Below are 71,822 nucleotides of genomic sequence, written 5' to 3' on the forward strand. Positions count from 1 at the left end.
TTGTATGTTAATTCGTGGAGGTAATTTATAGCGTTTAGCTCAAAGCAAGACGCACAACCAACTACATACTGGCTTAATGTCAAGATGAAAAAATGTCGAGTCATCTTCTTTCAAAGTGTATGCTGCAAATTAGGAGGCTGAGTAGCTTTGTCTAACCGGAATAAAGCGCATTAGTCACCAGATGACTCACCCACTCTAAGCTAGAATGACTTCACATATAGTAAAACACTACGCTGTTTGAAAAGGGACACTGCTGTCTTTGTCTCAAAAAGGAAACACTGCAGTCAACTGTATGATACTATATGATCGGCTGATTATTTCTGTGGGAGTCTTTATTCTATTTATATGTATGCATTAATTTCGAAACCCCTACTTATGGATCAGGTTTAAAGAGTTTTGGTTAACTCGACTTCCAGTAGCTGTGTGTGTGTAGCTGTGTAGTAATTAGGGATGATGTACATATTTAGGAACGGGGCTGTAGAAGATCATCTTTGGCCTGTGGCCACATTAATGTGATGGAGGTATTGTTATTATTTTATTATCATTCGCTTTTTATGTTTTATCGATTGAAATTAACATGTTTCAGCTGGAATGATATTCGGAAAAAATGATAATTTAAAAAAATACGAGTTTTGTTACGATGAATATGAAGAGCTGACGTGATAACTGTATCGTGCAGTGTGTTCATGCTACCGAGGAGGCTTCGTAAACAACACAAATATGTGTACTGTCTCTTTAAGAGCTGTCAATATTCGCTCCTTGCTAACCTCTCGCTGTCTGTTATTTTCTGCAACAAGATGGCTGTCGCTCCCGAGAGCAGAGTCCTCACTTTCAGCGTTTTTAAATGGAGCTCTTACTCGTCTACATATTTACCTGAGTGAGTATCTTTCCCATCCTCTGGCCCAGCGTATGCATTAGGTTTTGCGGTAGAAGGTGGTCTTTTGTCATCTCGGCGCACTTGTGTTTCTTCCACCCTGCGCGACTGGCCTAGCTTGTCTGCGAGCAAGCTAGCGCTAGCTACCGTGTGGGGCGTTTGGTTTCGGATATTTAGCCGCCCGATAATGATAATGTTGTTTTTCCGCTAAACGTTTGTTGGAAGCAATAGCTTACGATGTACTTTCTGTGTGATGAAATGACGCTCAGTAATTTCTGTGAAATGTGTGGGCAACTAAGGGACAGTTTCCTACTTCAGTGTAGGATATCAATTGGAGCGTTATCTCAAAACGTAAACAAAGCAACTGAATGGTGTATTCTTCTCTTATAGTTATATTATTCTAGAGTGACAACCCCGAAAACTTGGCATTGGAACACGCCCAGATTATTCTTTGTTACTTCCGTTGTCACAGCTGTATAATATTTTACGCTTTGATTACGTAGTGTACACTTCGGTATCTTAATACGTGAAAAACGAACGTCCACGTTAGCTAACTGGACTCCAGAGCTGAAGTAGGCAACTAGCTGTTGTTATCTAACCATAGAGCTTTGCTTTAGCAGCTATGCTAATGAGCTTGGTTATAGGCTACCTGAAACTGTTGCAACGAAAGGAAAACTTACTTGTCGCTCACGCCAGCACCCATGTTTTAATCTAATATAAACGAAGTCACCCATAGTTCCGCGGCTTTCGCCTGTTGCTGGTTCAGCACTCAGCAAACAGTTCAGCAGTAGCTGACTTAATGCTAGTTGGCTAACAACAACAGTTACCTAAATGAGCTTTCTAACAGAATGTAGCGTGACTACAAGAAAGTAGTTTTGTTATGTGATAAATCTACTGTCATAAGCTTCCAGGACACACAGACCTGTATTCGGCTCAACCTTGCACTGCTGTCTTTCCGCGTTTTCTGCTCACTTGGTGGGATGGTATTCCACAGTGGGTAAATACTTGTCTCTTTATTTTGTTTAGGAATATCTTGGTGGATAAACCTAACGATCAGTCCTCCAGGTGGTCTTCTGAGAGCAACTATCCTCCACAGGTAGGTTCATTTCTGATGAGCTTTAATTTTGTTGACCTGGAACAGCAGTTGTCTATGAAAGTCGTGATTTGTGTAGGTTCATAGCGTCACAGTTCATAGGTAATTGGCTTGGCTAATTAATTAACATTAATATTTTAGAGAGGGTGCATCTTGTGAAGGTGCATAAACAGGAAACTGCAGTCTGCACAGAGAGGCCAATGGGATTGAGAAACCCTTTGCTTTACTGGGAATGCTCTTTGGGAAATTTTGACATTTTAAGATGGGGCATTTGAAAACATGTCAATCACACTTCTGCGTCACGTCTGTGTTATTACTGATACAATAACCAGTACTCCATTTTCTGTAACCTTCTCACCAAAAAAGTAAGTTTGTTTGTTTTAAACAGGTAACACTTGTGGGAATTCTTCCTTTGCATTTAACTTGATGGGTTTTCATCAACTTCTGTAACTCCACTTGAACACTTACATTCTTTGGCTCGACCTTGCTCCAGCTGTTGCTGGTAGACCATCATTCATCATGTCTGGTGCTTTTCCTCTTTATTGTTATTATAATAATAATAATAATAATAATAATAATAATAATAATAATAATAATAATAATAATGATGATGGATTGGATTTATATAGCGCTTTTCAAGGCACCCAAAGCGCTTTACAATTCCATTATACATTCACTCTGTTAGACTTATTTTTCTTGCAGGTGTGAATTCTCAACAGTTTATGCCGTTTGTGTTTTACAGTTTAATAAAAATGAATCCAATGTTATTCAGTAGAACTATTAATGTTTATTTACACAGTGTTGTTTTCTAACTGAATGGTAAAGTCATGTGAAAAGCATACCTATGCTTTCAGTTGTTTGGGGGGGTTGGCCTCGCTTACAGTGTCTTGCTGGGCTTGTTTATATTTGAGTGCTCAGTACATGGAATATCTCAAGGCTGACCTTGATCTGCCTGAATGTAACATGGTTTTAAGTCAGGTCTCAGTTACTCAAGTTGATGTAAGAGTAGTGAGTGGATTAAAAGCTTCTCAGCAAGTGTGAATGTGCCTAAATGTGATATTTTAAAAAAGTCAGTTATACACAAACTAACTGAAATAATAATTCAAAGGGTTGGACAAAGATAAGAAACATTAAGTGAATGTTTGTAATTCATAGTAAGGAGATGAGATGCAGCTCTGTCATCAGTTTTTACTTTAGGTCCAACAAATGTATCAATGTTAACAAAAAGGACGTTTATTTTGTCGATTACAAATAAGATGATAATAAAAAAGTGAATAGGAATTGTCTTGATATAAGAAAAACCTAAAAAAAACCCCAAATAGTAAAGTTTTAATACCAGATGAGACAAATATGACATTTTTGGCAAAAACGATTCTATGTTTGGGCAGAATGAATGCCAGTATCTAAATTTCGCATGTGAAGCATCATGGTCTGGGTCTATTTTAACTAGGGCTGTGCACTATGACCAAGATCTCATATCCCGATAGAAGACATTTATCGCCCCGACAACGGTATATGTATCACAAAATTTCACATTTTCTGTAAATTCTGTGGATCTCAGGCAGCTCGACTTGTGTAAAGTGTTTTCAGCTGGGCGTCGTGTAGCTGGAGTCGAGTGTTTTGACTGTAACGGCCGCCATTTTCTTTGTATTTACTACCTTTGAGTCTGAGGTTTATTTTGAGCACCTGACGGCTCTTTGTTGCTTCTCATCCGTAAACTCCCTCACATGATTCTTGCGTAGGTGTATGAAAAGGTTTGTCGTGTTTGAGTCGGAGGTAGGGCTGTTTGATATAACGATATATATATCGGGATATGAGATTTTGGTCATATCGCACAGCCCTAGTCTGAGTTGGGGTTCGTTTTCCTGCATAATTTTACAGTTTTCTGGTCCGTGTCAGACATAAACAAACCATATGTTACAGAGGGAGCCCCTCGTTTAGGAGTAAGGTTAGAGAACTTTAAGGAATGAATGTAGCCACTACGGTGACCATCAAAACCATGAAAAAAAACAAATGATAGCTTAATATGAAACGACAGGCGTTTTCATATCGTCTTTAGATATATGTCGTTCCTTAAATCGAACAGCCCTAATTTTAACTATGGCCTGGATGACTGAGAGCCTACACAGGCGATGTAGATTAGCTACTCTTAGCTACTCTCTTATTTCCCAGGGGGTTACCACAGTGCACGGATCCCCATTTCACACCAAATACAACCTTCCCATTTATCCAGGTTTGTGACGGGTCCTCGAACAGCAGCACGACTGCAGGAGGCTTCGTTTTTAAGGCTTCAATTCCAAAGAGTTCACTAACTTTATCTTGCAGCTGTATGAGGAGGTTCCACCTAGCAGTGAGCAGCAACAGCAACTGTTTACGTTCACACTTCTGAAAGAAAAAGTTTGCCTTCCTCTCTCTTGAACTCATTGACTCCCTTTGACAACACCGTCATAGATAGTGTTGCACGACTTTGAGGTTAAATCTGAAAGTTTGCATTGACTGACAATAGGAAGTGAAACATTGCAAAACAATGGTTAACCACTCACTTGGAGGACTGAGCACCCCAGACTCAAAATACTCTGTTTCTAGTAGAGCAGCTGGGTGTTACGCAGGCTTCACAAATTCTAATAATTCTGCAGCTCAGGTATGTCCTTTATGCTTTAAATGAAGGAAAACTGCAGGAATCTGCCTGTAATTTAGAGTAGGAGTAGGCGGTGTTTGGATGGTAGAAAACTGCTGGTTAAACAATTGATTTGTCAATCTAAAGTAACAGTTCCCCATGAGAAATGATGCAGAACATTTCTTTCCATTTTTTATAAAACGTGGAGCATAAACTAAACAGTTTTGGGGCTTGGAGGGCATTCTGTCCTCCCCCTGGGAGATTGCATCCTTGCCGATGGGATCTGTTCATAAAGAAAACAACACTAAGATTGTTCATTTGTGCTGCTTCTGAAAACCACATGATCGAATCCCAGAGTGGAAGCATTTTCACACGAATCCACACTGACAGCAGCAGGTCATGTAGCTCACCGTCCACAGGGAAACCTTCAGCGTTGGGATACGTTTTTAACCCTTTAAAGCCGGTCAGAGCAGCACGCTCCGTTTTGCGTAACTATTTTTAAATCCCGGTAGCTCTGCAACCGTGTAAGCTAGCGCAATAATTTTTTTTGCATATGAAACCGGAGGAGTTGTACTTACATCTTATGCCATCAGCTTGTCCTCGGTCACGGTTTCCTTCCACATATAGCTTTGCAAAAACTGCATAAAAAGCACTTGCAGCAACAAAAACACAATATTCCAGAAACAGGTTTTGCCGATCCGATCAGCTGTTCGTAACACTTCCTACGTCCATCAGCGTGAACTATCGCATGTCCGCCATGACCTGCCCGAAACCAACCGGAAGTGACGTCATTTTGTGGAATTTATTTTATTTTATTTTTTTTGCAAATTTGCATTATAATATTTATTTTCGTTTTTCCTGCAGTATATAAAAATTGGTGTATTTCAAAAATAAAACTATGAAGACTCTTAAAATAAATTTCCTGTGGTGGGAAACTATTTTGTGCAACTTTTAACTTTTTTGTATTTACAGTTTTGAGGGATAAGTTTTTGTAGTTTTTCGCAATTTATGTAATTACTATGCACTTAATGCAGACATATTATTAAAATTTGGGCTGTAATGGTTGCAACTTGAAATGCTCCCAAAAATGGCCCCACAGCATTTAAAAATATACTATAAGCTCTGGTGGACTTGGTTCTATGGCAGGTCTTAAAGGGTTAAATTCAAACTGGTGTGATTGTCCAAAACATGACGTTCAAATCAGTAGCGTACCCCCACCTCCATCGACTAATTAAAAAACTGTGTGCCAAATTACTGGTGAGTAAATTATAACCTTGGATGTGAGTCGTCACGGGAGGGTGATGGGAGGAGCCCATTGTTTCATCACACGTTGTCTCATTACAAACACAAAATGGAAAGTCAACTCAGTGTTGCTACTTTTTTATTTACCGTAAAGGTGGGGAGTTTGTGTGATTCATTAATGCTTCATTTCAGATTGATATTGATGCTTTCACAGCGGATGTGAACATGTTGGTCTCTGTGGATTTAAATGTTTTCACATTTCCTGTTTAATCGGTGCTGTGGCCATGGGTGGATTGTCATTTGATGTCTTGGCTTGTTAGAGCACCAGTGACATGTGGATGCAGTTCATAGTGTGTTGTGCTGCCACTTACCTGATGCTGTAGTCGTTTAGATAAGGAGAGAATCCCTTCACAGCGACGGGGCAGGCATAATTTCAGGCAAATTTCCTGGAGCTCTCTACAAGCACTAAATACGTCATAACTCTGTTCTGTGCTTTCAGTCTGTTTCACCTGTCTTGATCTCTTTCCACAGTTTTTAATCTTAAAATTGGAAAGGCCAGCAATTGTTCAGAGCATCACCTTTGGGAAATATGAGAAGACTCATGTGTGCAACTTGAAGAAGTTCAAAGTGTTTGGTGGGATGAGCGAAGAAAACATGACCGAGCTTTTGTCCAGGTGAGATGCCCCTGTAGCTTCAGGGAGACATGTTTCTGTGTTTGTCTGGTCCTGTAGTGTCTTTATTGGTAGACACAATACCAGGAGAATGACAGTGCCATCAGAAGTGCTCTCAATTGTGGCTGTCGAGACGACTTCTAGTTGACAGAAATTCACTGGTTGAACAGATTTTTTTAAAAAATTGTCTTAAGTAATAAATTGCCTCAGGTGTTATGTTGAATTTGAACTTCAATAAATACAAATTCAAAGAACAGAGGATTGTAGTAGTTGTAAATGTGCAACTTCAATTGTTGCAAATTGTTTCTGGAGAACCTGCAACTGGCAAATGAGTCCATCCAGCTGAAGAGCTGCATTAGCAGGCTGCATGTTTGTTAACAGCCTGAACTGCAGCTGCAAGGCCACACATGAAGTCTAGTTAGCTGCCAGAGGTGGAGGGCTGTCCAGCAAATGGATTCAGTCGGTATCTCAACTCACCAGTAGGATTAGTGAAACAGCTGTGTCATGTTGATTGTCTTTCTCCATCTGCCAGTGGCCTTAAGAATGACTACAACAAGGAAACGTTCACCTTAAAGCACAAGATCGACGAGCAGATGTTCCCCTGCAGATTTGTCAAAATAGGTGAGAGCAGTTTGGCACGCTTTGTGTTGTCATGTGTTTGTTGCTGTTAACACTTCTTACCACTTGTTTAACTTCAGTGCCTCTGATGTCTTGGGGTCCGAGTTTCAACTTCAGCATCTGGTACATTGAGCTGCATGGAATTGAAGACCCAGATGTGGTGCAGCCCTGCCTTAACTGGTATAGCAAGGTAGGCCTCAGCCTGGATGTTAGAGGGGTGGGGCAGAGGTGGAAGAGTGGATTTGCCTTCCTGCGTAATATCAGCTTGAATGAAAACTTCTGGGATGTCAGAGGTGCTGATTACATTTGGAAACCCACAAACTCAGTTTGTCTCTGGGACAGTTTCTTTAATTGCATTCACATAGTTTCACTTCTGTCTTAAATTCATGTGTTGGATTCCATGTAATTTATGAATATCGTAGTTTATTACTTAATTACAAAAGATAGTTTGGCCTCTGTGGATTTTAGGCCATGCCTTTCAAATGTAAGCAAAGAAAAACCTGCTTTTATCTGCTGATTCGAGTTTAGGCTTAAATTTATGCTCTAATCCTGTAAAGGCAAAGAGCTGCAGTTTCTTTTGGTTTCTCCTGCTGGTTGTCTGCCTCTGGACATTTCCCGTGATGTCTCCAGTGTCGGTTGTCGCCATTTGCTTCCACACACATTAGCAGACTCGTTGCAGTTTGTGTTTGGTTAGGACTTTAGATATTTTACATGAGACAAATGAACTTTTTCTCAGTCCTCCTCCTCCTCTGACGATGTAGCAGAGCCGAGCTGGCAGGCTCCTTTACTTTTGTTGTCTTAAAATATCTCCAGACTGCTGACAATTCTCATCGTCCGCCTACCTGCTCACATGAGTTAATGTTGCTGTAAAGTGGTATCGTGTGGTCTCTGCTGTACATGTGTTGCTAGCTTAATCATTAACTTGCATATGAAGGAGCCGGGACATTATACCCGTGCTTCTTACGACCACATCGTTTCTTGTATATTTTACTACAACATGAAGAATATAAAATAACTGTACCTGCTACTGTTCGAGTTAACCAGCAGCAGCCGTGTTCTGATCAGGGAGGTTCCTACAAACAGAGAACTAACAAACTGCTGAAATGTGTGGTGCTTTTGGATTAGTGACTAACATTAACAGTGCTAACACAAGCCATTCCTTCCCTGACCCGTAACCATCAACAATATCTGTGCATGTGGTTTGTTGCTGCTTCACTAGTTCAGCTGTTTCCAGTTTACTTTAGTTTACAAATTATAGCCAATATACAGCTGTTTATTTAAACATCTCAGAGTGCGCCCAAATGCTTGATGGAGCTGCAGACGCTGGTGATAGCCTAGCATACTCTGCCGGATGGTGGACGTGTACATGCTCATGTAAGTTAGTCGTGTTTGAGTACTTTGCTCGCACTTTACATCTGCACAAGCAGCACACCGCTTTGAGTACATCCTTAGGTTTACCCCTTTCATCCAAAATTGGCGACTTATATATATATTTTTTAATGCTGTCAGTGTTAATGTGCCATCATCACGACTAACACGATTAATAATTAACCCAACTGGAGCACAGACTGAGTCAAAATCCCCAAAATGTCTCTGTTAACACATTTCAGGCAGTTTGTTCAAAGTTTGTTCATTCTCTCTCACACACACACACACACACACACACACACACACACACGTATATCTTGTTCAGTTTCATGTCACTAAAAGAAGCTGTAACTTAGATGTTCTGTCTTGTTCAGAGTCGGCTGAAGGACTAACGACTTCACACACAAAAAGAATTTCCCAGAGACTCGATGTTCCATATATTTTTGATGCTGCCTCCTTGTGACAGTACACGGCCACAACATGGTTCAGTGCACACGCTTTGTGTAGGACCAATGCACAGATACACCGGTCCCTTAACAATGGCAGAAACATTTAACTAACTATATGAACTAGTCGTGCACAGGACGACAGTAGCCGCTGCTCTGAACAACAGTATCCTGCAGGTTTTGGCAGGCTACACCTGTCGGGTGTTTGCATGGCTGAGCGGCTGTATCTAGTCCTCCAACTGTAAAGCATCCAGTGCGGTGGTGCAAAGCACCCACCCCTAGACGCTATGGAGCAGCGGACACGTGTTCTCTGGAGTGATGATTCAGGTTTCTCCATCTGACAATCTGATGGATGAGTCTGGGTTGGTGGTTGCCAGGAGAATGCTACTTGTCTGACTGCGTTTTGCCAAGTGTGAAGCTTGGTGGAGGGGGACTGTGGGGTGGGACTGTTGGCTCAGCCCGTTAGTGAAAGGAACTCTTAATGCTTCAGCAAATCAAGACACTCTAGACAATTTCATGCTCTCAACTTTGTGGGAACAGTTGGGGATGTCGCCGTCCTGTTGGAACATGGATAAGGGAGTTTGGTGTGGAAGAACCTGACTGGCCTACACAGATCCTGACCTCGACCCCAAAAAAGCACCCTTAGGATGAATTGGAGTGGAGACTGGGAGCCAGGCCTCGTCCAGCATCACTGTGTCTGAGTTCACGAATGCGCTTCTGGAACACGATGCTCATAACCACCGTATGGATTAAGAATCGAACGTCGCTTGAGTTCATATACGTGTGAAGGCAGCATAATGTAAAATACTAGACTGGTGGCATCATGCGCTGCGTTGTGTTTTTGTTTTTAAAAAAAGCTTTGAGGCGTAATACTCAACCTTCAGTGTCATTTGGTTTCACACGTGTTTGATAGACCTGATGCTGAGTCGGGTGTGGTCCAAGCATTCGTGCAGTGAGTTGAACTCATCAGTTTGCTCTCCATCATGTCCTTATAGTACCGAGAACAGGAAGCCATCCGCCTTTGCCTGAAGCACTTCCGACAGCATAACTACACAGAGGCCTTCGAGTCGCTGCAGAAGAAGACTCGAATAGCTCTGGAGCACCCCATGCTAACCCACCTGCACGACCGACTGGTGCTGCAAGGAGACTTTGATGCCTGTGAGGAGCTGATAGACAAAGCTGTGAGAGGTATGCAGCCATAGTGTTTGTTCTGACTGAGAGAAATGCTCATGGGATTACGCTTGTTTTCTTTCTCATATTTGATTCATGTGTCCTCTTGCTAGACGGCTTGTTTAACCAGTACATCAGCCAGCAGGAGTACAAGCCCAGGTGGAGTCAGATCATCCCCAAATGCAACAAAGGTACAAGCGCCCAAGAAATCAACCACGACGAAATGAACAGTGAGCCCATCTTTCCAGTGGGAAATGTTCCCGCTTATCACACATTTCAATACATGCTGACAACTTTGCCACCTGTCTAAAGCAGCGCTGTCTTTCTTGTCTGTTTGCTGCCCTGCCCATCCCTTCGCTCCACCCCATTTTGCCTGATCCACGCCTCACCTCTCTGCTTCGTCGTCTGTCCCCCCCACGCTCACACTCCATCTTTGTCTTTTCCATCCTCTTTTCTCTTTGCAGGTGACGGTGACGACAACAGGCCGGGGATGAGGGGAGGACATCAAATGGTCATTGACGTCCAAACTGGTGAGACTCACACAGCGCACTGTTATGACTTGGCTATGACTCACGTCCACCTATGCACACTGAGCTCGCAAAGCTCTGCTGCCGTTTAATCAAATGAACCCTCCACAGTTCCCCCACCTCGAACGTTCTCCTTCCAACCAAACCGTTCTATTTGAAAAAACACATTAATCTCGGCTTTTGTTTCGACAGACGCACCGCTGCTTTTTAATGAATTCATTTATTTTAACCCTTGGATCTGACAACATTGTTGGCAGTGTACTTCCCTGCTGGCTGCCAGGAAAAACAGAAGCCTGCATTGTTAGTGTGTGTATGTGAGACTGAGTGATGCAGTGTCTGCAGCTCGTGTATGAGCTGGGAGAAGGCAGCATCTCTGCTCTGCATCAGGCAGCACACACTGACCTCTGTGTCCCACCACAGGAGTCGTGGTGCAGGACTTCCCAGTGATTTCTCTGTCCGGTGCCTGATATTAGAGCAGGGCGATATGGCCAAAAATATTTATCACGATATATATTTGAAAATTTGCGATAACGATATAACCGACGATATAATTGATGCGAGACAAAATACAACTCCACAACATTACTAGCGCAAAAAGACAACCTTCCATTTATTTTCACTTAAACAAGAAGCTGGTTTTTATGTACATTAAAGCTTTATAAAAATGTAACAGTGCAAATGCAAATTCCTTGCTGAAAGTTTAACCAAAAGGCATTTCCAGTAGAAATGGGCTGACATATCCTGAGCATAACCATGTATAATATCCACTGAAGTTAAAAAGAGGTGCTTTGCAACATTAAACTGCAGTGTGCAGTACGTATTTTTCGGACCATAAGGTGCACGGGATTATAAGGCACATTAAGCGAAACAAAGCAGTCAGATAAATCAAACTTTATTAAACTCATTCTTCTTGCTTCCTCCACTTCTGTACCATTGATTCATTGATGTTGAATTCTCTGGCAGCTGCTCTATTCCCATGTTGCAGTATATTAATGACTAACCTCGTATTGTGGATGGATTATCTCAGTTGTTCTCCTGACTGAAGTTTGGTCCGTTTACAGCATCCTGCCATGCGATTGCATTTGTCTCTAACCATGAAGAACCTTCACGTTAACTTTTATAAGTGGAAAAGTGTTAGTGTTCGTCCTCCAGCTTCACTGTGCTAATGTTATGCTAACATAGCTGTGTCGCTAGCGATCACGTAGCACATCATTATATACCAGCTAGCCCAACTTCAGTAACCCTACAAACGTCACTGCTGTTTAGTTTCCTGTCTTCATTTATGTTGGAAGTGATAGCAGAGCTGTACGTTTGATTTTTTTCAGAAATCTCTCCGTCAGAACATGCTATATCATGCTTAGGTAACTAGCGAAACTAGCGAGCTAACTTCCGCTAGCTTCCTGCTAACTTCTAACTCCGTTAAATGTAATAACTTTTGTTTTCATGGATGCCTGGAAGTTAAACTTTATAGTTACACCTGGTAAAGCAGCAATGCTGATCGTTTTATTAAAGATGAAAGAATTTAGACAGTTTTTAATTCTAAGTGATGCTGCAGTGTTGTTTGACCTGAAGTATACGGAGTTTAGGACCCAGATTACTCCCAGATTTAAGAGCATCTTAGTCCGACAAATACGACAATAACGACGGCCGCTTGCATGTTCTGCAAAAAAATGTGCTTTGTCGTGTATCTGACGGACAAACACCAAACCAGTTCCACATCACGGAAGTTGCACCATTTTTACAAACCAATTCTGGTTCATCTGTTTCACTCAACGACCGGCCATGTGCGTATGAAAACAAAGGCACTGCGCATGCGCGTTTTACTCCCATTCTATCGCGATATTTCATTTTCCTATCGTTGCCTAACATTATACCGGTATTACCGTGAACGGTATAATATGGCCCAGCCCTACCTGATATCGTTTACATTCTCGTAATTAGTGTTATTTTATTTTATTTAGAATTTCTTGTCAGTTTGTTTTATTTATTTAAACACAAGGAAGGACCAGTTAAGCTATGGCGTCACAGCCCCTGATCTGAGTCCCTTTACTGGCTGTTGGGATTTGTACTGTACATTCTGGTTATGATGAACCGCTCTCTATTTGAACACATAGCTTATCTGGTAAATGTTTACGGCATGAGAGGGACAAAGGGACAGAACACTTGGTTATCCAGGGTTTTCCTGAGGTTTCTGGATGATATGCAGCATTTGTTGTGGTTGTGTGGGAGGCTGCACTGATTGTGTTTTAGTAAAGCCTGTTGGTTTGGACATTTTGTTGTCATTACAACAATTTACATGAAACAATACAAACACAAAGAAAAACTCTGGAAGACCTTTTAGAAAGCTTGCACAAGACAACAGTTTAAAAAATGACAGTCTGGCTGCTTGGAGGCAAAATACAAAGAATGCAGTAGATTTAACATTTAACAGTACACTTACAAAGTTGATGAATATATTTTACTCAGTAATTTAACAATAAACTTATACCATTTAAAATTATATTTCTATCACATGAACCTCGAGTCCTTTCAGACAGTTGCCACATGGTGGGAGTTATTATAGCGTGACACGTGGAAAGCTGCAGTTAATAGTAGGGCTGTGCGATATGACCAAAATCTCATCTCCCGATATAAGACATCTGTCGTCCGATAACGATATAAATCACAAACATGTAACATTTTCTGTAAATTCTGTGAATCTCAGGTAGGTGAAGTGTTTCCTGCTGCGCGTCGTGTAGCTGAGTCGAGTGTTGTAACCGTTGCATGAAACGATACATTTTTAGACATAAGTTGTAACGGCCGCCGTTTTCTTTGTGAGTATTTATTACACGGCGTGCTGCGGGGAGAAGCCTGTTCTAACGTTTGAGTCTAAGGGTTATTTTTTAGCACCTGGCGGCTCTTTTTTACTTCTCATCCGTAAATAATCTCCTCTTTCACGTGATTCCGTTTATTTTGAAAAGTCTGAACAGGATCTTGAGCTTTATTGTGAAAGGTTTATGTGGAACGTAAACAAGCGGACACACGATGGTTTTACCGTCGTTGTTGCTAACGACAACGCATGAAAACAGGCGCTTGTCCATCCGTAGTGTGGTGATATTAAATATAAGAGAAAGAGAGAACTTGAAGAAATGAATATAGCCACTACAGTGACATCAGAACCATGAACAAATATTACTGTAAACAGTTTATTTTGCGACACCACGAAACAAACGATAGCGTAAAATGAAACGATAGATGTTTTTATATCGTCATCCGATATATATCGTTACATCGAACAGCCCTAGTTAATAATGTGATTAACAAAATACAAACTAACACCTGAAACATGTCAGCGGAAACCAGTTTGTCTTATGTTGAGCTGAGGATGTCAGCAGCTCTCAGCTCCCACGCCAGCTGGTCGAAGTTTGCATTGCAAACATAAGATAAGATAAGATAACCTTTATTAGTCCCACACGTGGGAAATTTGTTTTGTCACAGCAGGAAGTGGACAGTGCAAAAGTTATGAGGCAAAAATTAGAATACAATAAGAATAAATACAGTACACAGCTGTACAGAATAGAATAAAATAAAATAATATACTATATACAGTAGAATAAAATAGAATAAATATACAATAAGATAAAAATAGAATACAAATACAAATACTATATACAACTGAGTAAAAATACAACGATGACAGAAAGGATTATTGCACTTAGTATTATTGCATATGTATGGATGTGTGTGCTTGATCAGTTAAAGTCTTTATTATGGAGTCTGACAGCAGTGGGGAGGAAAGACCTGCGAAATCTCTCCGTCCCACACCGTGGGTGCCGCAGTCTCCCACTGAAGGAGCTGCTCAGTGCTGTCACAGTCTGCTGCATGGGGTGGGAGATGTTGTCCAACAGGGATGACAGCTTAGCCGCCGTTCTCCTGTCACTCACCACCTCCACTGGGTCCAGAGGGCATCCTAGAACAGAGCTGGCCCTTCGGATCACCCTGTTCAGTCTCTTCCTGTCCCCAGCAGAGATGCTGCCGCCCCAGCAGACCACACCATAAAAGATAGCAGAAGCCACAACAGAGTCATAGAATTTCTTCAGGAGTGGGCCCTCCACTCCAAACGACCTGAGTCTCCGCAGCAGGTACAACCTGCTCTGCCCTTTCCTGTAGAGGGCGTCTGAGTTATGAGTCCAGTCCAGTCTATTGTTCAGATGAACACCAAGGTACCTGTAGCTGTCCACAGCCTCAATGTCCATACCTTGGATGTTCAGTGGTTGCAGTGGAGAATGCTTGTGCCTGCGGAAGTCTACCACCAGTTCCTTGGTTTTACTGGCGTTGATCTGGAGGTAGTTCAGCTGGCACCAGTCCACAAAGTCTTGGGTCAGACCTCTGTACTCCTTGTCGTCCCCATCAGTGATGAGGCCGACTATTGCAGAGTCATCAGAGAACTTCTGCAGGAAGCACTGGGTGGAATTGTGGGAGAAGTCTGCAGTGTAGATGGTGAAGAGGAACGGAGCCAGAACCGTTCCCTGTGGGCCCCCGTACTGCAGACGACCCTGTCCGACACACAGCCCTGAGTCCTCACATACTGTGGTCGGTCGGTGAGGTAGTCCAGAATCCAGGTAGTGAGGTGATGGTCCACTCCAGAGTTCTCCAGCTTGTCCTTTAGAACCGAGGGAAGAATGGTGTTGAAGGCACTGGAGAAATCAAAGAACATGATTCTCACAGTGCTTCCAGCGGTCTCCAGGTGAGCGAGGGAACGATGTAGGAGGTGAATGACGGTGCCATGGTGCCAACCAAACTAAACCAATCATACTCATGTCATGCTAGCTGCCTTCATCTGACAAGACCTGCAGTCAGCAAAAAGATGGACTGACAGGAAGGCACGGAGGCTGTTTTTGCAGAAATGTTGATTTGCTCTGTAGTTTTAGCTCGGCCTCTAGATGATGATACAAAATAACATTTTTGTTATGGACTTTCAAATGTTGCTTTATGGCAGAATTATTAATTATTGGATATAATTACATATATTTGCCTCATTCCAAGTGCTCATTTGCAGCCGTTTCCAGGCTTATGTACACTCGGTCATATACATCATATACTGCCACAGATGCTGATATGCTTAAAAAGAACTTGAATAGGGGATTTCCACTTTGTATGAAGCAAGCACATCATGATCTCATGGTGAAACCAGTGTTTTATAAACACCCTGCTCATATATTCCTTTTCTTTCCCGTCACCTTTTGTTATGTTTTTGCTTAATCGCCCTTCTGGCACAAAACGGGCTTTTTAACAAAGCTGTTGCTTCACGAGCGTCATATTTACCTCCACACAGTGTGTCACTTCAAAGGGGGAATGTGATCTGAAAGCACTTTAAATCCCAAATTCCTGCTAATTGAATTGAACTAATTGAACCCCCACCACCATGTGTTATTGATAAAACGTAGTTCTGAACAGAGACTTGTGATGGTGGGTGCTGTGAACTGCAACATAATATCTTTTCTGATTTCATGTACAATAAGAAAACAGATGCTTATTTAACCTCCTAGGACCATCCACATATGTGGACGTCACATTTTGGGACGTCTAGACCAAAATACTTAATTTCTCTCTACAAGGGCCTGATATCCACTTACAAGGACATCATGCTGCCACTGTTCTATCAAAATTTGAAACAAATGTCCTCATATGTGGATCTCATTTTTCTCAGAAACAAAAATTAGGTAAAAATCTGGTGATGCTTTGTTTTTACATTCTTTAGGTCCCAATCAGCCCAAATAGCAAAGACACGTTCAAAATGCTGAAAGAGTTCAGGTCGTAGGAGGTTAAGGGAAAAACAACAACCTTGTTTGCAGGAGCATGGTTACAAAAGGCTCAGTGCTGGTCATTTCTAACCCACAGAGACGGTGTACCTGTTTGGAGGCTGGGATGGGACGCAGGATTTGGCAGACTTCTGGGCCTACAGTGTGCAGGAGAACCAGTGGGCCTGCATCTCCAGAGACACAGAGAAAGAGGTGATCAAACACTCACCAGTGTCTTCTGATTGTTTTTGACTAGAAAAGAAAAATCACTGTCTGTGCATGTTAGACACACGTGTAAGCATGTCTCCTGTGTAACAGAGTGGTCCGAGTGCTCGCTCATGCCACAAGATGTGCATCGACTCACAGCGGCGACAGATCTACACGCTGGGCCGCTACCTGGACTCCAGTGTCAGGAACAGCAAGTCGCTGAAGAGCGATTTTTACCGCTATGACATAGACGCCAACACCTGGACGCTACTAAGCGAGGATACGTCGGCCGACGGAGGGCCAAAGTTGGTGTTTGACCACCAGGTAGCTGCAAAGGCAAAACGATCTCTTACACTCCACTTTCCTTCCATATTCAACATCCTTTGTCCCGTCCATTCACCGTTCTTCCTCTGTAGATGTCCTAAACCTTTAAGCCGTCCTCCTCCTCCTCTGTCTGCAGATAACTCGACCTGACCTGTCCCTCTGAGTTAATCATTATCAGTCCTGTTCCTTCCTGTCACTTCCAAAAACAAAAATCTTCAACTGTGTCACCTCCAGCTGCTTTTTGTTAGTGCCTCCGTCTCCAAAGCAAACATCATAACAGGTCTCACCATCATCTTGGGCACCTTCCCTTTGACTCTTGCTGCTAACCTTCTGTCACACATCAGACCTGACACTCAGCTCCACTCACCCCCGTCAGTTGCTTAGTTGACTCCAGTTCTTTAAATACGTGTACTCACTGCATCTTCCTCGTGTTTGTCCATTGTGTCCGAACACTGTCGGACACAACAGGGGCCTCCACTCCTGAACCAACAGGAGGTGAGATGGAGGGGCTGTGTGTAGTCTGAACCTGGCTTAAGTTTAACAGCTCAAGGAGAAGCCTTACCTTAGCTGATTAGTAATTGCAAATCTTTAGTTTTAGCTCTAAATGTCTTTAATTTTTGTTCACACATTTTTAAACATTTCCAACCTTCATGTACGTGGAGTAAAAGTATGTTTGCACTAGGTGTTCACCCCGTGACGTATAAATAAATACAACTCTTGTATTCGGTGCATCGTTTCCTTGCATACGAGACAAAAGGATTCAAAAATGTTTTCATCAAACCTGCACATAAATAAAGACCACAGGGGGAAAGGGTAGGTGCACCTTGTGTAGTTTCCTTGTGTATGTCAGATAAAGGAAAGTGGCACAGCTAATGTTAAATATACATTGGTTTCATTTCACTGCTGCGTTGGTTTGAAAGGGCTTAGTCTTGCTGCCACTTTTAGCTCCAGCAGAAGTCAACTTGAGTCCTGGCTAAGCCCAAGCTGAAAAACACGAGCAGCTCTTTGTGGTCATACTCTGTAGCTGCTGCTGGCGTTCATGTTTGTTTGATCGACAAAGCTGTGACGCACACGTGACCTCACAGCAACAGTGGAGACTTGTCTGTGCTGTGCTCTCCTCACTCTTTGAGAGGCAGCGTTTAGATGCTGCAGCTTAACTATTTTTAACATCATCCAAAAGCAGCTCTAAGATGTCACCTTAGGGTTGGGGTGAAACTAAGGCAGATGTTTGTCACTTTGGACCAGGGCTGTTGCTGGCGACCAAGAAACGTTCAGGCATCAAGTTAAACTTGAAAACCAAGAGCATTTTAAACCATTTTCCACATTCTTGCTGCTTCACAGCGCAGCACCTCACATCCTGCATTATCAACAGCACATGTTCTACTAAAATATGATATGAAAGTGTGTTACTACAGAAGAGCTTAACTTATTATTAAAATATACCAAATATAGATCTGAATCCATCCATTTGCTCCCACTTATTTTGAAGTTGGATCTTGGGTGCAGCAGGAAGCCCAGACTTCCCTCTGGGCCCTCCTCCTCCTGGGAAACATCGCCTAGGCCAGTCGATAGGTGTAATCTCTCCAGCGTCTCCTCCCAGTAGGACGTGCTGGGCCTGAACGCCTTACCCAGGAGTTGACAGCCTTAGCTGTCTCCTCCTGATGTGGAGGAGTAGCACTAATAGAGAGCCCATCTCATTCTGATGGTGTTAACAAAAATATCAGCCTATTAACGGATTAGTTTTTTTAAACAACGATGCGCCATCTGGTGGCAGATGTCTGCATAACATTTAGGACAATAATTGACCAGCATTGGGCATCAAATTTAAATTTCAACAGTTAGTTAAACGACTCGTAAGAACAGCAACGAGCAATCGAGTAGTCGTGTAGTCGCACACATCCCCACTTTGGACATTTGTTAGGCAGAATGATTTGAGTCGTGTCCAAGAAAACACAAGGCAGTTAAAAAGCTTCAACTCAAAAAAACAAATGGAGAAAATGTAATGAAGGAAGCTTTGATTTAATCTGAAGCATTTAAATCAAAGTAAATTAGTTTCAGCTCAGAGATGCATTTTTATTAACAGTGACAAACTGCTCTTCCTGCAGATGTGCATGGACTCTGAGAAGCACATGATCTACACGTTTGGCGGTCGGATCCTGACGTGTAATGGAAGCGTGGATGACAGCCGGACGTCGGAGCCGCAGTTCAGCGGCCTGTACGCCTACCACTGCCAACTGGGGACGTGGAGCCTCCTGCGGGAGGACTCGTGCAACGCTGGCCCAGAGGATGTTCAGTCCCGTATCGGGCACTGCATGCTCTTCCACACTGTGAGTGCGTCATTGGATCTATTTCTGAGGACAATCCCGTCAGCGACTGACTTTAATGTCGGCCATTATTTCTGTTTCTTCGCCAGAGGAACCGCTGCCTCTACGTGTTTGGTGGTCAGAGGTCAAAGACGTACCTCAATGATTTCTTCAGTTACGATGTGGATGGAGATCACGTAGAAATCATATCTGATGGCACCAAGAAAGACTCTGGGATGGGTAAGAACATCTCATATTGGATGATGAGGTCCACTGGTTTATAGAGCTGCACACAGGGAGAGACGACACAGATTAAGCTATCAGTAACAACAAATACAGGTGGCCTGTAATCATCGTAGCGTATTTTCAGACCTCATCAGTTTTTTACACTGCCGGGTTTCAAAAGTGGTGATTTAGATTTTAGTGGTGTCCCTCATCAGTCACCGAGTGTCAGCTCGACTCGGTTCACTTGAACAGCGTAGCTGGTACCAGGTATTATACTGAGAAACCCTGAAAACCAAGTTGAGCCAAGGAACCGTTGGAAAAGGAGAATTCGCTGTTTTCTATTAGAGGAATCACAGATCCTGTATTCAGGGCAGTGCTCTACTTTAAGCGTATATTAAAGGTTTGTCCCGACCCTGAAAACGAGGCGCTACTGAACACATCCCTGGAAACAAATATCACCCTTTTATTAAACTAGCTCGCTAGCTTCAGTTCTGAAACGTATTGATAAATTCATACTAAAAACCTACAGCTTTGTTTGAGAGCACTCCTCTCGTGGTAGATATTCATTTGCACGTTTGTGGTAGCTGCCTCGTAGTCTTCTGGGCTCTGTTTGACTCAGCTACATTAACAATATGATAAAATGATCGAGGCTAATAGATTCTGTGAGCTATCAGAACAGAGATGACGATTGTCTGGTTAAGGAGCTCCTCCACTCTTCAGACACTTCCTGCCAGATCGACTAAAATGTCTGCTACAGTCTCAGCTTCACCTCAAAGCCAGTATAAATAGACCTTGTCTACCCACCACTTACCTCTGTCTTACCCTGCTGGAGCTATCATCAAATCTGTATGATTTGATGAAAAATGTGAGCAGGAAAGAACCGAAAGGATTTGATTATGAAGCCAAACACGTCTCATGTTGATGTGAGCTCAGCACTGAAACGCCAGCTTGTCCTGTTGTGCTGACTGGTAACTGTCGACTATAACAGATGTAGTTTGCAGGGTGAAGCTAACACATTCGGTTCTTGAAGTTGTTGGAGGTTTTTTGTTTGTTTGGTTGGGGGTTTTTTTGAGGGCGGTGCAGGCAGGTTGTGTTGGTTTGTGTGTTTGCTGATGTTTGTTGAGCTGATAGAAACTTTGCATTTACGATGACCTGGCAAACAGAAAACGTCACTCCCTTCATGCACGCTCCTCTTCGGTATCGCCAACTAGATGCTGAACTGCAGTCACAACATATGCACATCTGCACTTCTTCCAGTGTTGTGCCAAAACTCCAAACCGGCTGACCCCTGACTGCGACTCTTCATCTGTGTTTGTGTGACATCCGCTGCTGATTCGTACCTGAACACACCTGCCTTTCATAAGGCCCAGTGACCTGAAAGAAGTCCAGTCAAAAGCCAAAGTATACGAGCCTGTTTAAGGAGTACAAAGTACAGATATGTGTTTAAAAATTTAAGGAACAAAGGTATAAATAACTTATATTATTACTACTCATTGACCCAGTATTGGCTCCCCTCACAAAGCTTTACAGTCTGTTGCTCTGTCGGAAATATCATTAATAATTCATTAAACACACATTTGTTGAGTCGATCAGTTGAATTTCACACATTTAAATGGTAATTTTCCAGAAATGAAATCAGCACCACAGCATCTCATCCTGAGTCAGCTGAGTGCTGAGCTGTCAGCAGCTTATTTCATGCTCTGCCCATCGTGTGGACGATTCAGGGAGGGAAAAGCAGCCGTGCTGACAGTGGAGTCACGATTCCATGTTGCTGCTGTGAGCTGAGCTGTGGCTACTGTTTCTACTGGACATTTGCGCTGCATTAGATTGACCTGCCAGCGTCATAACGTGTGAACGTTTTGTTATAGCTGACCCAGAACTCCGCATTTGTGGTTTTAATTGAATTCCTGATTTTATGAAATGGCGCAGTATGAAGATGTAAACGATGTGTGCTTCAGGCCTGCAGGCAGACTCGAGCTCCTCGTTAGGATTTCATATCATAACCGTGCACAGTTCCTCCTGTGCTTCGCTCTAATCATTGATCTGCAGAGACCCCGCCCCCGTGCTGTTTTAACCTGGCTCGATCCTTTAGCCCGCTGTAATCGTAGAAGATCAACCGTGTGTGTTGGGATGTCTGATCACACCGAGCTGCATTTGCATGCTGTTCATTGTTTCTTTCTGTGTCAGTCCTTGTTGCCATGGTGCTCGTTGCTATGTTATCGAGTAGTTTTCTTTGATGGCCCCTAACGCTGCCGCTTTCTTTCATTTTGTGGAGACAGAAGTTTTGCTATTATCAGCTTGAAACCCTGACCTGATTTAGCTAAATCAGACCTGCAGGTAAATGTGTTTGTCTTTGACCGTCTGTTTGCTCCGCTTGTGTATGCAGTGCCGATGACGGGCTTCACCCAGAGAGCCACCATCGACCCTGAACTCAACGAGATCCATGTCCTGTCTGGCCTCAGTAAAGACAAGGACAAACGCGAGGAAAATGTGCGCAACTCCTTCTGGATCTACGACATCGCCCGCAACAACTGGTAGGAGACGGAGAGATAAACACTCGCTTCGTCCTACTAAAAACTTCCTCTGATCATAACCACAACAACACTCACAGGAAGTACTTTCACACACCAGCTCTTTGTAGCCAAGATGTTCACCACAACACACAGCAGAGCATGCATGCAAACACTACTCGCATGCGCTTCGCACTCAACATTTCTATACAAATGTCAGCACTGCAGAGTATTTCACGACCTCTCCACACACAGCGCTGGTAATCCCTGAGAGGTGTGTGTGTGCGCGTGTGTGTGCGCGCGTGTGTGTGTGTGTGTGTGTGTGCGTGCGCGTGTGTGCGCGTGTGTGCGCGCGTGCGTGTGTGCGCGCGTGCGTGTGTGTGCGTGCGTGTGTGTGTGTGTGTGCGTGTGTGTGTGTGCGCGCGTGTGTGCGCGTGTGTGCGTGTGTGAGAACAGGCTGCAGGCCTCCGTGTTCCTGAACATTGAGTTCAGTAAATGTTCTTGTACTCTGTGTCCAGTGAAATCCTTCAGTGAGACACCTGCAGCATCGTGTGAGCGGCTCCCATCTCTTTGAGACAGCCAACTTTTAAACGTTGGGGCGTAAACATTTTTCTTAACTCGATCAAATGGTTGTTTGAGGTTTCACACTTGGCTTTATGATTCAGGTTTAGGTTGGAGTTGTGGGTTAATGTGACTGGAAGGACTTGGAAATGCAGTATTGTCAGTAATGCTTCTCACAAATGTGTGTTTGTGCTGTAACAAACAGTTGTTCCCGAGGGCTTCAGGAAGTGTTGTGTATCTTTACCGCTGATGTAAGTTGTGTGTGTGCTCCTGCTCAGGTCTTGTGTGTATAAGAACGATCAGGCAGTGAAAGAAAACCCAAGCAAGGCTCTGCAGGAGGAGGAGCCATGTCCACGCTTTGCTCACCAGCTGGTCTACGATGAGATGCACAAAGTAATGTACACTGTATTACACAAACACAGCCCAGCTCCCACTGCCCGTTCACACATCTGGCAACACGAAGCGCTTGCGTAGAATTTCAGTGCTTGCAAAGTTGAAATGTTTACAGTGAAAAAACAAAAATTCAGTTAATGATGCTTTAAACTGTTTGTAGGTCGTCCCCTTTTCCTTAATAAAGAAGGAGAATCACTATGAACAAACAACTATGTCACTTGCAGAATTTAGATTTGCGCAGCTTGACTGAAGTCCAGCATTTTTCCCTTTGACATTCTGACCGATGTTAACCTAACAACAAGTCTGACCTTTTTTTATTTTAAGTGCTTCAAACTGTATTGTAAAAGTGAGACTTCCTGTGTAAACAGACAGCAGGTAAATGTGAAGGAAGTGTGGATTAACAGTGGAGTGGAACGAAGCCTAGTACAGGCCTGGTTCGTTTGCATCAGGCCTACAGCTCGATCAGATCAACACGTATTTTAGAAGCTAAATTCAGATGAGAGCGGTGTGTTTTATTCATACGGCAGACACCAACAGGCAGATTTATCTTGTGCACATATCTAAAACATACTAAAGAGTGAATGATAAATGTATCCTTGTTTGTGTGTGTGCAGGTGCATTACTTGTTTGGGGGAAACCCCGGGAAGTCTTGTTCTCCTAAGATGCGCCTGGATGACTTTTGGTCCCTCAAACTGTGTCGGCCCTCCAAGGAATACCTGCTCCGCCACTGCAGATACCTCATCAGAAAATACAGGTCTGTGCCTTTAAAAGCTACCAGCAGCCAGCAGTGTAGTCTATACCCTGAACCCTTTACCTTGGAGCAGTAATGCTCAGTAAGTATTCCACCTCTAAAGTGAACCGTTTATCAAGTTTAACGTGGAATCTTCTGGATTTCTCTCACGATCTAAATGATTTTATTATTGAGATTCTTCTTCTACTTTCATATTATTTCTTACTTCACATATAAGCTGTTTCTCACTCCCAGCCGGCTGCAGCAGAGAGCTGCCTCTTCATGAGGCCAGCACTCCTGGGGGCTTCTTCTTGTTAAAGAGTTTTTTTTTTCTTCCCGCTGTGACCAACGGGATAAACTAACAATAAATATGATTTTTTTTTTAAATTGCTTCATTTATAGTTATAAAGTTATAAATTGGGGCAGCTATTGTGACTGTGGTGACATGATTTGCATACGTAAAGTTAAAAAGAGTAAGTGTAACTGTAGCAGTAGCAATGCAGAGGTGCAGATCTGTGTGAGAAGGGATGAGTACTTCCTGTCTAGCACCTTTGGGAATCTAGCATGCACTTAGTTGCTTTGCTTCTGTTGCCATCAAGTTGCCAGTAGCTGTAACTGCAGCCTCCTCTGTTGGTATTCATGCCATCACTGTGTGTTGGTTTCACAGGTTTGAAGAAAAGGCCCAGTCAGAGCCACTGAGTGCACTGAAGTATCTCCAGAACGACCTGTCTCTCACTGTAGACCACACAGACCCGGATGAGACCAAAGAGGTACAAGATTTCCCTTAAACGTCTACGTTTGTATACAATCCAGTCTTTTAATGCATTCATATATGTGCATATAATAAAACTGAGAATATTAAGTAGTGCTGTCAAAATTAACGTGTTAATATTAATCCGCCATCACGGGCAACAGGATTACAATTTTTAACACACCTGGAGTGCAGAGCGACTCAGAATCCCTGCAATGTTTCTATAAAGGCATTTCGGGCAGTTTGTCCAAGTAGAGTCAGCTGCGCACATGCGCACGGGGCAGCTGGTGTGTAGTGACGGCCAGCTGCACCAATCAACTCGATGTGGAAGATGATAAACGCGCTTCGGCCCTGTCTGTGGGAAATTTAGCATTAAGAAAATAAGAGGGAACAGTCGACCCACATAAGGTATTTTGCACGTTGTGCAAGAAGGAATTCTGTTTTCACCGAAGCGCTTCCAGCTTAAAATATCACATTGACTCGAAGCACACGTTAGCCAGGATGCTGCTAGCACTTTGGCTAACGCCTCACCCAGCTTGGACACTCGCGGAGCATCGGGGCCTCAGGAAGTCGACCTCGGACACATCGACTGACGCCACGCGGAACAAACTGCAGACCTGTTAACATCACTGAGAACCTTTACACAGCTTTGGTTCCTCGTTCAAGCACGTGAAGCCTCCCCAAGACAGACAGAGAGAGGATACATGTTTACAGAGTTTTTACATGAATGTTCAACATGTTAAGTGCGATGTTTGCCCTTTTTTCTCGAGTCTGTTTGCTCATGCAAAATGAAACGTGATTAATATAGAATAAAAATAAATGATGTTTAATCATTAATCCAAATTAATCCACAGTTCCCCTGTGATCAGTCTGCATAAACATTTTAATAGTTTGACAGCACTAATATATATATTAGTGTATACTTCCCTATTAGTATCTTGTAACTGCATAAATGTCAGTTACAAGCTTAAATATAAAGTTGAAAAAATGTAATTACAGCCAGGCTATTGATCAAGTAATTGCGATTAATCGCGATTAATCACGATCTATTGACAGCACTGCTTTAAACACTTGCTGGTTTGTGAGTAATGCAGGCGTTAAGCCTCTGCTGCACTTGGTAGGTTGAGTCTGTGTAGACAGACGTGAGCTCAGGTGTATCCTGCCCTCATCTGCATTCAGACCGGCGCAGCACCTGCTGCAGCAGGACTCTGATCAGTGCGTTTGTTTGTTCGTTGCTGTTGAACGTTAAAGTGACTCAGACGTTTGTTCTGTGTGCTTCAGTTCCAGCTGCTGCCCTCGGCGCTCTTCAAGTCCAGCTCTGACTTCATCCCTCTTGGTAAGAACCTGTTCAGAGTTCATAAAAGCTCACGCTCTGCACACATGGGAACCATCAGGTTTATAGTCTTTATAAAAGTGTGACAGAAACTGCAAGTGGAGAGGTTTTCAGAGTAAAAGTTGCACTTAATGAAACAAGTTGGTTGCAACGCTGAGGCACAACTTTTACTTTGAAGGCAAATGGTCTTCGTTTCACAGTTCCACTCCTGCGCAGAGTGCCAGTGTTTGTAGAAAAGACTCTGCCAACCAGTAGGGGTTAGGCATTTTTCCCTAGAGACGGGTGGTTACCATGGGATGGGACCATGGGTCACTGACTGGTTTACAGTGAGACTGAAGCTTTACCAGCGACTGCCATCCACCTCCAGCAGCCACTCAGTCTGTTGGATAATAATCTTTCTTTTCCCCTCGTTATTCCCGTGTCTCTGGAGAATGATTCATTGATTGTCACATGTCCCAAATGCTGGACAAGTTAATGTCACATGGTCACCAGTCATGTGTCTGCAAAACCTCAGTATTTCACTTCAGGCAGCACTTTTGTTCAGGTTGATGAAGGTGCAGGATTACCAGATATCTGTACAGCCTGTCTTCACTGCACACTGACTAAAACCAGCTTGTGACAAACGTCATCAAGAAGGTGCTGAAATGATATTTTATTGCTTCCTGTCTGTGTTTCACAAACTACATCACATAAACAAAAGAGGGCTGATGTAAAGCCATATATGTGTCTACATGATTACTTTGAGAGGTTGTGTGCTGAGGCCTGATTCTGTGCATTGAGTCTACACAGATGGTTTCCAGTCAGCATCTTCTAGACCCGGCCTGAGGAGCAGAAAGCATGGCGCTCTGCTCTGTACATGCGTCTCTGCTCACCTGCGTTTTCTTTCTCCCCCTCAGGTTTCTCAGACATAGACCAGACGTACGCTCAGCGGACACAGCTCTTCGATACGCTCGTCAACTTCTTCCCAGACAGCATGACTCCACCTAAGGGCAACTTGGTAGACCTTATCACGCTCTAGCCCCTCCCAGCCTGCCGCTCGCCACACTGCTCTGACTGAACGCCCAGCCGCACACACCGTGTGGAGACAGAGACCAGTTATTTTTCTATTCTGGAACGCCCCCTGCTGGTGGGATCACACTTCACCCACCTCCACCCCACTGATCTGCTGCTATCACGGGCTGCATTACCATGACGATGAGGGCAGCAAACACACACACACTGCTGTCCTTGTTGAATACGTGAAATTTCTACAACAGCCTGAGGGTGTGTGTGTGCGTGTGTGTGTACACGTGTGCTTTTTTTCCTTTTGTCTTGCTGATGGAGACTGCAGGAGCCAAGCCCAGCGCATCACTTTTGTTTTTGTTTGTTTTTTGTTGTTGAAGCTAAACAAAAATAATTTGCACATTTGTTTGCTGACTCTTCTTCGATCTGTGCTTTCAGAATCAACCACACATGTCCATTCACATGTTTACATCTGAGGCCAGTTGTTAAAAAATTAAGATTGTGTTGTTTTTTGTTGTTTCTCCTATAAAACCACATGTCAGCGTCATTTTAATGAGTTGGTAAGCTGGCTTTCCTGCAGCACCTGCCCCTATTTATGAGCGTGACGGCTGCACAGGCTGGAAAAAGTCAGCAGTTTTAAGCATCGTAGGAACAATAGAGGAATGATTCTATGAGATAAAGTTTAATATATATATATTAAATATATAGGTATATAGGTTTTGGTTGCTATCCCTGTAAAACTGGCTGATAACAGTGAAATGATTGGCCTGTCGTTGAATTCTGAGTGGATGTACAGAATATGTAAATATACATATAGGAATTTGCTCCACGTGTCCTGGGCTTGTGTCAGGTCATGCTCTTTCTCCCCATCCTTATCAACAAATGTCAAAAACAAAAAAACATCAGGGTCCAGTCACTCTGTGGCTCCACATTTAGCAGTTACTTACTAAGGACAGTTTAAACGAGACGTGAGTGAGGTGCTGGTGCAGGTATCCACCGTGATCTTTGCAGAGCAGCTAAAGGTGTTTTCAGTTTGGCAGCATGTTCCTTCAATGGGAGGATGAAGTGCATGAAGCTCTGGTCTGATTATCAGTCAGTCACATATACGATCATGGAACTTCCAGCTTATAATCTGTGTTGAATATTAAAGTCTGGGTTATCAACTTTTCTGTACTGATAATAATTAGTGCTGTGAGCGTTAATCTCATTAAAATGACGTTAACGTCATACCTGAATTAACGCGGCAAATCTCCGAGTTAGCGTGGCTCGCCCGTGCGTGGGGCTGGACAGCACTAACCCGTTGGTGGCGTGCAGCCCAACGAGCGAGCCGCGTTAACTCGCTAACGGAGATTTGCCGCTTCAAAGCGGTTATGGCGTTAACGTGATTTCAACTGGATCAACGCTCACAGCACTAATAATAACTCAACTGGGCTACAGTTATGATCTTCATGACTAATCTCATCGTGTAACCAACGAGCTGCTGGCTCGGCCCAAGAAAATGGAGAGCAGCTTAAAAAAAGAAGCACAAACCGGTATCGCTAATTAATCTTCTGTTGACTGAGTTCCTGTGGTTGACCTGGATGTGCTGCAGTTACAGCTAGAAACGATCCCACCCTGTTCTTTAGGTTCAGCAGAGTCTGTGACATAAAAGCATGCTGATTGGTCAGGTGGCAAAATAATGTGCTGGGGTCACCTTTCCTACCTTTGTTGTCGTGAACACACACAACCTTCCTTCATCGGCTGCTGTACCTCCTGATCACACAAACACAGAAGGAGATCCTGAAGCTTCTCATTGTGCGATTAGCCTCGCTGAGGACTCCTTGGTCCACGAACAGGCGCATCTTCAGATCATGGAGACATTTGCAGTTTGTAAAATTTGATCCTCAGCTGCTTCGGCTTATTTTTATTACACGCCTGAGACTTTCTTACCAACCATGTGTAACACACAGACCTGATTGTAACCTCACATACGGAAGGAAAACATTGAGCTGGGAAGTTTGGATAAAATGCTTTTGGAGGATGTCGAAGGTCCGAGTAGCTGGATATGTGTAGCAGTGTTGAAATGGACTGAAGCTGTGGCAGCTGCAGTTTCTCTGTCACCTCTGAGGGATCCGTGTTTCATGCAGGTGCTTACTCCCCATTCGCTTCCTGTTTGCCGTCTTCCCTGACTGAGTCAGACTCTCACTAATTGCATTTCACAGGAAAGCTTTTCGCTTATATTTCTTCCAGTGCTTTGTTTCTGATAGCTGTGATGCAGTAGAACACTACAGACGCAGTCACACAGCTGCTGGGACTCTTGAGCACCGTCCGTCGAGCGTATGCTGTACTTGAACAGACTTCTTCCTGGGAGATTCAAAGAACGTTCGGCACAGTTTAACGAAAGAGTGGATTCTTTTACAGTCGTGTAACGCAGGCCAAATTTACGTTTCACACTCTTTCCCTCATAGTTTGAATCAAAGATGCCAACTGATTCAATCTCATTCATTGGACACATGAATTATAGATAATGCTCTTATTTTGAAATTAAAGAACCTTAAGAACGTTTCTGTTTGTTTTTATTTTTTTAATAAACTTCCATAATTGAATTTCCTGAGCTGTGGGGCTTAGTGTTGGAGAGCTGTTAGTCCGCTGATGCATCACAAATCCACGGCAGTGTTCTTGCTTCCTTTGTGCTTCAAACGTACAAAGACCTGGATTTGTCATCGCCTGCTCGATTCTTTTGTAGCTCCAAAATGTGTTTTAAAATATGAACAAATCAAATTCATTCGTAAAATGAGAGCAGTGAGTGAAATTCTAGCACACTCGACCTCCAAACAGCGTGATGATAACGTGAGCTGCATGTAACTGCTTCCATTGACTTCCTGCTGCTATGACGATGTTACTATCTTTGCCTCAGAGGATACCACACTATATCTGTGCACTACATTTGACATGTGTTGATAGAGTGATACACTCTAACAGGAAGCTTCACTTGCAACACTGTTACCAGCTTTGTAACTGTTAACATAGTCAGCATAGTTTTCTGGTTGCCTGGCAACCATAATGGTAGGACACTTCAACAAGGCGCAGTAAATGAATAATCTTAATCTGAGCACATAGCAAGTGTTTGTCCATAGGAGCGTAGCCACTGCACCACCGCACAGAGATGAGTTTGGAAATGTTTGGGTGGTGTCAGGACAGCTAAGCCCCTAACTCAGCCTCACCAGTCTACACCTGGGACGAGCTATGCTGTCATGGAGGAGGAAGTGTCCATAAAGGCCAGAGGTTTTCAATGCTGTAGAGATGAACGATGGCGAGTGTGTGGAGACGGCCTCCAAACGACTACATTTTATTGGCAGTTCTTCATTGACTTGGTGCTTCAGGCTGAAAGTTGATGTTTGGTTTTACAGATTAAACAAAAGAGACAAAGATTTCGTCTTTGAGCGTTTGGACAGACCAGCCGAGCTGCTTCCCTCCACACTTTGTGTCAGCTGTTCTTTAACGATGTGTGGTTTGTAACAAATGGCCTACTGTGTGTGTGGTCACGTTAATGACCTCACAGAGGTGATCCTTTCAGTTTCTGACATCAACACACCACCTACAGGTCTCAATGTGGAATTTGTATCCAGTTATTTCAGCCAAGACTCCTCACTGTTCACCCTTTATTCCTTCTATGGAGCCTTCCCAGGATGGAGATGCTCTGTTCTATGTTCATGTGTGACTAATCTCAGACAGGTAGCAGGGATCAGCAGAAGTGGCCTAAATTTACATACTGAGGAAGTGTAACAGTTTACACTAATAAATGTTCTTTTTGTCTGCTAATCTGTTTCGGACGAGGAGAAATGTGAAGAAGTAAGAAAATGATGACATTTTGATAACATGCAGGGCTCACCACACTGGCTGTAGCGTTAGTTTTGTGTTCAAGACTAATTCAAAGCACCTTTGTAAGAACACACAATGCCAAATACAACTTTTCTTTGTCTTTCTTTGGGTGGGACTCAGGAGTTTTAAAGCTGGTACTCTATGATCAGTGAGCACTACTCTGGATTACAGTGAATGTGTAGAAAGCCTTGCAGTATTGCATTGTATGTACTGTATATAATGAATAAAGATTGTATTTTGTTCACGTTTTCCTAACTGCCATCTTTGTGTGGTTCATTTTAAAGGAAAGTCTCCAAAGTGGGGAAAAAGATTTATTTTCAAACCTGAACAGGTACAACAGAATAACAGTCGAGACCATCCGTGCTTTACAGCTTCCAGTGTGTCAGACCCCTGCTGTTTGCCTTCTGCAGCAAACAAACCATAAATACATAAAATCCTGGTACAGTAACGTACGTGAGAAACTATACACAACTATGATAACAGTGGCAGACGCAAACACTCACAGCAGTCAAGCAAACATACTGGCTGGACTGGAGAGCCCAGTGTGATTGAGTCACTTGCACATAATATAGGTTGAAGTGAAAGTAAATGTATATTAATTGAAATTATTGGACTGATGAGAATTTCAAAATAAAAGTGTTAAGCTGGGGTTCTGCTGTGAGGGTTTAGCCCGACTCCGTCCAGCCTCACCAACAAAGAGCGTGCAGCTATTTACAGCGTGGCTCAGCTGACTGAGAATGGGCGCACGTCTGCTTACTAATAATGCAACTAACAAAGTAGTTAAAAAGTAGTTTGGCATGATTATAGCTTGTGTTTATTGTACAACAGCCACAATTGACATGGTAGAGTCCAACATGAGCAGGTCACCATGAAATTAGATTTCAGGGTAACAACTTAAAACACACTAACATAAAAAGATGTGGGCTTTGCCTTGTTGGCCCTAGAAACAACTTCATGGCTCTCCTATGCAAACCCGAATACAGGATTTCAGATGAACAGAAATGACGCCTGTTTGCATCAGAATGACTTTAAAGGACAAGAATTTGTCGTCTCTGGCTTTCCATACACAACAGAGTCAATATGAGGCACTTTGGATTCAAACCGGTCCTTTGTCCGCCCAGTGTAAGCAGCATCTCTGTGGCCGTGTCCTTCCTTCTGTAGGGTTAGTGCACAGCCTCTATCTTTAAATCACTGGGGGCTTTAAAGTGCCCCCTGATCACATTTCTATGTTAGTAACTCTAGAGTGGTCAACGCAGATGACCTCTGTTCCTCAAGAGCGAATGCAAAGTGATTGGTTTGTAATATTGCCGCTCCTTCGTCAGATGCAAGAAAACACTCAAAAACAGGTCACAGTGTGCAACCTCTTTGTTAGTACAATAGCGAACAGGCACAGAAATATGTGTAAAAACCAATATGAAAAGGTTGTGCTCCACAGGAAGTCACGCGCATGGAAAAGTGCAGCATAAACACAACAGTGATTGATTTGGTGCATTTTTCAAACATGTTTCATGAAGTTTGCTACATCGAACCGAGCAGCTTCTACACGCCACGCCGTCACCTGCTCTGGAGGAAGTGTTGCCTGGCTACAAGGGCATGAGAGACAAGAGTTTAAGATGCGTGGGTATAGCTCGATTTGTTGTGGCGTTGCGCGCCCTGTGACCCGCCCCTCTCCCACCCGTCCTTACAGGTGGGTGTCCTCCTCTTCGGGGTGGTCCTCTTTCGACAGGTGGTCCAAAGGTACCATCCAGCTGTCGTTGAACTCTCCGTTCAGCACCATCTTCTTCTCCAGCATCTCGGGCTGCACTTCCATCACTTCCAGCGTGGGGTTGTCATGGTAACCGTTTTCCACAGTGTGCAGCTCTTCTGTTAGGTGTTGCTGTGGAGATTGAGAGGGCAAAGTAAAAACATGCCCACTGTTACTTCCTGTTACACAGACCCAGTCTTAAAAAAATTCATAAATCTGAGTGGAATCTAACTGCTCTCACACGACTGTTGTTTAACTTCTAAACATACTCCAAAGTCCACAAATCCAACAACTATCCGTGGATGAATCAGGGATTCAGGCTACCACAGCTTTAAATGAAAGCACTGCACGATACGACACTTTCCTTTTGGAAAAGTATTTCGGCACAGAAGGAATTTTGGCTAGAAGAAGAGGCCAGAATCAAAACAGATAAAAAGGAGGCCTTTGCTCCTGCCCAGTCATCGTCCCCACACGGTCATATGTCCTAGAACGTTTGCTAAAAGTTTTCTCCACAGAATATTCAGAAAACCAATTAAACACCGAGTTTTGATCCTGACACAGTTCTGAAAGTGTCAGGCACCCCCGTAGGTCACCGCTGCTGGAGCTCCTGTCAGGTATTTGGTAGTTCAGTGGCTAAAAGTAAAATTGGTTTCTGCTGAAACGATAGTCCCACCACATCGATGCAAAATTTTAAAAAAGGAAAAAAAAACAAAAAAGATTTGAGAGGGGTGAAAAATCAGGGGAAACAAAAAGCCCAGAATTCTAACCTCTCTGCTCTTTAGCTCCAACATGTGTTAAAAAGTACTAAATAAGCTGAAAAGGATGGGAATCAAATCCCAATTAGTGGCATTAAAGCATGAACCAAACCTGCAGGGACACAGAATAAAAAGTTAAACATGAATCGATGTGTCATCGTTTGTCTATCACCGGTTAGCTTAGAAGATATAACGAATAATACCATGTCTGGAACAACCCAGGCCAACACTCATCAAAGATTTTATAAGCACCTAATAAGCACATATGATTGGCTGATGTAGCCTTGAAATGTGAAGCATCTGGAACATCTCTTTTCCTGTTTCATCATCTCTATTCCTCTTTGAAAGAGGTCAGATTATAAATGAAGAAGCAAAGCAAGCAGCTAATACGTTCACTAGTTCTGGAAACTCAGACTATAATGGAAGCATACTGGGGATAGTGGGATGGATGTCTCTTCTTACCTGGTTCTCATTGTAAGGCTTACGGTGGTGGGAGGCGCAGGCACCGAGGATGACGATCATGATAAGAAGGGCTCCGCAGGAGGCCAGGATAGCGATCAGGGTTTTGTTATCGGTCTTTATCTGTTCTTTCTAGGAGAGGAACAAACAGAGGAATAAGTAGTTGCTGTAGAGGCCGAGGGTCCCGAGGCTGATCTAAAGAGCCGAATCCTCACCTGGGCGAGCTCGTCATAATACTGCTGCGCAAGGCTTTCGTTCACTGAAAGATCAGGATCACATTGATTGATTTCCAGAGAAAAATAATCTGAATTATAAACTCAGTGAATGTCCCCTTTCTGAACGGACTAGGATATTCTTTTACCTTTGCCATTTATCTCCACAGATTCGATTTTCACTGATCCGTTTTGGACGAGCCAGTTCAGGGTGCAGGATCCGTTGTCCATGCTCTCCATCAGCCTCTTGCACACTTTTCTGAAATTTTTCTCGCCATCTTTTTCTTTGGTCTGCGTAAAAATGACACGTCTGTAAATGCTGTTAAACAAAAACATTGATGCACGCAGCACAAGTCCTTTTTTGTTTCATGAACCAGAAAGCGCTCTTCTACGCTGCCGTGCTGCCAGTGGGAGGACAGGAAGGTCAGAGGCCACAGCCAAGGCCGTATTTTCCTGTGTTGTGATGTGTTGCTTATTTCTGGTGTACTATTAAAGGGCACAACTGAGGGACTCAGAGGGTCAAAGCTGCTTCAAAAAGAGTTGTGGGAACAAAGGAAACTAGAGAAAGGCAGGAAGGGTTCCCACTAAGACACTTTTTCCACCCAGTGACTGAAATGGTTGTTTTGTTTTAATAGCAGGCTTCACTGCTCCACTCAGACAAAGCTCGCACGCCTAACAGATCCACCCAGCGCCTGTCTGAACACAAATGGTCATCAGCTGTTGAATCTTGTAAAGTTTCGAGGCTCAAAGGTAAAAAGTTTCAGTAACACCTGGAACAGTACGAGTGTAAGCACAGGAAATGCAGCATGTGACTGTGCATCCACAGATCCCTCAGTGATTCGTGATTTTACTAATAAACTCTGCCCTGCATAGATACAGGTAACGGCATTCAGTCTGCAGGCTTCAAATAGATCAGAGCAAAACAAAATCTTACCTCCTCGTTGCCTTTGTGGAAATACTGCAGAGAAAAACAACAAGCATCTCATTCAAAGGCACCGACACTTCTATTAGATGCAAGTAATAATGATAACAACATAGAAGCTGTATGTGCGCCACTTCAGTGCTTACAACAAACTTCTGGGTGGATGTTGGAGTCTTGATAGTGGCCGTGGTGGCTTGCATGGCTGAATCTGTAGTTGCTGTATTAACTCCTTTTTTCACACTGAAGGAGGTGCTGGAGGAGGTGCTGGAGGAGGTGATGGAGGAGGTGCTGGAGGAGGTGCTGGAGGAGGTGATGGAGGAGGTGCTGGAGGAGGTGATGGAGGAGGTGATGGAGGAGGTGCTGGAGTCCCCTGGGTTTGTAAGCTGAGTGTTCGCTCTGGCCTCTCCAGGTACTATTGTAGATTCAGGGATTTCGGTGGAAACTTGGACCAGAAATAACAACAAGAACAACAAGAATAAGGAAGCGTCGTCGTAGTGATGCAGATCCCTCTGAGCCAGCCAATCAGTGACAGCCACGTCACATTTTAAGGTTTGGAGGAAGTATTAAAAGAACAAAATACACCACAGTCAACACCACCTCCTTTAACTTTCCAGCTACTTGAAGAACTGAGCAGATGGACCAACGCTTGTACAATACCAAGTTTAACAGGGTCAGGAGTGTGTGTGGTCTCCGTCACATGAGGCAACAAATACTTAAAGTAGGAACACTCGAATAATAATCAAAAATGCATACCATGAAAGACAGAAATACTGCTTTCCCCAAAATTACTAAGGAATTATGAAGTACTTAAAAGTACGTAAAGTGCAAACTGCGTCTTCTTCCCTGTAAAATACACGACGTTAAAATCATTCACATGGTACCTAAACCTGCGCACGCCGTGCTTCCACCTGGAAACGAGACCTTTTACCCTTTTTCACAGCTGTTCACATCCAAGTTTTCATGTCATTGGAGCGCAGTTTGAACGCCACGCTCTCACAGTCTTATTTATACTAGTTCGGTCAGGTTTAAGTATTTGTTGTGGTGTCTTCTCACTTTAAATATTTCATTTTCAGATTCACATCCAGGGGACAAAAGTCCTTACCTGTGGGAAGCGTCTGTGCCGCGGCTACAGTGGTCAAAGCTGGAGCGCTGGATGTTGGTACTGTGGGGCTGTTTGTGCTCTCGCGTTGATCCTCGTTTGCTGATGACACATATGGTGCAGTGATTTTACTGGACAGAGAATATGTTGATGCCGTTACTGTGGAAGGCTTAGTGCTCAGCACTGATTGGGTGCTGGGGCTAGTGACTGTTTCTGATGGGGCTGGCGTGGGTGTAGCAGCCAAGGTCGAAGTGGTGATCGCAGTCGTAGCCTCTTTGGTGGGAGAAGTGAGAGCTGCTGTGGGGCTTGTTCCTGTTGTTTCTGCTTTGAGAGTTGGTGTGCTCTGAGTTGGGATAGTCTGTGTTGTCTGCACTGCTGTGCTCTGTTTGTCGGTGTTATTCTGACTGGTAGTGACTCCCGCTGTTGCTGTTGCTGTTGCTGCTGACACAGTTGTGGCTGTAGTCTTTGTAGGTTCATCCCCATCTGTGGCAGCAACACTTGTGACATCAGCAGGTGTCCCAGTGGTTGTCTCTGCAGCAGTATCTGCATAGACGCTGTGACACAGAAAGCCTGAGGAGGAAAAGACACGAGCGGTTACCTTCACAGCACAGCTGCATGAGGCTCTGCATCAAACCCATCAAAGACAGCATCTTATAGACCTGCATTTGTAATAGTCACTTGGGGGCAGTACAGTCATATTAGTGCATACAGTAGAGAACTGCAGCCTAATATATTGGAGTATCCAGAAAATGCAGATCAAATAAGCACTCACTGTTTACCTGTATGTCTATTTTAGTCTCCGCCTACTCTGAAGACAAATGTTTGGACCACTTCCTGAGCTCGCGGTCTGCCTGCTCTTTGCTGCTGACCACGTGGTCTGCTTGTAATTTAATGAACATTATCTGCTGCTGCTGGCAACAAACGAGAAACTGTAAAGCAAAAGGAAAGTACGCATCATGAAAAAGCTCGAATCGAACATTTCTTTCTCTGTGCTGTTGTTGTTCACAGTGAGTGGAGCCGCTCTCCTCAGCTCGAAGCAGCTACTCCTGGATTTCCTGCTGTGCTGACAACTGTAAGCTATCTTTTTCTCTTGGTCTATTTATAGGGACGAGGACAGGATGCTGTGCACAATAAACTTGGAGGCACCACACCCTTGACCACAGCCTGTTTGGAGTGCCCTCTGCGAACGCTCCTCAGCACCAAGAAAACAATGGCCTTATACACCCTCGTATGACCTCATGGCAGCTTCGCTCCATGCTCAGTCGCTGGAGTTTCACCATAGATCTCTGCTGATACATGCAAACACACACACATGCTAAATGAGAGACAATGACCAAACTGTCCTGAGTAGATAAGACGTGAAACGAGGGGCTAACTTGTAGTTTAGTTTGCACATCGTGTTCATTATTTAATGTTTGAGCAGAAAGGTTGTGGCGTTTGTACGCTCACATCCAGCTTTCAGCCAGCTGACTCCTCTTTAGCATCGTCACTGTATAGAAAGTGAGCAATACATTTCTTTCATATTGCAATATTGCATCTGTGCTTCAAGCTTCTTATGGCCTACAATTCAGCTTCAATGTCAGTTTAGTAAAAACAACCAGGTGCTTTGTATCGTAAGATAAAGACAATCCTGAAAACCCATCAATCAGATGACTCCAGTGAGCCGGGCGACGGTGGGAAGGATAAACTCCCTTTCAACAGGAAGAAAGCAGAACCAGGCTCAACTTGTGGGTTAGAGGAGGGACAGGACAAAGGACGGACTCTGGAAAAGAGCCAGAGATGAATAATACCTAATGATTGAATCCAAACTGGTGCATAAACAGACAAACCAGTAAAGTGCCGTTACATACAGTGCACGGCCCGTTTCCCAGACAAACGCATCATCACGTTAATGATCAGTTTGTTTGGTTCATTCTGAAATATTGCTCAACATATAATTTTGTGTTATAACATCAAGCAGATGTGAGCGGTCAGTTTACCCCGTGAATCTGCTGCATCCTCTCGGGCAGACGGAGGCTGGCAGAGCCGAGCCTGGCCTGTCTCCTGTCAGCCCGCTGCCTTAACACTGCTACTCAGAGACTAAGAGTGTCAGCGTTATCTGCAGCTAAGTCTCCTGACAGCAGATAACCTGCTTTTTCTTCACTGCATTTCAGAGTTTAGAGGCTCTCCTAATAGATGCTCGTATGTTTTCTTACTTTGTGTGGCAGAAATTGATCCACAAATACAAAAATATCAATCAGCTGAACCACTGTTACACGAGTGCAGTCAGAGGTGAGGCCTGTCTGCACTGTTCGCGTCTTCATAATCCACGCGCCCCCTCCCCCAGATGTGCTGTCTTGTTGGTCTTGACCCCGGTGACCCTGTCACTGATGTATCTGCTTCTTAACATGTGACGGCAGCAGCTAGTCCTGCTGTTATCTGCACCAAGCCTCTGTTTACCTCAGCCACACATTCCTCACCACACACACTACCTGTTAATCACATTTAAACATCCACACAAAGAGCTCACACCACGAATCCCAAACGCTCGCTCACTATGTGAAACGATCTGCTCATTTTATTCATCATATTTTATTAAATATAGTACATAAACAGGTATTTAAAGTGGGACATTTTCTGTCCTTTCATGATAAATACTAACTCATTTTGAATTTGATGGCAGCCACACGCCTCTAAAAAGTTGAGACGGAGCAACAAGATGAGAGAAAGTATGTAGAGCTTGAAAAAGAAGCAGGATGACCTGATTGGGTTTCCTGGCATCGTGGAGAGGGAGACGGAAAGATGCTCACTCAACCTAAACTAAACTGCATCTACAAATTGTGGAACTATGTAAAACTGTGAATATCTCGTCATCTACAGCACATGATGTCATCTAAAGATTCACGAGACAAGGCCACAGATGATTGTGGGACAGCAGTGATCTCCAGGAGACATAAAAACACGACTGTCATGGAAATCGTTGCACAGTTTGACAGACCAGCCACAAAAGAAGCCATGTGCTAATATTGATAAGAAAGGCCACCGTCTGTTGTGGAGCAAAGCTTGTTTAAAATGGACTGAAAGCTATTCTGTCGTGAAGCCTGACGTTTCTTTTTGAGAGAACATAGACGGCCCATCCTCAGGACTGTAGACTTTACAGCGCATACAGTGAAGCTGTAAATACATTGTTTGTATTAAATGCCAAATTTTGTATTTATATAAATAAAATGTTACAAGCTGTCACAATCTTTCATTTGAACAGCTCTCAGTAACAGACGTCCTTTCCTGTGCTTGGACACTTGTCGAGCTCTGAATTTTAAAATATCACCTCGATCTGTTGCTGTTTCCTCTGAACATCTTCCGTCGTCTGAAGCTGTCTGACCTTTCTGATCTGAATTTTGCCATGACTTCCATCAGCCAGCTGACTCTATGCTTCAGTGATCTGTCAGACATCACTGGGCGTCAGACAGCAGCCTGTGTGGGAAATGACCTGCTGTCCTTTCCCTGGCTCTTCTTTCTGGCTCCCTTCAGTGAGGCAAAACAGCTCAGTGATTTGGGACTTTGTGAATTGGATCAACATCAGTATATAAATAAATTTGGGTTACAGGAAACCCTGGTACCTGAACCGACACACCAGTGCTACTGCAAAGGAAGAGCGCGATCAGGGCGGCTGCAGACGTGTTTCTGTCTGCTGAGCGTGTGTTGGTTTTTAAAGCCAATATTCATTTAGCATCAGTTTAGGAAACACCAGAACATCTGTACTCGGATACAAACATGTAATGGTCGCATGCAGTGGGGTGAAAAGCTCCTTCTTCCTCAGTCTGTTCCAGGAAATGGGAAGTCTGAAGCACATTATTCCCCGAGGTGTTGCCTGAGAACCGGCTAGTTTGGGATGTTACCGACACCTTGCTGGGTTAAAGCAATAAAGCTCCTCCAACCGTCAGCAGGTCATCTGTGCTGCTTTGGGCTCAAAGCGTCGTTTTTACCACAATAATATTTTATTTAGTAATTAATGTGAAATTTGGGTGTAGCATCATGACTGACAGCTGCAGAGAAACCTCCGCCCGTCTTTACTTCTGTTTAAATAAAACTTCAAACTGACAACATGAGAAAAAACCAACAGCCGAGTCATCATCTTGGTTTTTCTGTCATTTTGATTTGTAAAGTGAGGAAAGGAAACGACTTGGCTGACCGCTTACAGCAGCGGTCGTTCGCTGCGGCGTTTGCTACTCATGGTGTTTTAATTTGAGAACATTATCCGAGCACATGACTGAAACACCGCCTGTGCTTCATCTCGCTCCACTCACTCCTGGCTGAGAGAACATTTAATTGTTAAATAACTATTTATTAAATAAGTAGTATTAGCTAACATTAAAGGGTGGTGGAGGATCTTTTAGAGCCATTCTTTTAGAAATGGAGCAGTGAAACAGTATGAAAGCGCCTCACCACACAGGAAATGGCTTTATTGGCAAATTGTAGATAAAACATTAACGGTCAAAGCAGTCTTACATGGATCAGTATTACTGCTCTAGACTTTTAACCCTAAATTCTATTTATTGTCTTTAATCTCCAGTAGTGTATAATATTCTATGTGATCATGTTTGTTGGCTGTCTTGTAAGGACCACAGTCTACACGCTGTTTTTAAAAGGTGGATTCAGAGTATTAGAGCCTGATCTTAAGGATTAAAAATAAAGAGAAAGATTAAGGTGTTGTAACAAAACAGGACAGCAAACTTTGTGCCTTTATTTAACCAAGTGATTTATCAGAGAAATCAGTTCCATCAATTTGCTTGTTTTACTGACCCAAACATTCGCTGATGTCATCGAGACAGTTTTTAATAAACTGCACTCTAACTTGTCACCGAGGTTCCAGACATAAATCTCGATGTTTCCACAGATGCACACGTGGTAACCGAGCAGAGCCGTGACAGCAGAGCCACCATCGGCTCGTCCACCATGACGGCCTCCCATCATTCTCCTGTTAAAGATCAGCGGTTTGGCCTCTGGCCTCGACAAACAACCAGCAGTGATATAAAGGATGATGCAAAAAGAAGGTTCATGACGAAAGCTGTTGGAGATGAAACTGGGGGTTTAAACTCGTCTGGGGGTGGTTGTCTCCGTGTTAGCCTGGCACCGTGGCCAGCGCGTCTCCGCCTCTCACCCTACGGCAGCTGGGATTGGCTCCAGCCCTCCCCTGTCATCCCACATTTGATAAGCTGAAGAAAATGGATGGATGGTCCAGAATGTGTGTTTATTGTACTAATGATAGGAATTACATTTTTCTATTCTTAAAGTAACCAAAAGCTTCATTCGAAGTTATTATGGACTGTATCAGGTGTTCATTTTTCACTGAATGTGCTGTCGTCTTTGGCACAGCTCCCATGATTTATGAAAACGTGTCTCCTGAGCAGCTGTTCACGTTTGTATTCCTGAAAACATTTCTCCTCAGAAAACACTGATTTCACTTTGTATTTATTTGTATAGCACCAAATGAAAACAACAGTCGCTTCAGGGCGCTTTACGTTGTAGGGCACAGACAATAATACAGAAAAACACTCAAGCCAGCACTTGGCGACAGTGGGAAGGACAAACTCCCTTCAAATACATAGAAACCTCTGGCAGAAGCAGGCTCGGGGAGGGCAACCAGCTGTGAGGGAGGAAGGCGGGACAAAAGCCACACAGTGGAAGAGAGCCAGAACTCAGTACACGTTGATCTGTGGGCTTAGAGAAACCAGCAGGCTGGCCTTTTGTGTGAGCGTCAGCTATCGCTCCATCATGCCAAGCAGTCTGACTGTAAGCTCAGCCTGATGTGAACACGCCAAACTGAGCCAAGGGAATAAATGAATGTGGCTGTCACTCCAAAGCGCTGGTAAGGCAGTGCTACCCCATTAGCTTGTTGACAGTCCACACAAAGGCCCCTCGTTCGGTCGCGCACGGATGAGCCACCTCCTCGCTGCAGACCGCTGCAGCTAGGCCCCCATCTGTGTCCTATTGAGAGAGGTATTTCAGCTCTCTGTGGGTCTGGGGTGGGCTGCTGGTGGTGCGTGGGTAAGGAAGCAAAGGGTCCCTCTGCTTTACTGAAAGGAGGCGAGAAGCTGTGAATCTAAAAGCACTCGGTGAGAATAAAAGACAGAGACGAGCCAAAGGGAGGGGGGAGGGAAACGGTGAGAAAGAGGAATAAGATGAAGAGCAGTAATTCCACCAGCCACATGGTAACGACTGACCACACACACATTATCCACAAACAACACACTCCCTATCCTTGGAAGCAGACTGGTATGTGTGTTTATACAAGTCGGTGCTCTCATTGCAAAAGTTGAGTGTTAGACATGCGTCAGCTCGCTCCTCCTGTCACATGCGAGTACACTCAGTTTCTTCTGTCCTGTAACCATGTCTGAAGCCTAACCTCCTCTGAGGTCAGAACATACGTGACTGAAGGATGCATACATGTTTATTTATCCTCAGACCAGTTTGGAGCCAAACCTTTAGTCCAGGTGTGACAGTTATAATGTCATCAATGACACCGACCTGTACTGATGACCCAAAATATCCCTTTTTGCTGTTGTACTAATTAAAAAAAACCCCATTATCAAATACACTTGGTGTTGGAAAATAATGCACATTATTATTATTTCTTTCTTTTTCATTTACTGTTAATGATTTAAACCAGGCAAGCAAATTAGGCTAAAACCAAACGTTTGATCTTGTTGAGCAGAAAGTGAGGGTGTTTCTTATTGAACGAACAAATATTTTATTAGGAGGGTAAATCACAAACAGTTTGATCCCAGCTAATGGAGCAACAGCAATTTTGTGTTTGCTCTGAAAGCTGAGACGTGAGGGGAGTGCTCGCAAACTGATGAGGCAGACGAGAATCGTGCTGAGACAGTAAGGAGTGAAAGACGAAGAACGAGGAGGAGGTAAGCTCACGTCCTTGATGGTACCAGCCACAGCGATGATTAATGGACACCTGGGTGCCAGCGTAGCATGGAGGGAAGGAGTGTGTTCTGGAGGTGAAGCTGAAGGCTGCAGCGATGGACAGCTATGAATGGCTTGGCTTTACGGAGAGTAAAAGTTCCTCCCTGATAAAACCTGCACGTGGCTGCCAGAAGTGTCTGGCCTTTAAAATCAGCTCGTCTGCAGAGTAAAGGTGCTTTCAGACGCTGCTTAGCTGTTTCTCAGCTATTGCGTTTGTGAGGTGTAAATGTTATGACATTTGGCATATGAAAGTTTATATCTACAAAAATCTCATTTTTTTCTGTCTTTACATATTTACCAGCAGCAGCCTTTTAGCTTCAGGCTTCGTGGGTTTTGCACCACAGGGCCGAGCACACAGGAGGACACTGGGATGACATCGCATCCATTTTTTGTGAGCAGGGACCAGCAAACACAGGCATGTACAATATATATTCATTTAAAACTAAATAATATGTCTGTCACTAATGAACAACTTCCGTATGACAATAATGAAAAAACCTGAGAGCTCACATGTTTCCACAGCACGGATCGCATGTTGGCAAAGCGCTCTTCTTGTAGTGCATGGACATCAGAGTTATTACTGCGTTTGAATGCAGCAACACGAGAGAGCGTAACTTAACTAGTTAGTCAGTTTAAATCAAACCAACAAATTGTCCGTATCTACTTAATTAGCATTCACTGGTTCCACTGGTTTGCAACTGGGTGCACAACATTGTGGAGCCCCACCCATGTATTTCCCTCCATAATCCAACCGAGGGGTGTGGATGGGCCGGACGCTATGACGGCAGCCTTAGGGCAGGAGGCGAGGTCCACTCAGGACAGGTCGCTGTCCCGGGGCTAACACAGAGAGACAGCACCCCACTCAGTGCGTGTCTTTGCACTGTGGGAGGAAGCCCGAGGACCTGAGAGAACCCACGACACAGATACAAGGAGAACGTGCTTCACACAGAAAGACCAGATTCAAACCCAGGACCTTCTTCACTCCAGTTTCAGTTCATCTTTATGTTAACATTCATTTGAACTGAAACCACAATGACTTAAAAACAGTTCTGTAGAAAAAGGCCTGATTGCAACACGGTGCTCAAGGTCATTTCCTGTCACCACACCCTCCTTGGGAACTGGGATGTTGATAAGGTATTTCCCCCCTTCTATTGTTACTCGGTTTTCTCCCATCGACTGGCTGCTGCAGACTCAGACGAGTGTGCCAGGCAGGCAGCTTCTTCGCTGGTGTTTGACTGAACCTGGAACCCTGACTGTCTGTTCTCTTGTAGGAAGTGATAAAGGAAAAGCAGATGGTGTGAGAAGAAGTTAGGAAGTCCGGGAGCAAACTGATAAGAAATGATACCTTCTTCTTAAATTCCATCTTATTTATTGAGTAAGCACTGATATCTTCAAGTAATAAAATGTATTGTGCAAGTTATTTTTCAGGGGAGAAATCACACTGATGATGTAACGGTTTCAACATCTTCTCACGCATCAAACAGGATACAGTTGGTGTTAAAGGGTCAAAGACCATGGCAGCATTACTTTACAGGCAAAGCTGCGTTTGAACAAACCCGCTCGCTGTGAAGCTCGGTGGTGGAGAGCTGATGTTTGTTTTGCAGCCACAGGACCCGGGCACCCTGCAGACTCCACTATGTCTATTATCAGTCCCGTAGGACAGCGAACACTCGGCACAAACAGGACAATGATTCACCAGCATTAAATTCAAATCTGCAACTGACAAAGAAAAGAATCAAGGTGGTGCAACGCCCCAGTCAAAGTCCAGACCTCCACCTGCTGCAGCGGGACCCCAAGAGAGCTGTGCATTAATCACTACGCACAAAGCTCCATGAAATGAAGGAATATTGTAAAGAAAACCCTGATTACTTCAAATTATCTCTGCTACAAGCTGCTGAATCTCAGGGTTTTTCCCAGTTCTTAGATTCCATTTAGTGACTCCTGTGAAAACGTTTCTTTTTCACATCACTGGGCCGAGTTTTCATTGTGGTTCATATTCTGGAGTTTAGTTTCACTTAGTGTTCAAAGAGTTTGTTTAGTTTTGATTCATTTCATTGTTAATTCAGGTCTTTTTAAATATAATATGCTTGGTGTTTGTCAGTGGCAAAGGTTTGTGTGCTGTAATACAGTCTGTGAATCCAGACCTGCACTTAAAGGCCAGTGATTCATATTCATGGAGACGCTCCCATCCTGCAACGTGTGGCCACAGCAGGCTGCTCTGCAAGCTTGAGTTTTACAGCGGACTGTGCAAACCACAGCACCACTGAAATCTCATATATGTATAAAAACAATAAGACATCAGGAGCGCTCACTTTAGAGTGATCTCATAGAGCAGAGACAAAAGCAGTAGGTCTTGCACATGTGTGGAGCATTTACTTACATGCACATAGTGTTAAACAAATAGACACAGGTGGCTGTTCACAAGCACAAAAACATGCCAGCGTTTATCTTTAGAAAAAAAGGTGCTGACAGCCTTCGGGTGGAATTTTGGGGCTGTGTCGCTTACTCTTTTTCACACGCTTACAAGAAATAAATGAATAAAAGCCTCCCGTCTGAAATCACCTACTGCAGTGGTGAGAAAGCAGCAGGTGCGTAATTAAAGAAAAACACTTTTGTGGTCTTTCAGCCCTGGAGGGGGGTCAGGGGTTGCACTTCATTATTCAGGCTCCTTCTGTCTCTCTGCAAAGCTCTGAGTGGACTTTGTGTGTTTTTGGAGGGAGGGCGAAGCAGTGGTGAGTCCTCGACTGTGGGGGGTGGAGGCAGATGTTTCAGGTCTGAGCCCGAGTGCGCCACTTGGTCTGTGTTTGTGACTGTTTTACTGCAAGTTTCAGACAAAAACGGTGGAAAAACGGAGCAAAGAAGAAAAGAGCTCTTATTATTAATGCTGAGACAGAATCTGAGTTTGAAATAAAAGCATCTATAAAAAAGGCTTAAAGTGTTCGTCAGTCCAAACTCACTCCTTCATCTGTCACTGTTCGGTTCATTGATCCTGAGCTCATGTACCATTTACACTTTTCTAGTTTCTACATTAGAGTGTTGCAGTGTTTGTGTGATGCAGCATTACTACCTAACCATAACCTGCATCCTACATATGAGCTACAGTTTGTTGTTCTACAACCACATAATATAGCAGAGGGGATGAGAAGAAAGATTAGAAATGAACTGGCATTTATGTAGCTACAGTACGCACACACACACACACACACACACACACACACACACACACACACACACACACACACACACACACACACACACACACACGAACATGTTTTTTGGGATGAATTTACACGACGAGGGGAAAGAAACAACTCTGCAGTGCCAACATGAGTAAATAAAATGTTAGATTTTACAAGTGACAACGCTGTTTTCTATTTTAAAGGTTACACAAGACTTTTGTGAGGAGATGCTGCACACTTCCACCTACAGACGATTGCAGTCAGTAATTAAGACCTGACCTCAAATCCCCAGAAAACAGCCAGGTTTAACTAACAGAGTGGAAAGCTAATGAAACAGCCAGTATTCCTTTAGGTTTTAGTGTTTCTGCTTTGATGCTAATAAGTTTATTCCACTGATTTCACATCTTAAGCTCATAGTTGTAATGCACTGTGTACTTCGTGTGCTCCATCACTGTTAAGGCGTGATGTATGTAAAAGAGTCCAGCACGATATGCACATGCAGACGACTTTACAGTTGACTTCTGTGTTTGGTTATCATCTACAATTTATGTTTCCTATAACTTAAGCATGGCTTTGTTAATTTTACCAGACTGTTAGAAGTAAAAGGAGTTTTAAACGCTTTAAAAGCTCACTGGTTCATCACTGCACTTAACCTCCTAGGACCTGGCGTCCACATATGTACAAGGGCTGATATCCACTTGTGAGGACGTTATACTGCCCCTGTGCTATTGAAATTTCAAATGAATGTCCTACTACGCTGATATCAGGCCTTTGTAGAGCAAAATCAGGTAAAAAGATCATTCTTTGTTTTTACATTCGTCAGTTCCCAATCAGCCCAGGTAGCAAAGAGAAATTAAAAATGCATGCCGTTAAAGAGTTTGGGTCTCAGGAGGTTGAACAAACAGACAGCAAAAGTTTAAAAAACGTGTCACACAGACCACCGGGATCCAGCACCTGTTGCTGCAGCACTCTTTCACGCACAATGAAGAGATAAAGAGACATAAACGATAGAAAAGCCCGAATTCTGACAGAAAGGCTGAACAAACAAACCAGTGGAGCTGTCTGATGTGAACGCGTGGGCTACTCACCGAGTAAAACTGTCAGCCACTTGATCCGCAGAGTCGCTCTCATCCTGTCTCTGATGCTCTCTTCTCCCGGATGGATTTATCCTTCATGCAGCGCTGCGCTACAATCCCTCACTTTGTATCGGGAGATGTTGCGCTAATGGTAAAACTGAGTCCTGCAGCCGGCTGTCACGCCTTTCTTCTTGAATTTGTATCTCAGAACAAATGATCGCGCCCCACGTATTGTAATTTTCTTCTTCTTCTTTTAAACTGAAAGCCAAGAATGTCTTTGTGTGTGTGCACCGCGTCTTTCTCCCCTCTCTCTCCACAGAGTCGGGGATTTGGGGGAAGAGTGCTTCTGTGGTCTCCTTGGCTGCACCGTTGTTCCTCAGGCTCTCTCTCCCACTGCTGTATCGTCAGTTCTCACTCTTCTGCAAAGTGTTCAGCTGTTTGCAGACCAGAAGCACTGCCCTGCCTCCCTTATCATGAGAAAGCAGGGGCAGATCCAGTCCCACAACTCACCGCTTCTCCTGACACTTTGGATAACATAGGAAGCAGTGAGACAATGTGTTCCACTGACTTTGATTCATTAGTTAAAATGATCAAAATTGACTGGAGGACGCGGGGTGAAGTCACACATGCAGCCGGATCAAAGGAAATGCCTGCTTCACTGAGGGGACCCGGATTCTTGTGTGTGTGTGTGTGTGTGTGTGTGTGTGTGTGTGTGTGTGTGTGTGTGTGTGTGTGTGTGTGTGTGTGTGTGTGTGTGTATTGCCCAGCAGACAAGGTTTGGCCACCTCTTGGACTGAAAAATGAAACCTGTGTAAGTGCCACGAACTGGAGTGTCTACTGAGGCTCGCTGTAATAAAAGAGAGAGAGCAGTTTATCTGCTCAAAGTCTTTGTTGGTTTATTAAAGGTCTACGTAAACTTGCTTAACTGATAGTTGTTTTGAACACCAAATAATACCAACAGTTGAACATTGTTGAAAAGTAAATATTCTAATAGAGAAATATCAGAATCCGAATAGTTTAAGACCGTGAGATCTTCAACGCACACCTCCGGCAGAGCTTCAACAGCATTCTGAGGGAGGCTGGGGACACTGAGTCCGAATGGACCATGTTCAGCATCTCCATTGCTGAAGCTGCTGCACCAAATGGTGGACACCAGAGGTGAAGGGAGCCACCAGGCTGAAGAAGGAGTCCTATCGGGCTTGGTTAGCCTGTGGGACTTCGGAGGCAGCTGACAGGTATCGACAGGCCAAGCAGAATGTGGCTCGGGCAGTGGCTGAAACAAAAACTCGGGTGTGGGAGGAGTTCGCTGAGGCCATGGAAAAAGACTTTCGGACTGCCTCGAAGAGATTCTGTCAAACCGTCAGGCGTCTCAGGAGGGGAAAGCGGTGCTCTACCTGCACTGTGTATAGTGCTAGTGGAGCGCTGCTGACTTCGACTGAGAAAATTGTCGGGGGGTGGAAGGAATACTTCGAGGACCTCCTTAATCCCACTGACACGTCTTCCGAGGAGGAAGCAGAATCTGGGGATGAGGGGGATGACCCGCCAATTTCCGGGGGCGAGGTCACTGAGGCAGTTAAACAACTCCTTGGTGGCAGAGCCCCTGGTGGTGGTCCCCATTTTTAAGAAGGAGGACCGGAGGGTGTGTTCCAACTACAGGGGGATCACACTCCTCAGCCTCCCTGGGAAAGTCTATGCCAGGGTGCTGGAAAGGAGAGTTCGTCCGTTAGTCGAACCTCGGATACAGGAGGAACAATGCGGTTTTCGTCCTGGTCGCGGAACACTGGACCAGCTCTTTATCCTCTCGAGGATACTTGAGGGTGCATGGGAGTTTGCCCAACCAGTCTACATGTGTTTTGTGGACTTGGAGAAGGCATTCGACCGTGTCTCTCGGGGTGTCCTGTGGGAGGTGTTGCGGGAGTTTGGGGTGTCTGGCCCATTGCTACGGGCCATTCGATCCCTATACAACCGTTGCAAGAACTTGGTTCGCATAGCCGGCAATATGTCGCAGTAGTCCCTTTGTCACCGGTTCTGTTCATAATTTTTATGGACAGGATTTCTAGGCGCAGCCAAGTGGTGGAGGGCTTTCACTTGGGTGGCCTCAGAATCTCATCTCTGATTTTTGCAGATGATGTGGTTCTGTTGGCTTCATCGGGTGAGGGCCTCCAGCTCGCACTGGAACGGTTCGCAGCCGAGTGTGAAGCAGCGGGAATGAGGATCAGCACCTCCAAATCTGAGGCCATGGTTCTCAGCCGGAAAAGGGTGGAGTGCCCACTCCGGGTCAGGGACGAGACCCTGTCCCAAGTGGAGGAGTTCAAGTATCTCGGGGTCTTGTTCGCGAGTGATGGGAGAAGGGAGCCGGAGATCGACAGACGGATTGGGGCTGCAGCTGCAGTAATGCAGACGCTGCATTACTGCATATATATATATATATATATATATATATATATATATATATATATATATATATATATATATATATATTAGGGGTGCAACGATACACAAAATTCACGGTTCGGTTTGGTACTTTGGTGTCACGGTTCGATATTTTTTCGATACAAAAAAAATGTTCATGCCTTTTTAATTTGTCATTTATTAAAATTATAAATATATATTTTAACTCAAAAGTACAGTTTTTAAATTTAACCCTAACCCTTGTGCGTGTTTTTTATTTTGACAGTGAATGCGCACCTGCGGACCACTTATGTGCAGCCCTGGTTATTTAGCTCATCATATCGCAGCCACAGAAATTCTTTTGTCCATGAAACCATAAAGCTGCACTTTCTTTTTGCCTTATAGTCTGATTTGTCATAACTTCTCCGTTTTGTGGTAAGCTTTTCTTTGGCTGTCACTTCTTCACCCTGACCTGTCTTATTTGGCTCAGCAGAACTGAAATGCTTTTACACGCTCACTCACATAAGCTCTGCGATTCTCTGCGTGATCAACCTCTCACATGTTTAAGCTGCGGGAGATTTCACTTGTCATGTTTGCATAGTAAGCTAACGATTAATAAGACGATGTCAGAGGAATTGGTGCACAAATTATCATCACTCACAGATCAGTGCTGTCGCTCTCTATACACAGTTCGCACGATTGCAAAGTGAAAGCAAAAAAACAAGCGCAAATTCAAACGCGATTTCAATATGTCACATATTGACAGTGGCTCACCGATGCCAATGACATAATTACCCAGCTACATTTCTGAAAGAATGCAAAAGCATTGACATATATTTTTCCTTCGTACAAAAGCCCGACGGGCAGGGCAGAGATAGATTTTGGTAGCCCGACTGAAAAAATCGCTAGCTCCGGGACGTCGGGCTAGCGATATTGCGAGCCCTGTATCTGATTGAGGAATCACTCATCTTTGGAAAAGAGAGTTTATTACAGAGAAATGCCTCTTTCCAAAATAAAAGCTATACTATCCGCTTCTTCTGGGCTATATTCTCAGCAGCATAAGGAGAATCATGTGCTAACAGCTGTCTAAATGACTCGACTAAAGTTAGTAGCATGCTTGTTGTTTTTGTCTTTGCACTAGGATGATGTCGGCGTAAATGTGCAGTCATATTCGTTGTGTTCCCACTAGTGCTTTCAGGTTAATCTCGTTGAAATGACCTTAACGCCACAACACGGCAAATCTCCGTTAACGAGCTACCGCCGATCGCCCCGTGCATGGGGCTAGACGGCCAACACGTTAACAAGCTAACTGCGCTAACACACTAGTTCCCACCCATGTAATTGAGCATTGCGTGGCACATCCAACATACTGTTTTACTTTAGTCCATGACTCGCTTACCTTCAGGGTCATACGTCACATGAAAACAAAAATAATTCCAAACGCCAGATCTGAATGAGAGTGGGGGAGGTTCATGTTGTAAGGGGAGCTTAACTTCTGTCTCGCTAGCTTGCCCTGCGCTCTTCCTTCTGACTATGCTGTCTGTGTTGAGCGCTCAGTGGATCTGCGCTCGACAGTGCAGCCTAGGCGGAGTAGTCGAACACAGATTCACTGAGCGCTCAACACAGACAGCATCGTCAGAAGGAAAGTTGATAAAATAAATTACAAATGTTGTATTGTTCGATACATATGCGTACCGAACCGAAAGCACTGTATCGAACGGTTCAATATCGATACGAATATCGTTGCACCCCTAATATATATATATATATATATATATATATATATATATATATATATAGTTAACTGTGATATAGAAAACAGACTTTAAAAACTGCAAACACTGATCAGCCAACTGCTTGCCTTTATTCTTATTCAGCATTCAATCAAAAGCACCAGACCCTGATTATCACTGCCATTCTCTCCCACTGTGGATCTTTAAACACGTTTTAGTTGTTTTTGTTCAAGCGGAAGTTTTTAAAGAATATTTATTTGGTCCCTTGGTGTTATCCTCCAATAGCACCGACTCTAGAAAGGGTCACACTGGTCCTGCTGGTGCTGTGTTTGACGTTTGGATTCAACTCTGGCAGCTTGTTGGATTCTTGCCCTACTGGAACCCCGGAGTCGAAGTAGCCACGATGACGAATATTTACAAAGGTTCCAGGAATTGCTTGCAGTACACTTTTACTATGCCTCCATTCATAAGAGTCCAAATCTGACTTGAATGGCACTGGATCTTATCCAGAACCTTCTGTGAATGCAAAAGGAAACTACTACAGTATAAACTTCACTTCTTTAAGTGAGACTAACTGCTGTAACAGTGCACTCGGGTGTGTATGATGACTTATTCCATTCTGAATGTGTCGGTTTTATGTGGAAGTGTAAATTGTCTCTTTTATGTTCTTTAATCTGCAGTTTCCAAAAGATGACTTTCATTTAATGTAAGAATTTTCTGATCACAGATCGAGTCCTTCACTCTGGTTCCACATGTGAAGCACCTCGGCATGTTAATCTTTGATTTCCCACAATGTGTTGAGCAGTAAACACGATGTGTTCTGTGCTCTGCAGCCCCAGTCAGCTCCAGAATATTAAAATCCAATGCTCTCTTTTGGTTAAATGAGGAATTAAGACATTTACAAAATGAGACAAAACGGAAAAAGAACAAAGTCAATGCTTCCTGTCTGCTTTTAAGATTGTGATGTTTGCTCATGACCTGAAACTCGAGGAAGAAAGAAACACTTTTCTTTCACAACCTGTCACAATTTCAAAATACTTTTTATTTTAACAAAGTGTGATTGGTACCTGTTACGGATTCAAATATTGGGGATGGAGACAAGAGAAAAACCACAATAACAACACTGGTCCGGCCGGGTTGAGTCAAACGATGATTTTAATGATCACACGCGTGGGAGATGGACACCGTACGCAGACAGCATCAGATCTCAAAATGGTGGAGCATTGATCAACCTCTTATAGCCTCTAGTGGCCCCCACCTTATCATAAAAAGCCTAAACATTCACATGCTTTCTCTCACACAGCGCCTAAGCTACGTCCTTGGCTCCCTGTTTATCTGCTCGTGCTGAGATGGGGCAGAAAACTCCAGCATGTTCTCTTCTAATCAGACAAATAAGGCGATGACTTTCTGCGAACAGTATTTCTTATAACTCAGCAGTATAATGCATCATAAAACAGTATCATTCATTCACTGTCCTTACACAGTCTGGCCCCGCCTCTACCTGTGACATGCTGCCTATGTTCTGGGATATTGGCATGTTCTTGTTGCCTTTTCAGTCTGAGCTCAGCAGCTCTGGAGTCTCCTGGCCGACGACCTCAGATGCAAATCTTGTAACCGTTTTTTAAAATCTCTTCCTGACACATCGTTTTATTATTTGGCTTTCTATAAATGCTAGTGCCTTTATCACTCACGAATATAAGTATGTTGCTGTTTTTCTTCTCTTTTCTTACTCGTTCACATTTTAAATAGTTCTTCGTGTCCTTTGTCTTTATTTTTAACTTCTCATATTTGTCGCATTCATTATTGTTAATCATTTTGTAACTGAAAAATGATTTGCACATAAAAATGAAGTCAAAGTAAACCTTCAGGCTCTGCCGCCTGTTGATGGGAAGCGTCTGTAAAAGGAAACGTAGACAGGAGAGATAAGATCAGGGGTGTGGAGGTTCTCAAGGGTGTTTCCTACCATGGAACATTTAGAAGTCATTAATGAAAAGCCTGAGCATCAGAGACATAGTCACCAATCAGGAGTCACGCTCGGACTCCAAGACAGTGAAAATTACACTAAATGATGTCAGGATTGCAACTGTGTGAGTACGTGTGTGTTGCTATCACTCCTGTGAGCTGTGGTGTATCCTGCTGTTAGCCTGTTTCTTCATGAATATTTACCCAAAGACACAGAGAGCTGTCAATGAGGGAAACCTCAACCCCTGACCCTCCGATCCCTGTATGTATATAGCACTAAATCACAACAGCAGGCACCTTATAATGTCAGGTGAAGACGCTACAATGACACAAGACAGTGTGATGCCTCCGCTACACTCTGGGCTGAGTTGTGCCCTCAGGGTGAAAAGTCCCTGTTAGTTGATACAAAGTTGCTCTGACTGATCTCCTACGATGAAACGTTTCCATGCTGGTAGAGTTTCTTCCAGGGTGTTCACACAGTATGATGGGGCATTGAATTACTGCAGCAGAGGTTCCCCGTACACCGACTGTGATCAACCAGTAGATCTCAGTTAGTGTGAGTAGATCATATGACAGTTTTCTTTTTTTAGATTTGAGTCTGTCATCTGTGGTTTAGAAAATGAACTCCACCCTCTTCTATGGGACAAAGGCCATCATGTACATCCAGTTTATATCTACCAACGACAGGATATCAAGCATGTAGAAAGGATGCAACAGTGACCCCCTATGAGCAGCACTTTGGCGACAGTGGGAAGGAAAAACTCCCTTTTAACAGGAAGAAACCTCCAGCAGAACCAGGCTCAGGGAGGGGCGGGGCCATCTGCTGTGATTGGTTGGGGTGAGAGAAGGAAGACAGGATGAAGACATGCTGTGGAAGAGAGACAGAGGTTAATAACAGGTATGAGTCAGTGCAGAGAGGTCTGTTAATACATAGTGAGTGAAGAAGAAACACCCAGTGCATCATGGGAATCCCCGGCGTCCTACACCTATTGCAGCATAACTAAGGGAGGATTCAGGGTCACCTGGTCCAGCCCTAACTATATGCTTTAGCAAAAAGGAAAGTTTGAAGCCTAATCTTGAAAGTAGAGATAGTGTCTGTCTCCTGAATCCAAACTGGAAGCTGGTTCCACAGAAGAGGGGCCTGAAAACTGAAGGCTCTGCCTCCCATTCTACTTTTAAATACTCTAGGAACAACAAGTAGGCCTGCAGAGCGAGAGCCAAGTGCTCTAATAGGGTGATATGGTATGGCCAGCAGGTGGATGAGGGAAAGGGGAGGCAGGAGGAGGAGGAGAGATCCAAGGCGGCCGCCGGTCTGAGTGTCAGGTGAACTGAACTTCAGGTATCTGGGTCAGATATAAACCAAGTTTAGGTGGAGTTTATTTTCATTGTGCTGACAGCTACAATGAAAAAGACACAAAGCTGGAGTTATTCTGTGTCTTTGCTGCACAGCTGCTTCTTCTTCTCTCATTCTCTCCCCTCCCTCTCCTGTTTCTACTTCAATCATGAAACTGATCAATGATCAGCTGATCGTCTCTCTTGTTTGTTTATCGCTCACTTTGCGCCAGAAAGAAGAAACCAGCCGTTGTCGCGTTAAACAACAGCGGGGCGTTTGATCAGCTGTTGTTAGAATTTATTTAATATTAATTTCTAGTATCAGCTGATGTTTGCTGGAGCCACAGCTGTGAAGCTGCTGGTCATGATATGGTTTGGATATGTGGTGAGAGGGAAACATGAAGATGAAACCAGGAGATGTCCTTACTGAACCATCAGAGCTGAACAGGTGATGGAGAAACAGGTTTACCTTTTAGGTGACAGGAATGAGTTGAAGTTATGAACTGTTTCTGAGAGACAAATAACACCAGGATCCTTTTTTATGTAGCTGACAGCTGGTAACTGTGCAGGGGCGGGTCTAGCAAAGTGTTGCCAGGGGGGCAGGTAGGCATTAACAGGGAGAGGGGGGCACAAAGAAATACTTTCTTATTCTCATTTAAAATGTCTGGCTGTTATTAAATAATTATCTGAATCTTACAACAAACGATTGATAGATTGATGCATATATACCATCAGAACAGTGAACATCACTGTCACAACAGTGTTTATTTTCATTCAAAGGCTTTATGATTTTTCCTATAATGGTGGGCCAGTCTCTAGTCAAAATGTCCGGGCTGATTTTCTGTCCCAGTCCAGCTCTGTATGCAGCTCATCTGCAGTCTGCTGTTACCTACATCTTCCTATTCAGAAGGCAGAATTTCTGAGTTCTGAGTGCAATCAAAGCACCACGACTGCAGTTTTTGTGTTGGATGTAAAAGGCGCACATGACGCTGTGACGTAGGCTAGAATCATGGCGGCGGTCAACGACGGTCCAGGCGTGGGATTTCTCTCGTGGAAATATGCACATTATTTTTTCCTTTCTATTGGTAGGTGGCACAGTGCACTGTGGCAAGTAAGCAAGCTAGAAGACTGGCAGTCTGGCTGGGTATCCAGTTACAGAAGCAACGCATTGATGAATTCTGAGTAAAACCAAAGTTACTTTCCCTAGTAACTAGTTACTTTGAAAGTAATGAGTAACTTGAAGTAACTGAGTTACCTTTGATAGAAGTAACTAGTAATGTAACTCATTTACTAATTTAAGGTAACTGCTTGTATGTGAGGGGTATGTCTGTCTAATTTAGCCAGAATATAGTAAAACCTACACTTTCCCTCACCCCCCTGCATCCCTTCATGCTGCAGTCGACTTAAAATAGAATAGAATAGAAAACAGTTGTATTTCCACTGTCTGCCATCAGATGAGCACTGGCCAGCATACAGCTGGCAGTCATGCTTGATGTTAGCTTTAGCCTCTGCACAGCATGTGGAATTCCACATAGGTCCACATCGCTGTGCATCACCTCTGTGTGGCCTCAGAGAGGCTCATTCATGCTTCAGTAAACTGAGTGATTGTGGTTGGGGGAAAGGGAAGGATGTGTCACACAGCTTCCTGACTGTGGTGGAGATATTTTCTCTTGTCACTACTCTCCCTGCTGTGATCTAAAAGTTGAAAGGATGTTCTTTATCCACTTTGATGTTCACTTCAGTTCCCTGCAGACTGCTGATCATAACCCATTTAAAACCGAGGAGGCCCACACTGTTGCTGATGTGTGAGAACTGCAAAAACCAGATAAAGCATTGAGGGTACCATGTTGTTTCTGTTACGCTACGACAGACATTAAACTTCACTGGAACTGTGATATTTACTGAGATATTAACACATATTGCCATAAAAGTTTGAACAAAACTGACTCTTTTCATCTGCTGGGCTGAATTAAGGCTATTACGTAACAGATGGACACGAGCAGAGAAAGTCTCCAGTTATATAAACTGTGGTCTTGATCTAAATATTCCCATTTTAAGCTTTAATTACAACCTGATCATGAATGGATGATGTGAACAGTTTCTGAGCTCTCTATGTCTGTTCCTGTCTTGTTTGTGACTGATGTGTCACAGCTCAGTTATCCTATTTCAGCTGTTTTATGGACTTGGAGGGTTGTGATGGACTGGTGTCCACGGTGGCGTCTCATTCAGAGCCCTTTGCTGATGTAACAATGTGGTTAAAAAGATGAAACACGCCTAAGGATGCATCAACTCTCCCAGTATGAGTTGAACAGGAGCTACCTATTACAGTTTTTCTCAAATGCTAAAACACATGTCACAAACGTTACCACCAGGTCCCCCAATGTCCAAACACAACACCCTTCTCTAAAGCTACATAAACACAACCACACCTTCCCACTGCAAAACTCAAACTCCCACACCAAGAGAGCAGCTCGAAGCTGTCAAAACTGTAAACACTATACACAGCATTACACACTACAGCAAAACAATTGAAAACACAATGCTCAATTTGTGAGAAGGTTCTTTGTTCCATAACTGCCAATGCATATTTTAGAAACTATACAGTAACGGATCGTCGTAGATCTCTGCAGAGGATTAGGCATTTAGATTTGTGAGTTTCATATGAGTAGTATAAATCTATGGAAAATCCTGCATGTACGTACACTACTGTAACACAACTCAATGCAAAAACAGAATCTATTGCACACAACAGTAATCTTGAAAACATGAACAGGGTGTGAAGTTTTTTTATTTACGTTATTCACACCACACACACCACAATCACTGTGCGGCATCATGTCGCTGAGCTGTTGCTCGCATCTCGTCCGTAATGATGGTGCGAGGTTGTCTTGCTCTCCCTCCTGGACCTTCTCCTCTCCCATGTTGGCCTTCTCCTCTTCCTCGTTGGTGGTCGCTCCTCTTCCTCCTCTCATTTGAACTCCTCTTCCTCATTGGCCTGCTCCTCTTCTTCCAGGGCCAGCTCTTCTCCCTCCTCTGCATCAAATTCCTCTTCCCCTGACTCTGCCTTCATCCATTGTGTTTGTTTGGAACCTTCAGCATACTGTGCACTCTGAACTTGCTTTTACATGTGGGTACAGCATTAGCAACAAGTGTCTTCAATTTTGAGTCATTGTGTGTAGTGACTGACGCCAGGTGTGTTCCCTGTGTTCAAAGATTGGTGACTGTGGCAAGCATTTTGCATCACATGGGCTTTCATTTGAGGATATGAGCAGAGTTGTTTTGCAACATGTGTTTTAGCAAGGAAAAATGTGTTTAGATTTATGAGTACAGAGGGTTGTGTTTTGTGAATTGTGTCTTCATGTGACATGTGTTTATGGTACTGGAATATGGTGGCTACATTTAGTAAATGTGTTTAGACTACTGGTCATTTGGGTTACAGGATTGGCTTTTGTGTTTTAACATTTGAGAAAAACTGTAAGCAATCAGAAAAAACTGTAATGGATTGTTACAGTTTTTTCTGATGGCTTGAGCACATTTTTTGTAACTATTGGCTATTTTTGCAAAACTCTACACACAAATAAGTAAACTCTTCACCCAATCAGCAAAACATAGTTTCCTTGTAAAAACGAACAATCCTTGCTTATCTCTCCACACCTTTGTAAAAATGGTATTTTTGTATCCAACAGTTAACACAAGCCATCATATTACAGTTTTTTACAGACGCTAGGACACATTTCTCAATACTTCCAGTTTTTTTCTGATTGCTTACAGTTTTTCTCAAATGCTAAAACACAAAAGCCAATCCTGTAACCCAAATGACCAGTAGTCTAAACACATTTACTAAATGTAGCCACCATATTCCAGTACCATAAACACATGTCACATGAAGACACAAGTCACAAAACACAACCCTCTGTACTCATAAATCTAAACACATTTTTCCTTGCTAAAACACATGTTGCAAAACAACTCTGCTCATATCCTCAAATGAAAGCCCATGTGATGCAAAATGCTTGCCACAGTCACCAATCTTTGAACACAGGGAACACACCTGGCGTCAGTCACTACACACAATGACTCAAAATTGAAGACACTTGTTGCTAATGCTGTACCCACATGTAAAAGCAAGTTCAGAGTGCACAGTATGCTGAAGGTTCCAAACAAACACAATGGATGAAGGCAGAGTCAGGGGAAGAGGAATTTGATGCAGAGGAGGGAGAAGAGCTGGCCCTGGAAGAAGAGGAGCAGGCCAATGAGGAAGAGGAGTTCAAATGAGAGGAGGAAGAGGAGCGACCAACGAGGAAGAGGAGAAGGCCAACATGGGAGAGGAGAAGGTCCAGGAGGGAGAGCAAGACAACCTCGCACCATCATTACGGACGAGATGCGAGCAACAGCTCAGCGACATGATGCCGCACAGTGATTGTGGTGTGTGTGGTGTGAATAACGTAAATAAAAAAACTTCACACCCTGTTCATGTTTTCAAGATTACTGTTGTGTGCAATAGATTCTGTTTTTGCATTGAGTTGTGTTACAGTAGTGTACGTACATGCAGGATTTTCCATAGATTTATACTACTCATATGAAACTCACAAATCTAAATGCCTAATCCTCTGCAGAGATCTACGACGATCCGTTACTGTATAGTTTCTAAAATATGCATTGGCAGTTATGGAACAAAGAACCTTCTCACAAATTGAGCATTGTGTTTTCAATTGTTTTGCTGTAGTGTGTAATGCTGTGTATAGTGTTTACAGTTTTGACAGCTTCGAGCTGCTCTCTTGGTGTGGGAGTTTGAGTTTTGCAGTGGGAAGGTGTGGTTGTGTTTATGTAGCTTTAGAGAAGGGTGTTGTGTTTGGACATTGGGGGACCTGGTGGTAACGTTTGTGAAATGTGTTTTAGCATTTGAGAAAAACTGTAACTTTCTCCAGTGGCATTTCCACTCAGGGAGTCAGTGAAAGCCCTCTGTCTCCACCATCCCTGCCTCCTTCAGTGTGCAGACAGCCTCTGGATGTTCTGCTGCTCTGCTAAGAGAAAAAGAAACACTTGTGAATCAAATGTGTTTGTTTGCTTGTGATGATGTGTGATTTTGCAGAGCAGCCCAGCTTTGCTAAATCCCAGGGTGAGAGATGCTGGCATGGAGCCCGCGCTCTCATGTCCGGTGTTTGGAATTCCTTCGCCGTGAGCTCAGACGCCCTGTGCCGTCCGCCACTCTCCACGTTTTGTCCTGTCTCCGGGCTTGGAGCAGCACCATTCGCTCCCTCCCTTGCCTCATTAGCCTGCTACAATGAGGTGGGCATTCCAGGAATGTGAGCGTACATTTTTCCTTACACTCCCCTTGCTCTCCTCCCCACAACTCCCCACCAGTAACCTCCTCAGCACCTTCTGGGTCTCCTTTAAACACTCACAGTCTGATTCATACCCCCACCCTACCATCCACTCCCCTCACACACATACACACTCCCCTGCATCTTGCATAGCATCCCTCTCACACATCCCCTTTTGCCCCCCTGGTGTCCCCCTCACCAGGCTCAAACCTCCCACCTCGGTGCTGCTCCCTGCTTCTCTCCAGGGCTATCATGTAGCTTTCTGACATTCTCTTGAGACATGGTACCATTCACAGGGAGATAAGATGCTAATCCTCCCCGTGATTTAAGGCATTCTTTGCATCACCTTTGAGCAGATTGATTGTTTACCAATGCTCTCTGGGCATGTTTCTCATTGCTTTTTCTTGAGCAGATAAGGTGTGTGAGCTAAATTTTAATCAGTAAAAAATATGAGGAAAAGGAAATTAATCACAGAAGCACCTGATTACGCAAGTAGGCAAAACGAAACACTTTCACAGGCTTGGAAAAGTGCAGCGACCCCCTCACAGCCAGTTTATTTTTCCTGATAATTGTTTTATGTAACATTTTCCATCCATAGTTTTACCTAAAATAAATCAAGTCAATGACAAAATCAAAGCAAAAACCATTCCTGGACTCCTAGAGTGAGACGATCCAGATGCTCTGGTGATGATGAAACGTTTCTTTCCCAACCACAGAGGATAGCAAATCACCCCGCCCCCTTCACTTTGGTGGATTGTCCTATTCACAGCCGTGCCACTGACAAAAAGATCTGGCAATGATCATCAAGTGATGAGGACACGGTTTCCTTCCTGTGTCAGAAAGAGTGGACACTGGGGTTGAGGCTGGTTGAAATAGAGGGTAAATGGGTTTGCTTATGGTTCCAGTGACCAGCTCCTCTGATACATGCTGCTGATTTGTTCTTGTTTTGTTACGCAGGCTTTCACATTCTGTTTAGGTCACAGTTCTCTTTTACTTTTGGAGTGAAATAAAAAACTTTCTTTAAGCAATATGTCTGCACCCAGAGCTGGGCAGTAACACGTTACAAGTAATTTCAATTCAATTTATTTACACAGCGCCAAATCACAACAACAGTCGCCTCAAGGCGCTTTATAATGTACAGTAGATCCTACAATAATAGATACAGAGAAGAAACCAACAATCATATGACCCCCTTGTGAACAAGCACTTTGGCGACAGTGGGAAGGAAAAACTCCCTTTTAACAGGAAGAAACCTCCAGCAGAACCAGGCTCAGGGAGGGGCGGGGCCATCTGCTGTGATTGGTTGGGGCGAGAGAAGTAACGCATTACTGTAATCTGATTACTTTTGTCAGGTAATGAGTAATTTAAGGGATTACTATTGCAAATAAGTAATTAGATTACTGTTGCTTTCTTGTAAGCACACTGTGTTACTAAACCGTTGTGATTTTGTTTGTGAGAGTGTCTCATGACACGAGTGTGCGACGTCCGTGGCAGCAACAGACGCGTGCAGACCAACAATGGATAATATGGAGCACAGGAGAGAGTATGACCATGCAGCGTTTAAAGCTTGGAAGTACTAACATTACTTTGAATTTTAGACAAAAACATTAGCATCCACACTCTGCGTGGGAAGAAAACTTCTTACTACAGCAAAAAATGAAACTTCAAATCTGTGTAACTAAGAAACTAATTACTTTTGAAAATAAGTAATGGGATCACTTTTTTGGCGATGTAAACAGTAATTAGTTACTAATTACTTTTTTCAAGTAACTTGCCCAACACTGTGTGTACCTGCGTGTCCTTGGACTGCGGGTACTCTTACATGAATAGAGCAGGATTCAAACAGCTGTTCTTTTTCATGGTAAGTTTATAATCTTATAGTTGATATTATAAAGAGACCATACTGTATGCCATGATGAGATCCATCCATGTAACAGACATCTTTGGACTTCTTTATAAGTGAGTGATGTCTGCTTCAAACCACAGTCTAAACACACACATCCAAACTGGCTGTGTGTGTGAATGTGTGTGTGTCTCTGGAGCTTATCTCTGCTGTCATAGAGTGAGAGGTGGGTACAGGACAGGTCACCGGTCTATCACAAAGCATTAAAAACTGTGTTGGGCTTGTGGTGATGTTACATATTTTATTTTTACATATTTTGGCCTGAAACATACAGAAATACTGTGTAACCTTAAGAAATGCGTGCTGCAGATGGTGGCCTCCCTGGACTCCGAGTTTCTGCAACTTCCTGTTTTAAAAGAACATATTCTGTGTAATAAAGTGAATACAGTGAAGGGACAAGAACTACAAGAACTCAGGGGACAGATTTCCAGGTTATTTATTTATTGATGTATTTATTTTTCAGTTTGGATCAAAACTGATTGAAAAACCCAAACAAACAGAAATTCAAAAGAAACCAAAATGTTGTGTCTGGTATTTCTGCAGCCTTTGACTCTGTAGAGTCTTCTAGGACTCACTGACTTTCTACCAGCCTGTGGAGAGTTTGGCCTTCAGGACTCACAAACGTGACAAAGCTGGCACACTGGCCTGGTTATGATAGACGACTGGGTCACACATAAGTCCAAACCAGGAAAGGGAAGTTTACATCCCACGTCAAGCCAAAGGTCAGCTGACGTATCATTTTCAGGTTTCTGTCTTTGTCTGTGTCCTAAAGGAACATTCTCCATAAGCCAGGTCAAAGAGGAATCTATGTGATTATGAAGAGCAGCACAGTGCAAAGGACATTGGACACCACTGAGATGGGGTCTGCATCCCATGCAATCATACTGGCAATGGCAAAAATCATATTTATTTTTAATTCACTAAATCATTAATTATTAATTCTGTAATTATTTTCAAGTTCTCAGTTGTTTTCTTTGATTAAAAACAGGCCTTAGCACCTAGAGTGTGAGCACTTTGAGTGCAGACAGCAGAAAAGCAGGATCTAAGAACCAGTCAGTGCATTCGTGTTTACAGATGAGACATACGCTGGCTGGAATGTACACAGCCAGTACCTCATGCTTTCAATGATTACAGTTTTTTCTGAATGCTTAAACCCTAACTGTGATTCCTGTAGCACAATCTCTAAAACTATTCAGACTTATAGCAAAACCACTCACTGAGTTTGCAAAACTAAAAGCACAAAAACTGCTTTGCACTCAGTTTGCAATTTTGTAACACACACTTTGCAAAACTGTAGGCACAATTCACTGCACAACACTCAATTACCAAATTTCCAACACACTCCTAGCAAAAGTATACACATGTATGGCTATCATTAACACTAATTTGCCAACTGTCTGGCACACTTTCACATGTGAAAACTTTTTTAGATAATTAGTTCACTTTGCAATCAGCCTAAGCACTATAATACAGGTAAGCTGTGTGTGCGGAGTACAATGGAGGGAGCAGAAAGAGTGAGAAGTAGAGGAGGCCGAGGAAGAGGACGTGGAGGTGAAGAAGTAGGATGAAGAGGACGACAAGGACAAGGAGGAGCAAGAGGAAGACGAGGAGGGGGCAGAGGAAGGGTAGGAAGAGTAGGAAATAGAATTGCTGATGACATCAGAGCTACAATAGTGGACCATGTCATCAACAGTGGAATGACCCTGAGGGAAGCTGGCCAACGGGTCCAGCCTAACTCGAGCCGCTACACTGTAGCAAGCATCATAAGGACATCTTGAAATGAGAATCGGTGAGTACAGTCACTTCGCACTAAGATCTGTAGCACTGCCATATGCCAATGAGAAACACACCAATACCATTGATGTAAAAATACTGAAATTGTACTTTACAGAATTGCTAGATGACCAGATGCTGGGGCAGAGGAAGCATGTTCACTGCAGACCAAGTAACCCATAGAGTCATTATGGCGATTGCAAATAATCCTATACTTGGAAATAAACACTTGTGTTTGTTTTGATGTGTGTGAATAAACACCAGTACTTGAAGTTTGGATCCCTCTATGCTTATGGATCTATGACAGCAGTATGAGCTCAAACTGACATAGCCTACCTTGTGCACAGAGAAAGCAAAAGCCAGATGTGTTTTGTATTCATACCATCAGTGTGCAGTTGGCGCATTGTGTGCTTAGTAGATGATGGCTTGTGTGTACTGTTTGATACGGAAACACCATTTTTACGAAGGTGTGAAGAGTTAATCTAGCTGTGTTTGCTTTTGCAAGAGAACTACAATGTTTTGATTATTGGGTGACAGGTTTTCTTATTTGTGTGAAGAGTTTTGCAAAATTAGCCAATAGTTACAAAAAATGTGCTTAAGCAATCAGAAAAAACTGTAAATGCTGATAGACCTGCATCGGTGTGGGTGAGGTGGTGACGAATCTATGAGCTGTTTCAGTCTGATGATATTAACACTTTCCTAACTGCAGTATCTCTGTCACAAACTGGTCTCTTTCAAGTAATGCTTAGTGAATCTCTCAGGAGCACAGCAGTCTTTGAAAATGAGTTTAAACATAATTACTTTGTTTATCTGTCCTTCCTGCAGGTTTTGACTCTCAGTAAGCATTTTACAATCTGCTTAAGTTTCATCTTCAGAGATTTTTCATTAGGGTGAGGGATGATGTGTGCACTGCAAAGCTTTCATCAGGAAGATGTTCTCCATTATTTGTTTCTTTGCTCTGCACAGGATGTCTCGTGTGGGAGGAGGTATGAGAGTAATGATGCAAGGCAGAACACCCCACACCTTGTTATCAGAAGCGTGGTACCAAGTGGAGCTGCATGCCTAACATTAACCGCGTGTGTGTGAAAAAGATTTTTTGGAAAAGATTTAGTGTCAGGGGGTTCTGCTCTGGGTAAATGTGTCCTTCCTGTGATTTGTGAAAAGCTTTGATGATCTTTTAAGCTACAAACCGTGCAAACATCTTTGCTTGCAGAATAGATGGGCAGGACAAGGGGTCGAGGGTTAAAGGGAGGAAGGAGCTGACGTAGGATAAGCTAAAAAAGGAGTGGAAGGATGGAGAATGTGTGTGTGTGTTTGTCCTGAATGAACATTCTCCAGATGCAAGGTCTGAGAGGACGCTATCAGTCTGCGGAGCCTCGGAGGAATGAGCGACAGCAGGGGTCCAGCTTGTGGACAGATGCTTCAGTGTGAGATAGAACTTATCTGCAGATGCTGCTAAATGGGCACATCTCTGAGTGACACCACCAAGTGTTGACCTGATCCATGAGCACACAGAATGACCACCATGTGTTTCTCAAACGTTTTAATGGGAATCCAGCTCTTTAACAATACCTTTTTTTTACAAATGTATCTTGTAGCAAAAAAAGTGGTCTCTGTCCAAATATTTATGGACCCGACTGGAAAAGGCCTCCTTGACTCCCCATTCAAACAGCTTCCCTCTCTGTCCAGGTCGTCCACAAACATGCACAACACTGAAAGAGTGGTCACTGCACAGTGTAGCTGGACTGCTTCTCTATTGCAGCATAGACCCAGCTGTTGTTTGATTTCCTCAATTTCTATCCAGTTGGTGCTGAACTGCATACACTGTATCACTGTGCGGTTAGACCTGATTCCTGGGGTGGACCAGTTTCTGGTTTAGAGTATGTTTGAAAGCCACAGACATCCAGCATTAAAGAAAAATCCATCTCAGCTGGGCTGATACTTTTGACACATGAAAGTTCACATTTAGCAGTCATCCTTCTTCTCTCATGGATCGTCTGGAGCATTCTTTAGGCAGCTTCCCAGCTTTGACAAATATCCAGCTGGGGTAACCACATTCACTCAGGTCCTGTTTGATATGATGCTGTTCTGCTTCCTGTCAGCGCTGTCTGTGGGGATGGTGTTCCCTCTGTAATGTAGCTCCTGATGAGACCAGATCTGTACTTCAGTGGATGATGACAGTCAAACCACCCAATTTCCTTCAGACCGAATTTCCTTCGGGGCCACCCTTTGGGATCAATAAAGTTTATTGAATTGAGTTGAAATTAAAAACCTTGACTCTCATCAAAGTCTGCTTTGTATTTGAAGATGGATGGATGATCATGGTGAAACATTTTCTCCTCAAAATGAAAAAATTATATCACAGTTTGCATAATGTTCATTTTCTTACAATGTGACAGCAAACACAGACCACGGTTAGGCTGAAAAAGACTTTCTAATGTGGCATTTTGTTAACGCTGTGAGGTCTAACCTCAACATTACCTCTGTCTGTGTCTTTGCTGCCAGTTTTGACTTCTTCTCTTTCTATATCAGAGCTGATGTGGCAGGAGGAATACTCATTGTTTAATGTCTTCAAATGGATTAGAATTCCAATATCCTGAAGGCAAACTATTTTTAAAAAGCGTCAGTATTTTAGTCCTTTGATAAACTGGGATGTAACATCACATTTCTCTGCAGCATATTTAGCATTTTGAAAAGAGGCCACAGACAAACTTGAACTTCATTCTTCTTCCATTCTTAAAAGATTGTTTGCTCTTATTTATGGTGTCTGAAGTAAACGGATGGGTGGAGGGTGGAGGGAAGGATGAACAGACAAATGGGTAAAACTTTAGAAAAGGAGGAAAAGGAAAGGGAGGAGACTAGGTTGTGCTGTTATGTGTGCACAGATCTGGGAACAGCTCCTTAGACAGAGGATTGCTATGCAGCCAATTTATAATGAAAGTAGGAGCCTGTCTGTGTGTCAGTCAAGCGACATGAGAGTCTGCGGGTGGACACTGAAGTATGCCGTTTATTCGTGGAGTGGGAGCGGCTCAGGAAACAGAAGCTTCCTGGGGAAAAAGACCAGGGGCAATCCCTTCAATTCTATAGGAGGAAATGAGCCACGTGGGCGTGGGTCTGATATAGACAAGCCCAGGGGCCCTAAGGTGGGCCCACCCACAGGAAATATGAGATTTACATGAGCTTTACATGTATACTTAGTTATTTATCTTATTGAGAGTAACTGAGTACAGTCTCCGAGTAGCGTAATGTGACAGATTCATCTTGATTAAAAAGAAAATTGACGGGGTAAATGGTACTAAAAAATCATTTTAGAATAGACAGAGCTGTAAGCTTTATTTTACTCAAAGCCCAGTGTAGGACGTTAAATGATCATTTCATTTTGATTTTAGCCCGACCTTCTTCAATGCCAGTACCACTTCCAGTTGGCAAAGAATTCCCAGGAGAGAAGCAATGCAACAGTGATTGGTTGCAAACGCAGCATTTTATTACAGCACCATGCTCAAATTCAGTTTTGTCTTTAGAGGAATTCTTTCTTTCATAAATATCTGTAAAGGCAGACTCCATGGCTAAGCACTTGGTTTTATACTTTGAGCTCGCTACAAAGTCGCCACAAAGCCTCGGGTCAGTCCTCTGTACTCCTTGTCGTCCCCATCAGTGATGAGGCCGACTATTGCAGAGTCATCAGAGAACTTCTGCAGGAAGCACTGGGTGGAGTTGTGGGAGAAGTCTGCAGTGTAGATGGTGAAGAGGAACGGAGCCAGAACCGTTCCCTGTGGGCCCCCGTACTGCAGACGACCCTGTCCGACACACAGCCCTGAGTCCTCACATACTGTGGTCGGTCGGTGAGGTAGTCCAGGATCCAGGTAGTGAGGTGATGGTCCACTCCAGAGTTCACCAGCTTGTCCTTCAGGACTGTGGGAAGAATGGTGTTGAAGGCACTGGAGAAATCAAAGAACATGATTCTCACAGTGCTTCCAGCGGTCTCCAGGTGAGAGAGGGAACGATGTAGGAGGTGAATGACGGCATCATCCGCTCCAATGCCAGGCTGGTAGGCAAACTGAAGTGGGTCCAGTGATGAGCTTATTAGGCGCCGAAGCTGAGCCAGGACCAACCGCTCCAGGGTCTTCATCAGGTGGGATGTCAGAGCCTCCGGCCTGTAGCAGTTGAGGTCCTTGGGACGTGGAGTCTTTGGCACCAGTACCACACAAGAGGTTTTTCAGAGCTGTGGGACTGTCTCCAGTCTCAGGTTGGATATGCGCTCCATCACCCCACACAGTTGATCTGCACAGGACCTAACAACCTTTGAGCTGATACCATCTGGACCCGCTTCCTTGTTGGCTTTAATCCTCATCAGTTCCCTCCTAACCTGGATAGTTGAGAGAGACAGGCTGGAGCCTTGTGTTGGGTGCTGTGGTTGGAGGTGTGGAGGAGCCAGGTGTGTGGAGGACGTGTGAAGTGGCTGAGGTGTCAGGGGTAGAACAGCAGCAGTGGGGGTGGGTGAGTCTGCAGCCGATGTTGAAGACTGCATCCTGGATTAATCAAATCAGAATCAGAATCAGAAGGAACCTGTAGGAAACTAAACAGAAGAAAGAAGCATAAACCAGTGACACACTCCAGGGCCTGATCAACCCTGGCAGGGCCTCCTTGGATGAGGGTGACTAGTGATAATGGCCAAAACACTCGATGAATCCAAGGTCTACTACTGATGATGTGTCCCACATTTTTAAATGATAATCTAGATCGATCTCTAATCCCTAAACCTAACCAAGGAAGGAAAATGGCAGATTAGCCTGGGTAAAAGACTGAAAGTTGAGGCACACAACGATGTGTTTCTGGGCTGCCTTACCTCATAACAGCCATCCCTCAAGAGTCTCTCCATCTAAAGCAATGCTTTATCAGGGACTGTAACATCTAGTCCTTTTTACTGAATCAGAATACTTTAATAATCCACAGGCAGGAATGATTTCCTGTGTCGCAATATGGGTAATCTCAGTCTCTCACTGAGCATGCTCCTGTGAGTAGCCAGCCCGTCATGGAGTGGGTGGGAGGTATTATCCAGCATTGTCCTTATCTACACCACCCTAACGGAGCCCAGCTCCATCCCCACAACATTATTGGCCTTAGAGATCAGTTTATTTAGTCTGTTGGTGTCTGTGACCCTCAAGCTGCTGTCCCAGCATGCAACAGCATAGAGGATCGCACTGGCCACAACAGACTCATAGAAAATCCTGATCATTGTCATTGAAAGACCTCAGCAGCCTCAGAAAATAGAGACGACTCTGGCCCTTCCTGCAAAGTACTGTGGTGTTTTTAGCCCAGTCCAGTTTATTGTCCATGTGTACTCCAAGGTATTTGTAGTCCTCCACAATGTCTACGTTGACCCCCTGGATTGAAACAGGGGTCAAGATTTTCCTGGTCCTCCTAAAGACCACAATTAGCCACATTGAGCTGCAGATGATTTTGCTCACACCACGTGACAAAGGGTTGGTAAGCTGAAGGGGACCCAGATGTTGTCTTACTATGGGTCGGAGCTGGTCAAGGGTTTTTTTCAGGGTCTTCATGATGTGGGAGGGCAGTGCCACAGGCCTGTAATCCTGGGACGTGATGTCTTTGGTACAGGGATGAGGCATGATGTCTTCCACTGCACTGGGACCCTCTGCAGACTCGTCATGAACAGTTTATGAAAGACTCCACAAAGCTGGGGGGCAGAGACCTTGAGGACACGGGGACTCACCCCGTCTGGTCCAGCAAACTTGCCTGAGTGGAGTCTCCTCATTCTCAAACTGTTTAACAGTGATTCAGTTCATTTGCCCACCTCACATCAACCCCCCAGCAGAGAGTTTTGATCTTTGTGGCCTGAGATGGTTATAAGGCCTCTCCAGACCTCGCTAACAATCTTCTGCCTGTAGCTGTCCTTCCCATTCCTGATCAGTCCCCTCAGCTCTCTCTGCACCCTTTTCAGCTCCTCCTTGTCTCCAGATTTGAAGGCCCTCCTCTTCTGCTTGAGGACAACTTTAATTTCTAGGGTAATCCGAGGTTTGTTGTTGGGCCTTTCGTCCACACGGAAACGGTGTCTTGGATCACTGAAGACAGAGACCTTTAAAAACTCCTGCCGGGTGGAGGTGCGTTGTAGCTTTTGTTTGATGTCACGCTGTGCGCCACGTTATTGTTTACGTAAGATGAATTTCTACAGTGGCGGATAGAGACAAAATGCTGTTACTGCTAATCTATGTGCAGTTTCTACACGCGCACATAGACACACAGTTACTGTCCCTGCTTTAAGAAAGCGTCAGAGTGAACTTTGTGGCATCTACACACAGACGCTCTCACAAACAAATCCCGACGCCAACGAATAAATGTCTTTTTTTTTTAAATTAAATTTGCTGTATGCATTTTGTCCAAAGCTGTGAGTCCACACCAGCCGTACTTCACAGCGCCATGAGAGCCTGTGAGACAACATCTAAAATACAGTCTTTAGTCATTAACATTTAAATGATGAAGGCACTTGAAAAGTAACACAGCTGCCTTTGCAGAAAAACACAAAAACCTTTTAGAAGTGCTTCAGGTTTGGTGAGGCGCCCAAATGCTGTTTACTCCCCCCCAGGCTGCTAGACTTCTGATTGGCCAACATTTCTACACGGTTAGGATTTGGCATGTTCTTAACAGCGTTTGACTTTGTTTTTTTATCATTTACATGTGGACAGAATTTTATAAACGAAAATGGAAAAGTTTTCAAAAATACTCATGTATGTGTGGATGCAGCCTTAAATAACAGAAATACATCTTTATGGTTTCATTATTTTACGTGTAGTTGTTTCTTTCCTGTAATAATATTCAACATTGCTATCAACACATTTTTCAAAAATGCCTCTCTGTGCAAAATGGGTTCAAAAACATAAACGACTGTGAGATACTTTGTGTCCCCAATTTGGGCAGGGGCAACAAATCGTGGTAGGATCACCGTGACGTTATTTGTAGCCTCCTGTAACTTTACTGTATAAAGAGCAAACATCTCCAAAATGTCAGGAGTAGTTAGTCGTTATAAGAATTAAAAATGCAGAGAGTGGATATTGTTTGTCCGTGATTTGGACAGCGCAGCTGCTGCTGACGCAGGGGAAATAACTTCTGTCGGGGAGCCCTACCTTGGTACCCACGTGCAGGTGAAGACAAAGGCAGGATATGTCATCATATTTTCTAGTCTTTGACTTTAAGGAAGCTCGTTTTGAAGCATGTTTGTGTGGGAGCCTCGTCAAAAACCTGTCCATTGTGCTAGCAGTGTCCAAGCATTTTGTTTAATTCATACTCCGCATTCAAACACCCCTGCAATGGACCTGCCCCCCCACTTTGGAAACCACCGAGTTGTACTAACTCACCTGTACCAACTTTGCTAAATGTTCTCTGACTCCTTTTGTTAAAGTTAAGCCTCTCAACAGACCAGCTGCACATTAACCTTGCACACTGATTACCTCGGGTTATTAAATTATTTTCCAGTCACTCAAAACCAATTTGCATAATTATTTTTAATAGGTTTTTGTAGGTATTTGCATGTGTGTGTGTGTGTGTATATATATATATGTGTGTGTGTGTGTCTGTGTGTGTGTGGAGTGAGAGAGAGATTTTTCACGCCATGCATCCATGTTTGACAAGTGATAATGTTTTGTGTGTCAAAGTTTCCCTTTCCCTCTGCATACTTTTCCAACTCAGTTAATCTTGGTGTCACAGACTTCTAGGAAAGATTTTGGACAAAGTGTAATCTGCCTTCCTGTTACTGATTGTTACCAGTGGTTTACATATTGTTTCAAGCCCTCTGTGTGCCATGATGCTGGGTCTTAGCCCCAGGATTTTGAGCTTGTTCTTTCTCATACTTCTGAGTTGGTTATTTTGTAGTTCTTGGTTTCTTGTCTGATTATGTTACTTCCCTTTCAAACCCAGTGTGTCCCAGTCTTGTCTCTGTGTCGTCATCATCTCCTGTATAAGTCAGTCATGCCTCCATGTTTTGTTACTCTTTCTGCCTCCTCAGTCGTGTCACCATGCCTGTCTGCTCTCTCTGCTTCCTGTCTCCATGCTAGTCAGGGTTACCTGTCTTGCCTACCAGAGGTGTGGACTCGAGTCACATGACTTGGACTCGAGTCAGACTTGAGTCATTAATTTTATGACTTTAGACTTGACTTGAAAAAATGTTCTAAGACTTGTGACTTGACTTGGACTTTTACACCAATGACTTGGGACTTGAATTGGACTTGAACCGGTTTACTTGAAAAGACTTGATATTTTACCCCAAATATAAAATTTAACATGCATATTATATAGAGATTGAAAATGTGACGTCATTCACGGGTAGAACCGCAAAGGATTCTGGGAACTCGTGGCAAGCGGTACTAGCGCACGCAGGCTTTCA

The 71,822-nt window shown here is 43.7% G+C and overlaps 2 protein-coding genes across 3 annotated transcripts; one reads left to right on the forward strand and one right to left on the reverse strand.

Moving 5' to 3' along the window:
• Positions 1-758: 758 nt before the first annotated feature.
• On the forward strand, positions 759-29,287 carry mkln1 (muskelin 1, intracellular mediator containing kelch motifs). Of its 2 annotated transcripts, none has more exons than XM_085386671.1 (18): positions 759-877; positions 1,901-1,970; positions 6,358-6,500; positions 7,030-7,118; positions 7,196-7,305; positions 9,925-10,117; positions 10,213-10,329; positions 10,564-10,629; positions 16,507-16,619; positions 16,725-16,937; positions 19,043-19,264; positions 19,351-19,480; positions 21,852-21,999; positions 22,815-22,929; positions 23,544-23,683; positions 24,327-24,429; positions 25,692-25,746; positions 26,640-29,287. In XM_085386671.1, exons 1-18 carry the CDS (start codon positions 798-800, stop codon positions 26,759-26,761), a joined length of 2,229 nt encoding a protein of 742 aa, XP_085242797.1. In that variant the 5' UTR covers positions 759-797; the 3' UTR covers positions 26,762-29,287. The 2 variants fall into 2 exon arrangements, with proteins under 2 accessions (XP_085242797.1, XP_085242798.1); XM_085386672.1 differs by having other exon boundaries at positions 10,213-10,290.
• Positions 29,288-30,906: 1,619 nt separating this feature from the next.
• On the reverse strand, positions 30,907-47,625 carry podxl (podocalyxin-like). Its single transcript, XM_085386673.1, has 8 exons — positions 47,019-47,625; positions 35,801-36,367; positions 34,845-35,140; positions 34,711-34,734; positions 33,926-34,067; positions 33,780-33,823; positions 33,568-33,696; positions 30,907-32,482 (listed from the first exon to the last, which is right to left on the reverse strand). Exons 1-8 carry the CDS (start codon positions 47,059-47,061, stop codon positions 32,288-32,290), a joined length of 1,440 nt encoding a protein of 479 aa, XP_085242799.1. The 5' UTR covers positions 47,062-47,625; the 3' UTR covers positions 30,907-32,287.
• Between the last annotated feature and the right edge of the window lie 24,197 nt (positions 47,626-71,822).

Source organism: Rhamphochromis longiceps, linkage group LG17 (genome assembly GCF_057381845.1).
Source record: "Rhamphochromis longiceps isolate RC_006_pf linkage group LG17, R_longiceps_female_GT1.1, whole genome shotgun sequence".
Taxonomy (NCBI): Eukaryota; Metazoa; Chordata; class Actinopteri; order Cichliformes; family Cichlidae; genus Rhamphochromis; species Rhamphochromis longiceps.

What these genes read in the sequence shown, in the direction of transcription:
- podxl (XM_085386673.1), bottom strand. Translation starts at nt 47,061, where the DNA reads ATGAGAGCGACTCTGCGGATCAAGTGGCTGACAGTTTTACTCG. An exon ending in GTGGCTGACAGTTTTACTCG is followed by an intron (nt 36,368 to 47,018) that starts GTGAGTAGCCCA and finishes TTTCCTCCTCAG; the next exon opens with GCTTTCTGTGTCACAGCGTC. An exon ending in CATCCACCCAGAAGTTTGTT is followed by an intron (nt 34,735 to 34,844) that starts GTAAGCACTGAA and finishes TTTTCTCTGCAG; the next exon opens with TATTTCCACAAAGGCAACGA.
- mkln1 (XM_085386671.1), top strand. Translation starts at nt 798, where the DNA reads ATGGCTGTCGCTCCCGAGAGCAGAGTCCTCACTTTCAGCGTTTTTAAA. An exon ending in TCGTCTACATATTTACCTGA is followed by an intron (nt 878 to 1,900) that starts GTGAGTATCTTT and finishes TATTTTGTTTAG; the next exon opens with GAATATCTTGGTGGATAAAC. An exon ending in CAACCACGACGAAATGAACA is followed by an intron (nt 10,330 to 10,563) that starts GTGAGCCCATCT and finishes TTCTCTTTGCAG; the next exon opens with GTGACGGTGACGACAACAGG.